Below are 70,256 nucleotides of genomic sequence, written 5' to 3'. Positions count from 1 at the left end.
GCGTCCAGACCTGTGGGACCCGGCCTGCCCCTGACGTCCAGCTGTGTGCCCCGCCTATGCGCCTCCAGAGAACCCTGACTCTGGTAGGCCTCTGCGTCTCACATGCTGTTCCCTCTGCCTGGAATGCAGCCCTCCCCCTTCCTGCTAATGCACATCTATCCTCTGGGTCTGTAAGCATCGGCTCGGGGAGCCTGAACACAGACCCACAGACGGGGCTTACGCAGCAGACATTCACTGGCCCCGGGTCCCAGAGGCCGGAGCCCGAGGTCCAGGCGTGGGCAGGGCCGGGTCCCCCCGAGGCCTCTCTCCTTGCGTGTGGACGGCCGTCCGCTCCCTGTGTCCTCACGGGGTCGTCCCTCTGTGCGTGTCTGTGTCCCGATCCCCTCTTCTTACAGGGACCCCGGTCACACGGGATCAGGGCCCACCCTAACCACCTCGATTACTTCTGTGGAGACCCTCTCTCCAAATGAGGACTATTCTGAGACACTGGGAGTCAGGGCTCCAGCATATGAATACGGGGGACCCACCTCAGCCCACAACAGGGTCTCCACTCCAGTGTCATTTCCCCGGAGGGCCTTTGGCCCATGGGCCCCCTGCAGAACAGATCAGAAGCACCTACCACCTCCCGTGCTCCCCCTGCCCGGGCCACGCGCACCTCGAAATTGCTTGCTCTCCATCTGCCCCTCCCCCCCAGCGTCCTTGAGGACAGGTGTCCATCCGTCTTATAACCACTGCTTACCTAGTGCCTCTCCCAGAGCAAACGTTCAGCATATATTGGTGGGAAGGTGTACAAACTCACCGGGGCCTTGTCTCATGCAGTCACTGTTATGGTTAACACACACACAAACACACACACACACAGGGTCCACGTGTCACTCAGGAATGCCTTCACTAACAACTAACGGGGAGCCCCACTAACCTCGACTTTTGTTCTCACACAAGGAGTCTGGAAATAGGCTGCCACTGCCGTCGGCTCAGTGGCTGGCCTCTCTACGGTTCTTCTGGCTTGCCGTTCCCGCCCGTTGCCTCTTGGCTGCAAGATGGCTGCCACGGCGCTGGGCCTCACTTCCACCCCCAAGGTGGGAAGAAAGAACGCCCACTGTGTTTGTCTTTCCTTTCCTTCTTTTTGGTCAGGAAAGTTTTAGACATCCCCCAAGTTCCCAGAAGCCTTCTGCTTATGTCTCAGTGGCCAGAAATGGGTCACATGGCCATCCCATGGCTAAGTAGGCTGTGACAGGACACCCGTCCTCTGCAGTGGGAGGCAGTGAGTCAGAAGGGCTAGATGTGCGATCGGGCGACCGAGCTAGCAGCGTCTGTGCAGGCCCGAAGCCCACAGCTCACTTCAGCCGTCTCCGCTGGTTTGTCCGTACTTTTCGAGCCCCGTGAAGGGCACACAAACCGTGTAGCCGTGAGCTGCCCCTCCTCCCACGGCCCCTCCTGAAAACACCCCACGGCCCCGGCCCCCCGCCCCCTCCCTCCCTGAGGCACTATTGCATCGGAACCCGCCTTCTAGAAGGACAGAAACCCTCCCGGGGAGTGGGGGGTTTGGGGACGGAAGGGAAGGGAGGAAGCCCCGGGGACCAAGCAGGACCCCCTTCAGGGGGAGGCGGAGGGCGGGCTGGGAACACTGGCAGCTAGCTTTACCCCAACACGAGTGAACGAATGAACGCACGAATGAATGCATGAAGGGATGAGCGCAATGATACTGCCTCTGCCCCCGAGAAAAGTGTGGGCACATAGTAAAGAGGCCCCACGGGGTGTGGAAATAGGTTGGAGCAGAGCCCTCGGTGCGAATCTGGAGCTGGGCTGGGCCATTGCTCCAGGCTGGCCTCTCTCTGGGGCTCAGGCTCCTTATCTGGGGAGCAGTGATGGCCCAGGTCCCGGCTTCCTCCCGGGCTCCGCCTCTGTGTCCCACACTGAGCACAGAGGTCTGTGCGCAGGTGTCCCGCTTACGGGGGAGGGTGGGCGCACGGTCCCCGGGAGGCCCGGCAGACAGAGCTCAGAAGAGCCTGGGGCCCAGACAGGGCTGCCTCGGAGAGACGGCTTCCAGGACGGGCCCTGAGACCAGCAGGGGGAGGGCTACTGCTGGGTGCTGGGCGGCTGGCACTTCTCCGGGGAGTAACTAGGAAATAGAGAAGCTTCCTTAAAAACCGTGAGAAAATGGGGCCCTGGGAGGGACGCAAGGGAGAGGACTAGAGTCAGGCGCCACCCAGGCACCCCTTTGACCCGGGGACGGGGCAGGGGGGTGGGGAGGAGGGACACTGTTGTTATCCCGCTTCCGTGTGTGCATGTGTCTGTCAGCCTGGCCCGTCGTCCCACTCCTCGCCCTTGCACCTGTGGAGAAGGACAGCTGGCCTGTTTGGGGAATCTGCCTTTGGCCCAGAGTTCTAGGTAGGGTCCAGCAACTTGACGGAAAAGTTGTACGTGACTCCTGCTCCCAGCTCTGTGGGCATCCCCAGTACTGGCCTGGTCTTGCCCTCCAGACACTCACACCCTGGGGAGCCGACTGTCCGTGACCATGACCCCAGAGAAAGGAAGCTCGGGAGGGGGAGCCACAAAATCTCGCAAGACAATTCCCGCTCCGGCTCAGCAGGCTGGGCTCCTCAGAAAGCTTGCTGGTCCCACTGAGACAAGGGCGCAGAGGTCAGAGTTTCGGGCACGGAAGCCGGGGCAGGGTACCTGCGAGGACCTACAGAGTTGGGGGTGGAGTGTGATTCCAGAGGGCGAGTGGTGCCAGGGGACACGGTCTAGCCAGGGCGCAGGGTGTCACTGACCCCTGGACGTCCAGCTGGATATCAAAAAGGCGTGTCTTCGGAGGAGGAATGACATCCTAAGGCAAGACCCACTTTCCCTACAACAAACATAGATCAAGCCCCAGTGGGATCTATGGGAGACGGTGTAGGAAGGGCATGCCCCGAGTCAGAGGAGCTTGGGGACACCTGGGGCTCCCCAAAGCTCACCAACAAAGTAGGAGGTCAAGTACATACAAGTTCAGGGTCAGCAGGGAGAAGTGATGCTATCCACCAGGACAGAAGTCAACACTCTCCAGGGGCAGAAAAGAGAACCTACCATCCCCACAACGTCTCACCCACAAGGTGCAATACACAAGAGAAAATCAGTCGACATGGGAGAAAAAAGAAAAAAACCGACAAACGGGAAAATGAGACCCACAGTCAGAAGAAAGCAGTCAATAAAAACTAACCACATGATGACTCATGGGCCAACGTAGTAATTACAAGGACACAAAAAACATTAACCATCAAAGAAAAAAAAATAAATTGACTTCATCGAAATTAAAATATTCTGCACTTAGGAAAACATGATAAAAAAAAAAACAGAAAAGCAAATCACAGACTGAGAGAGAATATTCCCAACGCACATCTCTGACAACAGATTCTTAGAATATATAAAGGACTCTTACCGTCGAATCCCAAGACAAATAACCCAATGAAAATATGGGCACAGGACATGAACCCACACTCCACAGAAGGAGATATCCGACTGGCTACCAACAAACTCATGAAATGCCGCTTGTCATCGTTAGTGATCATAGGAATGAAAAAACACAAAAAACAAAACCCCAGTGAGACGCCGCTCGACACCCACCACAATTGGTTCACGTTAAAGACGGGTTTTTACTGGGTGTGGGAAGGGACCCGGAACAGGGATTGTCCTGCGTCGATGGACTCACTGGGCAGCTTCTGTGAATTCAAACACCCTTTCACTCTACGACCCACTTGTTCCAAAGCTGGGTGTTCACCCACGAGAGAGGATAACGTGTGCCCGCGGGAGACTCCTACACGTGCGTCCAGAGCTGGTCGCCGACACGTGAACGGATAAACCTTCTAGGGTTTGTTCGCAACGAAAAGGGACAACCCCGTGGACACACACGGCCTCACACCACCTCGCCACCGCCACGGGGGGCCAAAGGAGACGGTCCCAGAAGGGAACCCGCAATGTACGCTTCCATTTCCACGGGGCTCCACGGCAGGCGACTCAAACCACAGCAGCAGGAAGCACGTCGTTGTTACCCGCAGATGGGGGAGGGCTGATTGATTGCCAAGAGGCACAAGGGAACCTTCTAGAAAGGTTCGAAAGGTTAAAGGTTGCGGCTACCCAACCACGTGCATTTGCCAACCCCGCTGAATTGAATACTAAAAAGTGACGAATTTTGTTGGATGTGAGTTATACCTCCATACCACTGGTTTTTTTCAAGCCCAAGGCACTGGCGTCTGCCCTTCCCTTCCTCTCTGCCCCAGACCAGATTGCATACCTACCTTCGGCAGGTGTGAGTGCCCAAAACCAAATGCATTCTCCATGAGCTTGGCCAGGGCTGGATTCCTGGGTGTGCATGGAAGGGACAAGCATCAGCCCAATGGCAACATCACCCACGAGCGCCGCGTCCCCTGATGGCTGTGCCGCGTCAGCCAGCTACCCCCAGGCCACAAAGGTCTACAACAGTGAAGGTTCATGTGTGTGGCACATTCTGCATCGTAGCCACCAGTCTGCCCCACACTCTTCACGCCAGGGTCTAAGCAGAAGGCGCAGTCCTGGGGTGGAACATGCCATCTTTCCTGGCAACGCTCAATGGCACGTCAACACTTCCATTCCAAAGGAGGATATCGTCATATATTCTGTTGAGCAGAGTAAGCAGAGAGCCAAGCCCAGCAGCCCTGGGCAGGAACGCGGGCCCTTTCTGCAGGAGGCACTACCGAGTCTCACGGCCTCCAGGGGGCTGTCCCCTTCTCCTATGGGGAGGGGATGCAATCAAGTGTGAACACAAATGGCATAGATCACATCTTCCAACCCACCAACACACACACACAGACACACACACACTGGAATCCTACATAGAGCCTCATGCCTTGCAAAGGTTTCTCATACCCACAGTCCCATTTGCAAGGTCAGAGACTTAAAGACGAAGGACAATCTGGGACAAGGAGCCCTTTGGCAATTCGAACCATCACCCAGTCCCCACGCTGACTCATTTCTCCCGAGATGTTCTTCACCAACTGGTGGCCCTACGGTCCCCTGTCCCCCAGGCTAGAGGCCTAGGTTTCATCTCTAACTGCCCTTCCTCCCCGCCCCTCCACATCAACCAAGAAGTGTGTAATGAGGATCCTTATTATTACAAGGAACAGAACTCTCAGCTCAAACTGGATTAAACAACATGGGGATGGGACTTCATGAACCTAGGCACAGATGGTTCCAGTTCAAATTGTAAGGCCAGGAACTGTTGGTTGGTTGGTTGGTTGGTTGGTTGGTTTTCTCTCTCTGTCTCTTAGCTCTGCTTCTTTAAAGTTGGCTCCATTCTCAATGAATGGCAACCCCTAGTGTTGTGCAGTGCACAACCTGCACATCTGTCCCTGGTGGCTGCTCACATATGATGGGCTAAGGTGGGAATAGGAGTAGATAGCAGGCCACTCCCATTTCTGGGCAGCCAAACCTTCAGACATAGGAGGCATGTTGGGCAGGGCTGCATGGTTTTAGTAACCCCATGTGAGAAAACCACCTGAGGGTAGGGAATGAACCACCCAAAGAGATGTGAGGGAACAGTGCCCTGAGTGCACAGGGCTGGGAACTGTGCCTGACACCAACAACTCATAATTCATCGGCGTCAGTTAGAACACTAAGAATGCCTTTTGCTTTGAAGTTGGTCCCACCCAGCAAATATTAAAAGCAAGACCAAAAAAGAATCAAACTATCTCCAGGGAACTTAACTGCCTCCAAGAACAAAGGTTAAGGGGCGCCCGGGTGGCTCAGGCTGTTAAGTGTCCGACTTCAGCTCAGGTCATGATCTCATGGCTCGTGAGTTCAAGCCCCTGCATCGGGCTCTGTGCTGACAGCTGGGAGCCTGGAGCCTGCGTTGGATTCTGTGTCTCCCTCTCTCTCTCTGCCCCTCCCCCATTCATGCTCGCTCTCTCTCTCTCTCTCTCAAGAATAAATAAACATAAAAAAAAAGGAACAAAGGTTAAGAACGTGTTTTTGGAATAAAAAAATAACACCCAACAAAGTAAACTTTGTCATGTCAGCCATCCAACCAAAATCATCAGCAGGAAAATACGACCTGAAATGAGGGGAAAAAATCAACCCTTCAAACAGGCAGACAAAGGACAAAAATGAGAGGCTCAAGTAGACCAGAGCGTGGAAGCAGGTGTGAGCAGCATTCCACACGACACTAATGCCAGAGGGAAGCATTACCAGAAACTGATGGAGAAGCATACAAGATCTCTGTACATTTCCTGCACAGGGAAGGTTATTCCCCAAGCAAGTGTTTTATGTTTTCCAAAGCTGCTGGAAAGATGGAACGTATGAAATAGAAACAAGGAAGATACAAAAAGACCGTGTGTGGATTTCTAGAGAAGGAAACAATAACATTTCAGATGACTTACACCCTGGCCGGGAGGATGAATGGTGGGTTAGACGTTGCAGAAAGAAAGAAGGGTGAACTTGAAGACAGAGAAACCGGAATTAGCCGAAATGAACCACAGAGAGGGAGACGACTGGCAAAGAAATGAACAGGTGACAGGAACTGTGGGAAATGTTTAAGTGTTCAAATATAAGTGTCAGTGAGATCCCTCAAGGAGGGGAGGGAGCTAGAAAACAAAATATTTGGAAAAGTAACCTAAAAAGTTTCCAAATTTGTTGAAAACTCTAAGCGCAGGGATCCAAGAAGTTCAATGAACCTCGACACAAGCAACACAAGGAAAACCACAGGGAACCCCATCATTATCACACTCTCTCTGCCAAGTCGCTTCCCTCCCTGTGCCTCAGTTTCCTCCTCTGTGCAAGGTCAGGGCAGGAGAGGTGACAACCTGTGAGCCTCCAGCATGGACACCCTTGCCAGGTGGACTAAAGCAAAGCACCCTGTACTTGGGAATCGGCATAGCGCCCCCTAGGTGCTGGATTCGGAGGAGCTGGGGCCGGTCTCCACTGCCAGCCCCTGGTAGCCAGGGGCCAAGCCTACCTGGGCACTCGGCCTGAGCACTTCTCAGCACACACTTTCCCAGAAGCCAGTGAGGGAGGCAGCAGCGGGACCAGAGCGTTGTCCCAGAGACAGAGTGTCCCAGCAAGAGGTGACCCACTGTCCCAGTCTGCCCCGGGTGGAGGGGGCCTCCAGGGCAGGGGGCTTTTCATGATGAAACCAGGCAAGTGTAACAGAACCACCACCCACAATGCCACCCCCTCCCCCTCGTCCTCCCCCTCCTGCCACCTGTCCTTCCCAAAGAGCAGGGTAACCTGTACTGAGCACCGAGGAAGCCACTGCTCTTAAAAGTGGGACCTTCTCACCAACCTTTCTCTCCCACCTCCAAAATGATTTCTTTGGAGGCAGGTAAAACCCAGTGTTGTCGGCCCCTTCCTGCCATCGTGGACCCTCAACTCCTCAGAGAACCCTTGAGCAGAATGGGCCAAATCTGAACATATGTGTATGTCCATTGCATTTGTGTTTAAAATGGTAAAAAAAATCGGCAATAACCTAAATGTGCATCGGTAGGGGTGAATCAATACATCTACGTGATACCGCGAAGAAGTTCCCCTCTAACAAAGCGGGGAGCTGGGTTCAGTGTCCAGAAGATTCCACGATGTGCGGGTACCTGGATAAAGTTCCAGAACATCAGGTCTGTGGTCCGCTGACAGGGAACGGAATGTTTCTATCTGGGGACTTGGAGAGAAGGCTGCAGGTGTCCCAGGGTTATCTCTGGAGGCAGAGGTGGTGATCGGGCGGTTTTTGCTTCTTTCCTTGTGCCTTCCTACACTGTTCAAATTGTTTGTTTATATAATCAGGGAAAGTAGCCATGGAAGTTCACAGTTTATGGCACAGTTTCCCCGTACAGGTGCTCCCTGTGTACGTGGGAAAGGGGAACTGCGCTAGGTCTCAACCTCTGTCCCCTGACGTCTGGGACCTGGGTCGGTCTCGCTCTGTTGCCTGGAGAGAGGGAACAGAAGAGCCAGGTCCAGCAAAACAAGAGGCTTTTGTCCTCAAACTTGGAAGTCAGCCCTGTCACAGATTTCGCTTTCTTGGGAAGGTTCTGGGGCTTCTAGGAGCCTGAGGAGGTTAGAGGTAGAGGGAAGGACGCTTTGGTTGGCAAAGTACAGGCACAGAGCTTGGATTCCCTGAGGTGGTTACACGGCTCATGTAACTGGGAGATTCAGGAGTGGACGATTCTATCTGCAGGTCAAGCTGGATCCAGGTGCTTAAACAAAGCCCCTGGGGTTCTCTTGGCCGCCATCGGTTTCTCTTCCTCTTCCTCTTCCTGTTTCTCCGTATATACTTCCTTCGGCCCTTCGGACCCCCGCTTGTCTTAGCAAGCCCCGGGGAGAACTCGACTTACTCCAGTCTGGGCCACACGCCCATCCTCGTGACGAGGGGACGTGGGGTGGGTACCAAGACTGACAGCCCCTTCGAAACCCACGACAAGAAAAATGGTAAAAAAAAAAAAAAAAAAAAATCCAAGTAAAAGGCGGCGTTGCTGCCTGAAGAAGGAGGGGAACCCTGCTGCACAGAAAAAGAAAATCACGGGAACACGATCCCCCACAGCCGTATTCGGTGGACCCCGGGACCTGTCTACACGGCTAGCGCATGCCCAGCGCCTTGCAGCCGTACGGCTTCCACGGTTTCCACGGGGTCTCGGGCACTCACTGGTCCTGGTCCCTCTGATCCCCAAGCAGCCCAGAAAGGCAGACAATACCATGGTCCCCCTGCTGACGAGGGAGCTGAGGTTCAGCGAGAGTGATACGTCGCCCCAGGCCACCAGGGAGTAAGTGGCAGGATCGGGTGGCCCGGCCTCTTGCACAGCTTTGCTCTCGGGCGTGAGGCGTCAACGCCATCGACACCAACACCCCGTTCCTACCACCGCCACCCCCACCAGCATCCCCGCCATTGCCACCGCCGACAACACCGTCACCATAACAACAAAAACATCCCGATCGCCTTCCGCCAGGCAGCTCGTCGCAGAGCCATACTTCTTAGCTGCAGCCACAGCCAAGGAACTGTGGACCGAAACGAAGGCGGAGATTTGACTGAGTCAGATTTTCCTAGTGGGAACTCCTTTCTTGGCAGCCGGGCCCGGGCCCGGCTCTCGTGTGGCGGGGTCCCAGCGTTCCTCTCCCAGCCTCGCAACGCCTCTTCCAAGATAGCTGAGCTGATTCCAAAGGCCTGTGACCGTGTTCTGGGGAGAAACACACGTGAGTCACCGGGGCTGACATTCCCGGGGATCTGACAAGGTTTCTACTTTGGGAACCTGCTAACTTTGACTCAGCAGAGATTCACCCAGCAAACTGGCCGGTGAGGCTGAAAACATGCCTCCGCCCCATGAGCCTCGTGGGGGCCAGTGGAGGCCGGGGCTGGAGCTTGCGGCCGTGTGTCCGGCGTCTCATGGGCTCCCTCGTGGGGTCTGGGACAGAACCGAGGCCGCGCGGTCTCGAGGGCAGAAGGCGGCAAAACTCAAACCCCACTCTGCGTGTCTCCAGAGCTCACCATCGTGATTGGCACAGGCTGTTCCCTCCTGTCCCAAGGCAGGGCCCTGCCACCCGCTCACGGACTGGGGAGCCCCACTGTGAGATGGGGCCTCTGTGGGGAGAATGGCGAGGGGGTCCCGGCTGGTCCTGAGGATGTGCTCCATCAAAGCCCCCTGGGAGAGCAGCGCCACATCAGGGGGCCACTCTGGGGTACAGACGACCTTCTCACTCTTCCTCCGACAAGCTCTCGCTGCCCCTTTCCTGTGCGAGACCTTCACAAAACGCCCAGAATCATCTCCGGTGGTGGTCAGCCCGTGGGGACACCCTTTCCTCTCTGGGGCTTGCATCCCCAGCAAAAATCCCCAGGGCCTCCGCCCCCACCCTGCAGCACTATGGTGCACAAACCCTCCACTGTGCTGGTCCCTTAGCAACCGCGAGCCGCTGCTGAGGGAGCTTGAACCAGGCTCCAGGGACGCACAGCGAGCCTCCAACTCCCGATTTTGAGGATCTCCAAGCCTTCTAAGACACAGGGAACGCAGGCACTGTGTTTGCACATAGAAAAAGCACCTGACTCAGGCTTGGAGAGTCAGGGAGGGTCGCTCAGGAGGCGTGAGACGACCTAAGGCCTGAGGAATTGTCAGGCGAAACACCCAGAGCACGACGGTGCCCTCACCCACCAAGTGAGGGCTCTGAGACGAGAAATGATGATGTCATCTGGAAGTCAGAGATCCCGTGAGGAGGGACGTGAGGGCCTGGCTGTCAAAAGGGGCAGGGACGTAGGCGGGGGGCAGGCCTCGAGGGCTGCCAGCCAAGACCACATGGCAGGGTTTTATGTAAAGCTGATGTACGGGTCGAGAACAGGCCCTCTGGCCGCTGGGTGGGGAAAGGATTGGAACAGAGCAAGACTGGAGGTTGGAAGGCCAGCGAGGAGACCGTCAGAGCAGCCCCAGGGAGAAGAGACGGTGGTCACGGGGGCAGTGAAGGAAATTTTGACAGACCCAAGAGCTCCAATGTCAAAGAGACCAATTGGTCTCCAATTGGTCAAAGAGACCAATTTGCTGATGGCTCCCCCCCCCCCCGCCAGGGAGTGATAGAGAGGGTGGCACCAAAGAGGACCCTGCGGGATCCGTTTGGACGAAATGGAGGGATTGTAGTAAGTCTGGAATAAGAGTGAGTTTCTCTTTTCTGGTCACGGCATAGTAACTGGAACTGTATTAGCCCCTCTGCCATTACAATCCTAAGACTGAACAGGAGATACGAAGCCATGGTCTTCAACTTGTATCAAAGGCAGAACAAGGCTGTGATCCCCAAGGGAAGGAAAAAAAGTGAGCCTCACGATCTCCCTGAGCCTGTGGTTGGGGATGCTTCCCCACAGCAGTGCAATGAGCAAGCATCCAAGTAGAAGAAAGAGATCCCAAGGGGCGCCCAGGTGGCTCAGTGGGTTAAGCATCTGACTTCGGCCCAGGTTACGATCTCACGGTCTGTGAGTTCGGGCCCCTCGTCGGGCTCTGTGCTGACAGCTCAGAGCCTGGAACCTGCTTCGGATTCTGTGTCTCCCTCTCTCTGCCCCTCCCCAACTTGCGCTCTGTCTGTCTCTCTCTCAGAAATATAGAAACATTAAAAAAAATTTTTTTAAAGAAAGAGATCCCTGAACTGAGGGAGCAGAGAGTTTGGGATAGCTGAAGCAGCTACAGTCTGCAGGGCTGGAATCTGGAGAAGGGGAAGCTTCAAGGGGACGAGGAGGAAGTCTATGTGAGGTCACCTGAGGCTTAACAGGTGGTATCATCCCCTAAAGGTTTGAGCGCGGGACAGAGATGCTGGATGTCAAACAGTGCTAGGGACCTTGGGGGCTCTTGCTCAACCAGAGCAGAACCTGCTTAAACCCTGAGGCATTTAGCTGTGACACCAGAAAGACCCTATCTTAGTAGTAAAGACCACACTTTATTTTTTTTTTAATTTTTTTTAACGTTTATTTATTTTTGAGACAGAGAGAGACAGAGCATGAACGGGGGAGGGGCAGAGAGAGAGGGAGACACAGAATCGGAAGCAGGCTCCAGGCTCTGAGCCGTCAGCCCAGAGCCCGACGCAGGGCTCGAACTCACGGACTGCGAGATCGTGACCTGAGCTGAAGTCGGACGCTTAACCGACTGAGCCACCCAGGCGCCCCAAGACCACACTTTAGAGTAAAGCCTACTGTAGGGTACAAATCCTGAAACCAAGCCTCGACAAGATTTTCAGTTTGGAGCTTGATTCTCACCAAGTTAGAGATGTTTGGAAGACATCTAAGGCTTTTGACAGGTCCGCGATAACAAATAGTAAACCAAGATCACACACATTCAAGCAATCAGCCAGGAATTGAGCTGTCTGCTAGAACAAAAATCAACCCTTCTTAGAGAAAGGTATCTGAATCCAGATGATATGATAAACGTATCGTCACAATGTCCAACACGCAATCAACAATTACCAAATGCACAAGTAAACAGGAAAATGTGACTCATAGTCAAGAGGGGGAAACAACAGTCGATAGAAATCAATACCAGGATATTTTGGATAATAGACTTCTCGGACAAAGTAATGGTTATAAACATGATCAAAGAAGTAAAGAAAAATATGTTTGAAGAATTCATGGAAAACGCGGCTATAATAAGGGAGCAGATAAGGAATCTAGGCAGAGAAAGTGGAATAGTAAATAAAGAACACAATGGAAATCCCAGAACCGAAAAGAGTAACAACGGAAATGGAAAGTTCGTTGGATGGAATCATGAGTTATTCAGCGTGAAACCTGTCACAACGTAGGGTATCCGCGTGGAGACGCTAACATACATAGCTGGAGATGGGGTCTGAAATTCAGCAGGGAGACCAGACTGGGAGACGAGTGTTTGAAAGTCGTCAGCATGGAGGGGAGAATGGGTAAACTTGCACCTAACGCTGTGAGGAGCGAGATAATCCTTGCCTCAGCCAAAGCCTTCACTCCCACTGGGGAGGTAAAATGAGCAAGCAAACACCAACCTCTAGAGAGCTTAGGTAACTGCTTTCTAGAGCTGTTGGGTGGGGAAAGGATTGGAACAGAACACCCACTCTTCCAATCCCACCTCTCAGAGGACTCTCCCTCCCCCCTCCAAGCATAGCCTCAGCCAACCTTTCCCCCTTTTGATCCCCAACTACTAATTACAAGCTCTTCATGAAGCAGAGAGGGGCCTTGGGGATGCTTTCTCTGCCAATTAGAGCTGGTTCGGGAAGATAACTACGAATGGGGCTCCTTGCTGGGTGCCAGGCACCCACTCCTTCCCACCCATTGCAAAATGTGCTCTGTGATCTTGCTTGATTCTGGAACCAGCAGCCCTCCCATGGAGGCCCCATACCCCAAGGCTCCCGGAACCTGAGTGGTGGGGGGGGGGGGAGGAGTGGCAGCTTTCAGGAGCTGCTCTTGGCAGCCTAGGTCCCAGGACCTGTTGGAACAAGGGATTCAGCCAGGCTGCTTGGATGAAGTCGAGGAGTTCCCCATCCAGTGGACAGGTAATGACTAATTATAGTCTTTATCTGAGCTCTTACCTGGAGCATTGTGTTAAGCATGTTACATTAATTGCCCTAATATCCCCCATGAAGTGACAAGCCCTCATCTTCCAGGTGAGGAGACAGAGGTTTAGAGTTCGGGGAACAATGCAAGGACAAGACAGAAAGCAGTTAAGACTAGGATCTGAACCCAGGTCTCTCCGACTCCAGAGCCTGTGTGTTTGGACTGAGGTGTGTGCCCATCTGGTTTTCAAACCTATTTCTTCTAGGCTCATCTCGGTCTCTGCAAATGGCTCATCCTTTTCCTCGTTGCTCAGACTAAACCCCTGGGAATCATCCCTCTTCCCTTTTCCCACAAACAGCTGATTTAGAAACCAAACCTTGTTGTCTCTACTTCCAAAATATGCCCTGAATTGGCCCAGTCTCTCTGGCTACACCTCCTCTACCCTCTCCAGCTTTGTCTACTGGGATGCCCTTCTCACTGCCTTCCTTGTACAGCACCCCCCCCCAAGGTAGCCTGAGTGGTACTTTGAAAAACTTACTCAGACCAGTTGCTCTCCTGCTTAACACCTTCCCTTGGTTTCACATTCTGCTCAGAACAAAATCCACAGTTCTTACCTCCAGGGCCCCGCACGATCAGCCCCTCCCTCCTTCTCGCCCTCACCTCCGTTCTAAGCCCTTGCTTCTTCTGCTTCAGGTGCACAAGTCTTTCAAACATTTTGAGAAAGCCTAACTCTGTTCATTCCTCAGGACCTTTGCCTTTACTGTTTTTGTGTCCTTTCCAGGTCTTCACATGGCTGACTTCTCATCAGGTCTCAAGTCAAACGTTACGAGTCTTGCCCCGACCACTTAACTGAGGTGCTCCACCCCCAAAACTGGTCTCTAGCCCACCTTCAAGCACTCATCGCTCTCCAAAGAGGAGGAAGCAAGATGGCGCCCGGAGTAGGTAAGAGGTCTTCCTGGAGGATTTAGAGGTAACACTGATCTCAAAGGAAGGAGACCCTGGAGAAGAGGAGCAGGGATGGTAAGTAAGGTGCAGAGGCAGGAATATACGCGGTATAAATGTGGGCTGCTGGGGGTGGGGGGGAGCTGGGAACCCAGGGCTTATACCTAGCAAACTCCTACTCATCCTTTGATACCCAGTCTCAATGACCCCACATTTAGGAAGGCTTCCCTAAACCACCCCACTCCCATCCTGGACAGAGATGATAATAATGATATCAATGGTGATGCAAATAATAAGCAGAACGGTCATTAAGCACCTTCCATGCCAGGCACAAGGTGTGTATCTTATGTGCATTGTCTTGTCTAACACCACAATAATCATCCCCATTTTTCAGGTGAGAACCTGAGGGTCGGTCACTGAGACACCCCCCCACCCATCCATAGTTGGTTTATACCTTCTCAAGCTACAGAACTTCCCTGAGTCACCATAAGGATTTATTTGTCTTCTGACTGTTTCCCCTTCTTCCATGTCCATATACACACACTGGGAATGCCACCAGGGCAGGGACAGTCTGATCGTTTTCTGGATCCCTGGAGCCTAACAGAGGAAGTGACTGAGTGAAAATTGTTTGAATGTTGGATGGATGGATGGATGGATGGATGGAAGGGTAGATGGATGGATGGATGGTTGGATGGATGGATGGATGGATGGATGGAAGGAAGGAAGGGTAGATGGATGAATGGATGGTTGGATGGATGGATGGATGGATGGATGGATGGCCTGCCGGCTCGCTGGATTGCTGGTTGGCTGGCTGGCTGGCTGGCTGGCTGGATGGCTGCGTCGCTGCGTGGTTGGGTAGCTGGCCTGGCTGGCTCGATGGTCGCTCGCTGGCCGGCCGGCCGGCCGGCCGGCTCGCTGGCTGGCTGGCTGGTTGGCCGGGTCGCTGGCTGGCTGGCTGTTGCTGGCTGGCTGGCTGGCTGGCCGGCCGGCCCGGTCGCTGGCTGCCTGGCTGGTTGGCTGGCTGGCTGGCTGGCTGCCGGCCGGCCGGCTCGCTGGCTGGCTGGTTGGCTGCTGGCTGGCTGGCTGGCTCTGGCTGCGTCGCTGCGTGGTTGGGTCGCTGGCTGGCTTGGCTCGCTGGGTCGCTCGCTGGCCGGCCGGCCGGCCGCCGGCTCGCTGGCTGGCTGGCTGGTTGGCTGGCTGGCTGGCTGGCTGCGTCGCTGCGTGGTTGGTCGCTGGCTGGCTGGCTCGCTGGTGGCTCGCTGGGCCGGCCGGCGCCGGCCGGCCGGCCGGCCGGCCGGCCGGTCGCTGGCTGGCTGCTGCTGGTTGGCTGGCTGTCTGGCTGGTTGGTGGCTGGCTGGCGGCCGTGTATTGGCTGGCTGGCTGCTCGCTGGTTGGCTGGCTGCTGGCTCGTCGCTGGGTGGGTGCGTAGCCGGCTGGCTATAGCGGGTAGATGGATGTGTGGGTAGATGGATGGATGGGTAGATGGGTGGATGAATTATTGTATAAAGAAAGGGTCTCTACATCCTCCCATCCCTCCAAAATGGTTAGTTTTGTGAGTACTTCAGTGTCGCCTGTTGAAAGATGGCTCTTTTGTGTGCAGGGGGCCAGGGGCTAGGCCCTGCCCCTCCCACCTTCCCCAGCCACATTCTTCCTCCCTCCCGGTCACTCCCTTGTTAGGCCTCATATCCTGGCACCGACTTGAGGGGCTCAGCTTTCTGGGAGGCTCTGAATGAAACCTCCATGATCCTCACTCCCCCACCCCTTGCAGATGCCTCTGGCGTTGGCCTCCCCCTCCTCGGCCTCCCAAATCCAGTCCCCCAGCCGGCCCCCACCCCCAGCCCAGAGTCAGTCACCATCACTGCAGCTGTCCACACTCACAAAGCCCGACTGTTCGATAAGGCTGTGCCAGCTGGAACGAGACACTTCCCGTCCGACGGGAGGTTCTGCACGGAGCCTGAGGGCAGCTGTCGGCTCGGGGGCGCAGAACCGGATCTGGGGCCTACCCAGGGCCAGCACCCTCCCCGCGCCCCCTCCCTCGGCGGAGGCTCCCTTAGGGCTGGTCTGGGGTCCCAGAATTGGCTTCTCAGATTGAAAGAATGGGATGGAGACTCTGAGAAGGAGGCTTTAGCTGCTCCTCCCTCCTCAACCCGTGTAGCTCCTGACCCCGGGTTCCAGCACCTTAGGAGAGTCTGGGTGCTGGCAGAATTTGGGGACCGTCTCCCAAGGGTGGTGCTGTCCTCCTTAGTCATCAGCCACCCGTGATGGGGACCGTGCATGGAACACGCTTTGCCAACATGGCCACCAGGGAGGCCAGAGCAGGGCCTCAGTCCTCTCTCTGGAAGAGTCTGGAAAAACCATCCACGGAGGGTCTTGAGGGCCGCCGAGACCGCCACTCCGGCCCCTTCAGGTTCACAGCTCACGAGGCGCTCACCAAACGGCTGCTTTTTGAGCACCTACTGTGTGCCAGGCAGGAGACTCCAACAGGCCGAACCCCTGCCCTCATGGATCCTGTTCTCAAAGCACAGCCGCCTCTGCCTGGGGCCGACCCTGCCCGCAGCGCCCCGACCCCGGGCCCTGCCGGGCCCTGCCTTTTCTGGCTCCGATCCCTTCTAAAAGGCTCTAATTACATCCTGGGAGAAACAATTGGGATGAATCTGAGGGTTTTTTTTTTTCTCTCTCCCCAAGGCCAGGCCTGTTTAATAACTTAATTAAATAAACAGAATTATAATTATAATGTTAATATTTCCTTTCTGTAAAGCCGCACTTTCTGCTGGAAGAAGCTTCTCTCTGGGGAACGGGAGCTCCCCGCAGCCCCCAGCACCTCCCCTGTGCGCTCCTGGCCCCGCTGCCTTCCCCACCACCCCCCCCCCAGGGACCCAGCAGAGCTGGCTGGAACCCCAAGCCAGGGAGAAGAGCTACGTCCCCTCCATCCTGAGTGTTTACAGTTGAGCTCAACCCACACGATGGAAATTACTCTGAAGTTCCTAATTGCACATTTCCTTCCTCCAACCATTTTCTTTTGACAGTCGACTTTGAAAACATTCACCACTTAATTCTCCCCAGGCAGGAAGCGGGAGAAGGAAGGAGGATGCTGAAGGGGGCGCCAGCACCACCCCCAGTCTGCTCTGGTGTCTCCAGCAGGCACCCTGGAGTCCCAGGAGGTGAATCCTGCCCCCCCCGCCCCCACCAACCTCCCGCCCACCCACCCCCACCTGCTAGGTGACCTAGACCTTTACCTCCTTGAGTCTCACCCCCTCATTCGTAAAATGTGATAAAGATCCATCTGCAAAGTCATGGTGTGAGATCGCTGGGCTGGCACGTAGTAGGTGTTCAGTAAACGTTAGGCTCTTTCGGCTCGGTTTGTCGGGAGACACGCAACAGGTACAGACAGGATTCTCCCAGCTACTGGCTCCGCAGGCTCACAGCACGGAGAGGTTAGCAGAAGCCTGCCCTCGCCAAGGACATGAAACGAGGCAAGACAGAGAGGGAAGCTTAGCGAACATTGGCAATGACCCCTGTGGGTCACTGTGGAGGCAGCTGGGTGGGCTTTAGGGATCGGACAGACTAGGGTCCGGTTCTGGACGTACGTGTACTTGGGAATGTCACCTGGTTCCGTGGACCTTCTGCATCCCCGCTGTGAAACGGGCGGTGGAACATTCAGGATTGTGCAGAGCACGTGAGGCGGGCAATGTGCGTAAGGTTTTGCAGAGGGCGGCAGCATTCCTGCCCCAGGGCTGGGGGTAGCAGGGGGCCTCAGCTCCAGGGGCGAGGTGGCAGGTAGGGCCCCAGGGTCAGGAGACACCCTCGGCTGGTGCTACAGCCCAGCTGCGGGAGCACCTGGGGCCTCCATGGCCCATTCTGCCCAAGACTCTGACCCCTCCGTCCATACCCGGGCCCTGGAGCCAGGCAGCCTGGCTTCAGCCCTTACTGGCTGTGTGGCCTTGAGCAAGCCACTGAACCTCTCTGGGCCTCTGTCTCTAAACCCAAACACTGGGTACAATTACTGCGTGGCTGGGCTGATCGGTGAGTTAATGCATATCACCTCGGGTCCCGGCACACAGTAGGCGCTCAATAAACGTTAGCATAATGTCCATGACTGTTAGCCGTTCATTCCTAAGCTTGGTGCCAGCCCTGGGCGTCCCTGGAGCTGAGCTCCCCAGCCACCTCCCCAGGCATCATCCAGACAGAGGTCAGGATGCACTTTCTCTGCTTGGAGCTCCTCTCCTGTCCCCACCGCCTGGCCTCCCTTGTCTGGAGGCCCGGCTCTGACACGGCCCTCCTCCTGGTGGCTTTTCCCGGCCCGGGTTGCGGGTTACCCCAGCTGGACCCCGCACTCCGCACACCCCTCTCTCAGCACTCCCTACGTCCCTCGTAGGTCACATGGGGGCCTATGTCCCACTGGACCCGGGCTCCTGGAGGGCAGGGCTATGGCTTACCTCTGGGTAGCCATACCCAGAGGGATAGGGAAGTAAGCCTAAAGCGGTCACTTTGGAGGTGCCGCGGGGAAACCCACCGTGAGGCCACGAGGGCAGGGTGGCAAACAGGGGCGGTGGGGAGATACAGAGAAGGAGATGGACTTGAGATTCTTGGAAGGAGGTTGGAAGGAGTCTGAAAGCTGGATCCAAGACAGGACCAACGGACAGGACCCCCCGGATGGTCTCTGGAAGGACCTGTCAGGGGTGACAGATGTGAGCCAGGCTGGGTACCATTCCCTGAGCTGGGAGCACCATGGAACACCAGGCTGGGGCTGATGGGTGAACAACAGTTTGGTTAGGGGTGTGGTGAGTTAGGGGTGGCCCTGAGCACCCGATGGGAGATTGATCTGGGAGTGTCCCTGGGCACCTGATGGGACCCCGATGAGATGCCTGGGACGAAGATCTGGGGGTGGCCCTGAGCACCGATGGGAGATTGATCTGGGGGTGCCCCTGGGTGCACCCAATGGGAGATTGATCTGGGAGTGCCCCTGGGCACCTGATGGGACACCGAGGAGATGCCTGGGACATAGATCTGGGGGTCGATCTGGAGGTGCTCCTGGGCACCTGATGGGAGATCGATCTGGGGGTGCCCCTGGGCACCTGATGGGACCCTGATGAGATGCCTGGGACGTAGATCTGGGGGTGGCCCTGAGCACCGATGGGAGATTGATCTGGGGGTGCCCCTGGGCGTACCCAATGGGAGATTGATCTGGGAGTGCCCCTGGGCACCTGATGGGACACCGAGGAGATGCCTGGGACATAGATCTGGGGGTCGATCTGGAGGTGCTCCTGGGCACCTGATGGGAGATCGATCTGGGGGTGCCCCTGGGCACCTGATGGGACACCGAGGAGATGCCTGGGACATAGATCTGGGGGTTGATCTGGAGGTGCTCCTGGGCACCTGATGGGAGATCGATCTGGGGGTGCCCCTGGGCACCTGATGGGACACCGAGGAGATGCCTGGGACATAGATCTGGGGGTCGATCTGGGGGTGCCCCTGGGCACCTGATGGGACACCGAGGAGATGCCTGGGACATAGATCTGGGGGTCGATCTGGGAGTGTCCCTGGGCACCTGATGGGACCCCGATGAGATGCCTGGGACGAAGATCTGGGGGTGGCCCTGAGCACCGATGGGAGATTGATCTGGGGGTGCCCCTGGGCACACCCAATGGGAGATTGATCTGGGAGTGCCCCTGGGCACCTGATGGGACACCGAGGAGATGCCTGGGACATAGATCTGGGGGTCGATCTGGAGGTGCTCCTGGGCACCTGATGGGAGATCGATCTGGGGGTGCCCCTGGTCACCCCATGGGACCCCGAGGAGATGCCTGGGACGTAGATCCAGGGCTCAGAGGAGACGCTGCAGCTCTGAGATGCCCGGAAGTTACTGCTCATGTTTTGCCCCAGAATCTCCAGCTCCCTGAGCTGGGACCAGGGCCCAGGCTCCACTGCCCCCTCCCTGGCCCGGACGCTCTTTCCAGCCCTCCTGGTAGTTTTCCAAGAGGACGCAGGGTGGACGAAGCCCAAAGACGAACGTTTCACTAATGCTGTGAAATCGGAGGCAGCAGACAGAAGCTTCCCCAGCCTCGGCTGGCCTCCTGTGTCAGAAGGGGCCGGCACGAACCGGGCGCCAGGGGCTCTGTGCCCAGGAGCAACAGGTGTGGTGGGCGGGGAGGGCCCGCTCTCCTCCAGACGCCCCCTTTCTGGAGGGACCCGATCCCCTCCGTGCCGACGTCACCATGTGGGCAGCGGGACTCCCGGATCTCTCTCCTGGGCCGAGAGCAGCGGAACATCAGCACACCCCAGACGGAACCCCCTTGTCGCCTCCCTTACCGTGGGTAAGTTGTCTCCCCGCAAGCAGCCCCCCAGCCACACACCTGGGGGCACGCTGACTCCTCCCCGGCGCCCCTCCGACTCCCCTCCACTGCTCTCGAGCCCGCCCTCGGGACTCCGGCCGCACTGGCATCTCCCCCGGGTGACACACGCACCCTCGCGCTCTGATGAACCCCTGCCCGTCGTCCCAACGGGACCCTGCCCGTGTCGGCTCCCGGCCCCGCTCCCTTCCGCGTGGACTCCGGGTTGCCCCCAGCGGCCCGTGAGGCCCTCCGCCGGCCGACCTCGCCACTCTCCAGCGCACCTGCTCTCCCTGTCCCGGGGTCCCTGCCGCTGCCCGCACCTCCCCCTGAGCTCCAGTCGGGCCCTATGAGGCCGTCTGGCTGATACGCCCGTTTTCTGTTGTTGCCCACGCTGTCCCCTCTCCCACGAAGCACTGCCCCCACCCCAGCTAAGCCAGAGACCCCTCCCTGGCATCCGGACACTTCTGCTCCAGAAGTGCGCCCTCCTCCCTCCACCGTGCGCTGGGCACCGCCCTCTGCCTCTCTCACCAGGCAGGGCACCCTGTGCACGTGGGAGGCAGCGAGGGCCTTGCTGAGAAGCTGGTTCGCACAGCCAGACGCAGCCAGGTTCAGACCCGCACAAGAACCGCGAGACCCCAGGCAGCTCATCCGTTTCCAAGACCCGCTGCGTCTCCACGTATAAAAGTTAGGGGACGATGTGACCCGTCCTTCGGGGATATCCCTTCATTCTTTCCACCGTGTTTATGGGGCACCCGCTATGTGCCGATCGCGGTTATAGATGCAGGGGAGAAAGCAGTGAGGGAAACGGCCAGAAGCCCTGCTGCAAGGTTGCACACGTCCAGCAGGTAACAAGACCAACGCCTAAGCTGTTCAGTGCATCAGGTAGTGCTGAACGCTACGGACTACGGGGGGGGTGGCTGCAAACAGGGGGATCAGGGGAGGCCCCCTGAGCAGCCTTCAAGAGGAAGAGGAAGCAAACCGTGTGGGTGTCCCGGAAAGAGTGTCCCAAGTGGAGGGCGTAGCGAGTGCTAAGGCCCTGGGGTAGGAGGCTGCCTGCAGAATGTGAGGGGCTTGAACTCACGGACTGTGAGATCATGACCTGAGCCAAAGTTGGACGCTTCACCGACTGAGCCACCCAGGCGCCCCAGGGGACAGCTCTTCTGAGCAGGACAGTGGCGGCCTCCTCGCTGGGTCTGGGAAGGCCGTGTGGACAACCGGGATTGGGGATCGTGCGGCCCCAGTGGGAGAAAACGGAGGACATCTTGTCCAGTCCCAAGCCCTCCCGGGTCTGGCTGGGCAGGACTCGGCATCCTCCTGCGTCTTGGAGTGAAAGGACCAGCCGAGACCCAGGGGGTCCGAGAGCGCCGGGCGCCCACTGGCTTCTGAACCGGCACATTCTAACTCAACTGACCTCTAGGCCCCGCAGCTGACTTCCTGGCAGCCGAGGGACGTGGCATCCTGCGATACTGCAAATGCTCCTTGAACAGGAAGGAAGAACATTCTGGAGACAAGCACCCGGGTGGCTGGTGAAAAGGGGTTCTGCCCGTCAGCGGTTTTCGTTTTGATGCGTTTCTTCGCCTGAGAGGTTGTCGGCTGGGTCTGGTCCCGAGCCCACCGTGTGGCAGGAGAAGGGGACTGTGCCTCTGGGCGAGTCCCCTGCCCTCTCAGGGCCTCCGCGTCCCCTGCTTGTGCTGCATTCGTGCAAAGAAGGCACGCCCACATGGACCGTCATCCACGAGCTGTCTCCTCCGTCCACCCATTGGAAGAATTTTGATCCACGCTGCCTACGCCTCAAGTCTTCTCCCCTGACCGCTGTCCACACGCCAGTGCTGAGGACGGCCCATGTGTATTGCAGCCCCCTCCCCGACCCTGCGTCTTCCCGACGTGGTGCCCGGCAAGCCCCCAGAGCGGCAGGTGTCCCCGGAAGCCCCTCCCACGCCAGGAACCGAGCATCAGCCCAACTGTTCACAGCCGTGTCTACAGATGACATAAATACATCTCGTGAGCCCAAACCAAATGGATCCCCAGCTCAGTTTCTCCTGAGCCAAAGCCCCAACATGTCCAGAGCCGTCACAGGGCCACCAACACAAGGGGACAGGTGACAGAGAAAACGGGGATGGAGACACAGGGACAGTGACCTATAAGCAACTGCAGGTGAAACATCTCACTGTTGCAAAGCATATGTAGGACGTGTGACCACAGGCAGGCTTGGGGAGGGGGCGGGGACAGGGAGCCGTACCATCGTCAGCAACACCGAGAATCACCTTCTGGCTGATTGGAGTCTTTTTTTTTTATGGTTATTTATTTTTGAGACACAGGGAGAGACAGAGTGAGAGTAGGAGGAGGGACAGAGAGGTGGGGGACACAGAATCGGAAGCAGGCTCCCGGCTCCGAGGTGTCAGCACAGAGCCCGACACGGGACTCAAACCCACGAACCACAAGACCATGACTTAAGCCAAAGTTGGACGCTCAACCTACTGAGCCACCTAGGCACTTCTGAAAATAAGTACTTCTTTTCTTTTTTCTTTTCTTTTCTTTTCTTTTCTTTTCTTTTCTTTTCTTCTCTTCTCTTCTCTTCTCTTTTCTTTTCTTTTTCTTCTTTTCTTTTCTTTTCAACATTTGTTTACTTTTGAGAGACAGAGCATGAGCAGAGGAGGGGCAGAGAGGGAAACACAGCATCCAAAGCAAGCTCCAGGCTCCGAGCTGTCAGCACAGAGCCCGACGCGGGGCTCGAACTCACAAACCATGACATCATGACCTGGGCCGAAGTCGGATGCTCAACTGACCGAGCCACCCAGGTGCCCTCGACCGGGGTCTTTTTGAGGCTTAAGCGAGTTGGGGGGTGTCCCCCAACTCCTCCACCCCCCAAACACAAATGCTCTCAAGATGTCCGCCAGGGGCCCTGATCCCCACACCAGAGGCAAGAAGGCCTTGGTCATATCGGTTGCCCTGTGCCCGGCCTCCTGCCAAGCCAATGCCACTTGGAAGGTCCTGTGCTCCTTCTGAGTAAGCTCCTCGTTGACAGACCACCAGGCCCGGTGCCGGGAAAGGGGAACACGCAGACAGTCCGGCTGCCTGGGTGACTAAGAAGGCGGCCCCAGAGCCTTCCGGTCTCGGTTTTGCCATCTGTGAGATGGGACCCTGGCCCCTCGTGGCTCTGACCGTAACAGTCCTCATCCGCAGCTTGCGCCCATGGTGCTGACTGCTCCCCTCGCAAATGAGCCGCTTCAGTGAGAAAACCGCTGGTGCCCTTTGCGCCTTCCCCTCACACCAGACGCTTCACGCGTTATCACTCGTCTTAGATCAGCCTCCACATATTAATTCGTCAAACGACCTTGTGAGGGAGTGATGACTGCGAGTGTCCCCATTTTACAGACGAAGAAAAGGAGGCTCAAAGAGTTTTTCCAAGGACACACAGCTGGAGAGGGGCAGCCGGAGCCCAGAGCCCATGTTCTTAACCCCTGTGCCACCTGCCTCCCTTCCCATGAAGCAGAGGTGGTCCAGAAAAGCAAGCGCCGGCCAAACTCGCACAGGCTTCTTGGCTCCAAAGCCTCCGTTCTTGCTTCTACGCCCGCATAATCCAGGCCCTCCGTATCCTCCGGGTATAACGCGGGCAGGTTCCTCCTGAGGGAGGAACACAAATGTGTCCCGCAATGGGGTGCCTCTTGGGATTCCTGCAAGAGATGGGTAAAATCTTATCAAAGAACACGGTGATGGACAGCAAGCCATCAAGTCAATCGGGAATCGACAGACTCTGATGTCTATCAGGTCATGCAGACCTTCCTTAACTGACATTGGAGTAACGTCCTAAAAAACCCATGCCAAACGGAAAATGTTGCAAAGTCAAAGGTGCATTTGATTACACATGTAACCTACCGAACATCACAGCTCAGCCTACCGGCCCTGAACAATGACATCGGCCTACGGTCGGGCAAAATCGTCGAACGTAAAGTCCATTTTACAACAAAGCATCGAGTGTCTCATGTGACGTGTTGAATCCTGTAATGAAAGTGGCCAACAGAGTGTCTGTGTGGGTAGAGACAGGGGTCCGAGCACCGGCTGTTGACCCTGGCGACTGCTGGCTGACCGGGAGCTGGGGCCCCGGCCGCTGCCCAGCACCCCGAGAGACGATCGCGGACCCAGGAGAAGATCCACATTCAAGCTTCGAAGCACACGTATCCCTTCCACAACGTCGAGTTGGGGACTGTCTGTAATCAGCTGCACTTCCTTTGGTGACCTTGGGAATTCGAACCGAACACAGCCTGTGGTTGGGGCTCTCGTACAAAATGGTTCGGAGTGAAAACGTCCCGTGGCTCCCTGTGACGTTTAAAGAGAAATCACTGGGGCGCCTGGGTGGCGCAGTCGGTTAAGCGTCCGACTTCAGCCAGGTCACGATCTCGCGGTCTGTGAGTTCGAGCCCCGCGTCGGGCTCTGGGCTGATGGCTCAGAGCCTGGAGCCTGTTTCCGATTCTGTGTCTCCCTCTCTCTCTGCCCCTCCCCCGTTCATGCTCTGTCTCTCTCTGTCCCAAAAATAAAATAAACGTTGAAAAAAAAAAATTAAAGAGAAATCACTGATGCAGAGACTTGAAGACCCAGTGGGATTTCAAACACAAAGCGAGGGTGACACGAGTGGGACACGCGTTTGGCGGAGGGAGAGATGTGTGCGAGACGTTCTGGCCACAGCCGCCTCCTCCTTGGGCAAGGTGGAAAGACAGCGGGTGAGGAGTGGGGTCGGTGTCTCTCCGGAGCTGGCCCAGTGCCAGACGGGCTGAATGCACACGAGAAACATGTGGGAGGCGAAGGAACGAATGAGCGGTATGCGGGAGACGGGAGAGGAGGGCAGGTGAGCCATTTCCCCCTCCTCTGCCGGGTGCACTCCAGTGTGTTTCCAGGTACCTGAGTCTCAAGGTTGCAGGTGCAGGACCTCACAGAGGGAAGGACCTGCCCCTCCCATCCAGGGAGTGCCTGGCCAGTGAGGGTCGGAGGGCTCCCCGGCCGGAGCGGGGCTCAGAGGGCATCCGCCCCCTTCCAGGGAGGCCACACTGTCCGGGCCTCTCTCCTTGCAGGGCTCCGAAGGCCGAGCTCTTGGCCCATCCGTCTGGGGCAGGCTGAGTGCCCCCACACCCTTGGCAACTGCCCGAGAAGATTCCAGGGAAGTGGCCTTAGGGATGAGACACTGTATGAATGAGGGAATGTGTGGTAGGAAGTGACAGTGGTGACTCAGGGTGACTCAGTCTGGAACTTGCCAGCGGTCTGAGCAGCCGTCTGTGGCCACGGCAGCCCCTCAGCTGCCCACCTCGGGGCAGAGGTCAGTTCTCCTTTTCCCCGGGGCCCATCTCTTGGGCTGGCCTTGTAGCCAGATGCTTGGAGAATGGTGGGGAGGAGGGTGCATGGCAGGTGCCTGGACTGAGCCCAGGAGTGGATGGAGGGGGAGCCCATGAGCAGGACGGGAGAAGGGCTGGGGTGTTGCCTCTGGCCCCTGGAGAACCCAGGAGCCTCCACTTGCCTTCCTTAGAGGCCCATCTCATCTAGCAAGTCTCCATGTTCAGACAGAGGAATCAAGGCCTGGACGGGAGATGAGGCCAAGGTGAAGGGGCTGAGAAAGCCAAGGCAAGAGGAGGATCCAAGTATACTTGTCCTAGCTTGGGTCAGCAACCTCCAGGCTATTGCCCCGTTGGTGGAGGCCATGGGCATCACACCATGCATGCCAAAACTCTGACAAGGAGGTCCTACTGGCCCCACCAAGGCCTCTGCTGAAATCACCTTACTTTCCCACATTCCTTCCTTGAGATAAATTCAGGTGCTGTTTCCATTCTACCAACCCACCCATCCATTAATCTATCCATCTATCCATCCATCCACTTATCTATCCATTCCTCCATCCATCCATCCATCCACCCACCCACATGCCCGCTCATCCATCCATCCATCCATCCATCTGTCCATCCATCCGTCCATCCATTCCCACATCCATCCATCCATTCATCCGTCCATCCGTCCATCCGTCCATCCATCCATCCGTCCGTCCGTCTGTCTGTCCATCTGTCCGTCCATCCGTCCATCCATCCGTCCAATGGGAGCCCTTCCTTGCAGCCTGCCCATGTCTTCAGCATCCCTATGTTCATTCACGCCCCATTCACCACATCTGTCCACCCATCCATCAGCCATCCATCCATCCGTCATTAACGCATCCATCCATCCACCCATCCATCTGTTCACCTACACATCTATCCATCATCTATCTACCCACCCATCCGTCAATTATTCACTGAACCAAGGTCCTGTGACTTTCCTTTCACCTTCCAGTCCTCCGTGCCCCACTCCCTTCTCTCCGGCCATCAAACCTGTCCATCCCATCAGCCTCCGTGACCCAGGTCATGGCCCATGACCTTCGGGAGCTCGGAGTCACCAGGTTTCCGGATCTAGACTGAGAAAACTCTAGGCCGGGCAGAATCGCTCCTCCCCCATCCGTCCCACCCTCCTGGTCGACTGTGGACCCTTGGTCTTACTCTTGCTTCTCCTGATCTTTATCCTTCCCCCCTCACCTGGTTGGGGAGGGGGAGGCCCCAAAGCTCCCCCCCCCATTCTCCCGCCAGCTGACTCAAGGAGAACGGACTTGCTGCTGGGAAGGCCTGAGGCTCCAGACTCTGGGGCAGCAGTAAGCATGAGCAATGCTTGTCGCTTCCTGTCTGGCCCCAGCCTGCCCCTCCCAGCGCTCCTAGCTGGGTCTGTGGTCCTTGGCTGCGGGGCCTAATTAATTCTGGACTGGCCCAGCACAGGGGCAGCCCAGCCTCATAAAGCCATAAATGGTTGTGTCTGTCTCATCGTCATTCTACCTTACAGCTTTTGCATTTCAAAGCGCTCCGCCCTTATGATTGGATTTGGTGACTGCAGCAGCCCTGACTGGGGCGGGGGGCAGTGGGGACCCCTGAGCCGCACAGCGCTGTGTGGCCCCAGATGGGACCGTCTCCTCAACTACACGAGAGGAGGCATCGTTTTATCCCATGGGGCGCAAAACAGGAGGCTGTGATGTGCGGGCGAAGCTGGCAGAACTGGTGGGAACGTCTCGCCTGCTGTGCAGACGCCGGGTCCCCCAAGTGGCCCAGAAGGTGCCACCGGGAGAGCCTCCCTGGCAACACCCCGCGCCTGCCTCCTCCACCAGCGCCCTGCCCCTCGCTGCTGAGTATCGACCCCCATCTTTTACCTTCGCCGCTCGACTGCCGCTCTCCATTATTCACGGCCACACACAGAGGGGCCCAGCAGAAGAGTCTCTCCAGGTAACAAATGGCCACGGGTGACCGATGAGACCCGCAAATGCACTGGGAGCCAACGTCTGGACCAGAACCCAGCACCACAGCCTGTCACCTCTGTCCCTGTGCCAACAAGGGAGCTGCTGAGGCATCTCTGGGGATGGTCCCGGGGGAGCTGCTTGGCCCCAGAGGGGAGGGTCCAGGCCCGGGTGGTGTCTCACCCACCAGTCCCTCCTCTTGGTTTAAGCTCACCTGCTTCCGCTCTTCCCAAGCTGGTACTCAGCTTTCCCTCCAGCGATGGTCTTGCTGCCCCTGCCCACCGGGCCTGGAGGTGTCCCTACCCCCCGCCGCCCCCGGGGCAGCCCCACAGCTCTGGCAGAGCCTTGGCAGGAGGAGGAAGCTCGCCCCCCCTCCCAGGGCCCCTGCCCAGGTGCCCCTTCCCCCCCCCCCACCGTGACCCCAGAGGCAGCCAGAAGCTGGTTCCAGAAGCAGACCAAGCCCGGAAAGCCTCCTCACCATCCTTGGGAAACATCAGAGCTGCTCAGCTTGGTTTTGCAGCCCAGCAGGGCCCCGGCCTCCCTCCGAGCCTCTGTGTCCCCTGCCCTGCGCGTGTGCCCACCCTGCACCGGGCACTCTGTCCTCTCCCGCTGCCCCGATGGCCTCAGTGCCTCCAACACGACACCTTCCCTCTTGCCTCCGGTTTTTGCACGTACCCCCTTCCTCCCAGAGGCTTTCCCCTCCTTGCCTCCCCCTACCCTTCCCCCGGTTGATGTCTCCTCCCTACTCGGGGTTTTCCCAGATGCCCCCTCCTCCTGGGAGGCTTCCGTGACCCCCCAGCTGGGCATGTCCCCTTCCGTGCATTTCTGCTAAGTCACGTCCCACACCGCATTCTCACTGTCCGGCTCCGCCATCAGACTGGCAGCTCGGCGGGGCGGGATCGCGGCAAGTCACTGATGATGTCCCCAACGTGCCCTGGCACCAAGGGGCTCCGGGACCGGCTGCCAAGCAAGGAATGAGCGACGCTGTGAGACCCCTGGGGCTGCCTGTGGACAGCCCCTCGGAGGAGGCCGTGGTCGCGTGGAAAATCTGTGCCCCCAAGGGCACCTGGGGGGCTCAGTCGGTTGAGCTTGAGCGTCCGACTTCGGCTCAGGTCACGATCTCACGGTTTGTGGGTTCGAGCCCCGCATCAGGCTCTGTGCTGATGGCTCGGAGCCCGGAACCTGCTTCCGATTCTGTGTCTCCCTCTCTCTGCCCCTCCCCTGCTCATGCTCTGTCTCTCTCTCAACAATAAATAAACGTTAAAAAAAATTTTTTTTTAAAGAATCTGTGCCCCCAAAGCCAACGTCTTCTTCTCTTTCCTTTCCCTTCCCTCATTCTTCCATCCACCCCAGCCTTCAAGAGGGGAATCGCCGAGGGGAATGGGCCCATCACACAGGCCGGCTGCCACCCCCCACCCCGGCCTCCTGGCTGCCTGGGACAGAGACGGGTCAGTCCCCTTCTGGGGCCGGTCCAGACTCCAGTCCCTGCCCCAGCCCCCCCCCAAGGACAGTGAGCCAGCAGGCTGCAGGGAGAGGCCCAGATGAACACCAGCCATGTGGATGCAGGAATCCGGGCAGCTGAGACCCCCACAAGACCCCCACCTCCCCCTGCAAACCTGCCAGTCCTGTGAACTGGGCCCAGCCGGGGTCCCACAAATGCAGGCAGGACGGGGGCACCAGGTAGGTCTTATTTCTGTGAATGGAACCATATCCCAGGTCCCACCGGCCTCTCCCGGCCACTCAGCAGCCTTGGGAGAGGCGCTGACCAAAAGGGGAACTTCTCGACCTAAGTGTGAGTCAGACGGAAGGGAAAACAGGGAAATTCTTCTTGGGTTTCACTGGGGCCCCAAACAGAGACCTGCCCCTGCAGGAGCCCCTGGGCTCGGGAACATCCACGGGTAACCTTGGCCTGTCCAGCACACAGGTTCCTCTGTCCCCTGGTGCCCCATCTGGCAGGGAGGGCCTGCCCCACACTCACCGGGGGGGGGGGGAGGCCGACAGGCGTGGGCTACGGAAGAATCCTGCCGGCCATTCACCCATTCGCTCGTCCGAGCACCTACCGTGTGCCAGGCCCTGTGCTGTGACAAGACACGCAGGGGCCCTGCCCTCGTGGGGCTGACAGTCTTTGGGGGCGGGAGCCAGTTAACCCACAAGCAAACCGGACGGAGTTGTGGGCTGTTGTTCATGCCACAGAGGAAGGGACTCAGCTGCTCCGACGGGGTGGCAGGGGGAGCCTCAGGGAGGAGGCAGAGCCACGGGAAGCCGGGGACGCGCGTCCCAGGTGGCAGGGGGCACCGCCTGGCGGGGGGGAGGGGGAGCAGAAGGGCACAGTGATGGGAATTAGGCAGGACAGAGAGGGCGGCGGCCGGCCTCCGGGGCCACGGCTCGGGCAGGGCTTCTGGCCAGACAGAAAGCAGGGTCGCTGAATGCCCGGGGGTTCCCGCCCTGCAGACAGTCAGATTTGGGGGAATCACAGGCTGCTCTCCCTGGGAGCAGGCAGGAAACCCCCCGCATCTCGGGGGGGGGGGGGTGGAGGGACGGCCGCCCGCGGAGAGCCACCCCTCCTCCGTCCACGGGACCCAGGGCCCCTCCCCTCCGCTCCCCTCCCTCCCCCCTCCCGGGGCAGGCTCCTCCACTGTCTCCCGTCCCTGCCCGGGCCAGTCGGCTCTGCTGTCCCTTTAAAGAGGCCTGAGTCACAGAGTTAAGAATGAAACTGACTCATGGTGGAAGAGGTGGTCACCGGGCTGGCCGGGCGCCAGGGCTGTGGCGGCAGAGGAAGCTGGCGACTGCAGCTGCCTGTGTGCGCTCCGCAGCAAAGGGCAGAAACCACAAAACCCCATTTGAAATTCCGCCGCCCCGCGCAACTTGTGTAATGAGGTTCCCCCTCATAATGGGGGCATTCAGGGCCCACGCGGGCCTGTGGGGCTGGGGGCCTGCCCCCCGGGGCCAGCTGATGGTGATGTCATCTTCCGTTAGGAGTCTCCCCTCCCCTCCTTCCATTAAGGACTTTTAAAAAAATGCACCGGGAAACCCAAGTGAGGGCCAGAACGGAAGTCTTGGTTTTATTTATAGTTGATAACTTATGTCCGGCCCGCTCCACGGGAGGCCCGGCAGGGAGGATAAAGAGCCCAGAGGAGGGGGCAAGAGAAATGCTCCAAACCCCAGGCTGAGGGGGCACCTGAGGGCAGGCCCCAAGCTGTCCTCGGAGCTCCCTAGCAGCCGAAGCAAAGAGGCAGTCAGGGCACAGTAGCAGGAGGCCGAGGAAAACGGGGACCCTCGGGGCCCGGGCTCAGGTCCCAGCTCGGCCATGGTTGAGCCGTAAGACCTCACACAGAACCTGCCTTCTCATCTGAAGATGGAGAGAAGAGCCCGGAGTTGTTTTAGAGGCTCTGCGGGTCTGGGCTCCAGGGGTGGACAGCAAATCCCGCCCCTTCTCCCCAGGCCTACGTGCACGGCAGACATCACTAATGGATCGCAGCACACTTTCCCCGAGCCAGACCCTGCCTCCCAGCCCCATCCCGCACAGCTCTCCAGGGGCCACCGCCAGTGTTCCAGAGCTGGCCTGGGGACTGACCTGCTTGTCCCCTGCTGGTAACCAGCCGGGGAGAGGCCCAGGAGGGCCCTCTTGGTATTCCCAACACCCGGCCCACGCCTGCGAAGGAAAGTCTTGTCTAGTAAAGGAGGGGCGGGGAGAGATTGGGAGAGGGAGGAAAGCTTCTCCCAAGCCTCTTGTTGCGCGTCTCTGGGCCTCACTTTCGTCATCTGTTAAATGGCCATTTAGAGCAGCTAGCTCCTCAGGGAGTGGTCCCGACTGTTAAGTGAGGCGTGCAAACCACTTATGGGCAGGGCGTCCGCAGCGGAAGGACTTGGGGGTTGCAGGTGGGAGCGCGGGGACCCCACCCTGGCCGGTGGTCCTAACTCACGGCCCCAGGCCCCAGGATGGAAACGCTCACAGGTGCCCGGCACCCCCAGGGCAGGGTCCCAGGTTGGAGGGGGTCTTGGGGGGGGGGGGGGCAGTGCTGTCAGGCCTGCCCTTCTCCCCCCTGCACAGCCAGAGGGCATTCGGGGTGGTACAGATTCCCCCCTGCACCGCCAGGAGACCCCACCAAGGGGCTGAGCACGCACCCACATGGGACCATGTCATTTCCGTCCAGAACCTGTTTCCTGCGCATCTCCTGGCGCCTCAAGCTAATGGCTCTTTCAATGTCCACTTGAATGGCCGATCTCTCAGGGAGAGCCGTTTCCCAGAACCCCTTGTCCCTGACTCCACGAGGGGCTCCTGGTGGCATCCGTGGCCCTCCGGAGGCCCGGACCCCACGTCTGCCTGGACTCCCTCTTCCTCCCAGTTTCTCCAGTGGCAGATGCCGTCCTGAGAGGCCCTTTTCCCCAGGGAAACAAACGTCTCCTCCCAGGGCCGGCCGGGCCGGGAGGGAAGGGGGAGGCAGCAGGGCCCCAGTTTGGATCTCTCCGTGGAACGTGTGCCTCCCGCCCAGTGGACAAGGGGAGCCAAAACCTGTCCTCCAGGGGCACAGGGACGAGGCGAGAGAAACACGATCACACACCCGAGCCGCGACAACAGGTGTACAGAGCCCCAGAAGAGGCAGACGTGGGGCGGCTACTCAGCGGGCTAAGGAGAGAAGGTATGGGGTCAGGAGGTAGGACTGTTCTGGGCAGAGGGAACAGCATAGTTCCAGGCAGAGGGAACAGCATGCGTGAAGGGGAGCTCGGGAGCTGGGCCAGCGAGACCGGAGGTCGGAGCAGGGACCACGTATGAGCGGGATAGACCTGGGCAGGCCGAGCCAGACCTCCAGGGCCTCGTGGGGTGGACAACTGTCCCAAGTTCCTGGAGAGGTCTTGGTGGCTGGAGAGGTGATGTGACCACGCTTGATTTACAGCCTGAGAAGAACATTCCAGCTTCTGAATATGTCATGATTTTTACACCCCACGTGGGAGGCTGGCTCCTATGCGGGCCCCCATGGCCTTGGGTCCCTTCACACCTCCCTTTCCCAGGCCCAGAACCTGAGAGGTAGAGAGTGCCCTGCCCAAATCCATGGAAGCGGGGTCCCTCCCCCTGACCCCAGAGCCCCAACCTCACCTTCTCAGAGAGAGCGGGCGCCTCGGCCTGAGTTTATAAGCGGCACAGGTTGACCCAGACACCAGGGGCTCCAGCCCCAGTTCTGGGGCTTCGAGACCATCCTTACCTCTGCACGAGGCAATGACCAGGCAGAAGCCAGGTGGGCCATCCTGGGTGGGAGGGCTGGAGGCTGCGCCTGAGTGATCTAACTTGGCACTATCTTGGGTTGGGAGGCGCCCACCCAGGAGGACCTAGACGGCTCAACAGTGGCCCCAGCCCCTCGCCAGAAGTCCGTTGGTCTCACTTGCAAGACACCTGTCCGTCTGTGCCTGCAGCCCCATCCGCCTGGTCGGCCTTTCCTCCTTTGCAACAGAATGAAACGGAAAGAAAACGGAAGGGCGGGGCTGCCCAGGTAGGCGGGGCGTTCTGCCCGGCCACCATTCCTTCCTTCCTCTGGGGTTAAGGTCAGGGCGGAGCCATGGCCAACCTAAGACCTGCCCCCCCCCCCGGGGGAGTCGGGACTCCCCAGCTGGCCTGGGTCCCACCTGCAGGGGACCCACACGGCCACCTCCTTCCGTGACCTCAGAACCATCCGGGAGACCAGGGGAAGATGCAGGGGAGTGTCATTCATTCATTCATTCATTCATTCATCTGTGTATCCACCTACTTCATCATCCCATGCTGGGTGAGGGCAAGAGTAATCGTAGGCATACGAACACAGAACATTCTTGAGGGCTTCATATATGCCAGGCACCCCACAAACAAGACAAGCGGTGACTCCCGGAACCCACACAGCCTACCCACGAGGCAGATGGACAGGAAAAGTAGGAGAGGCCTGAGCAAGACCCAGAGGGAGGGATACCATGCTGCCTGGACGCTGGGGCAAGCCAGCCCGTGACTAAGGACAAGGCTGCAGCCATGAGCCAGCCCCACACTTCAGGGCCTCGTGGGCCTTATCAGGGCCTTGCACTTTATCCTGAGGGCCAGGGACCCTGCAAGTTGCAGGTGCAGGGCCTTACGTGACACTTTGGAAGCTTCTTTAAGATGTTAGGCGGAGGTTAGAAGGGGTGGGAGAGGAGATTACCACGGCCACACGGGTCCCAGGGGGCCGATGGTGGGGGGTTTAAAGGTGACCCCGGCAGGGCTCAGGGACAGGGTCCAGGTAAGGGCCAAGGGCATGGGATGTCACTCCACCACACCTGGGAGGAGGCCCCACCCAGTGGGACGGGGAGATAGGGGTGACTCCGGACGGGTATTACCCCTTGCCTGGTGCACGCTGAGCTGGAGATGTCCGTAGACAGCTAAGGTACCCGAGGCAGGGTCTGCAGCTCCACCAGAGGGGAGAGCCTCCAACACCAGCCGGTTCCTCTGCCCCCAGGAGTCGTGAGAGCCCTCACCGGCGCCCTAGAGCCACAGCAGGATCTCTCGCCTCCCGCCCGCTCCTCCCGCCAGCCCTAGAGTGGCTTTCGTGCCCACCAGCGCCACCTACTGACTGCTCAGGTCAGGCCTTCAGCAGTGTCTCCGTGTCCCCATTTTAGAGATGGCCGGGCGTGTCCCCATTTTAGAGATGGGACAACTGAGGCCAAGAGAAGCAGGAGTCCTCCGGAATCCTGCCTTGCAGCTTCTCTCCAAAGAGCCCCTTTAGAGAAGCAGGTGGAAGGGGGGAGATGCCGGGAGACGCCTCATCCCCCTCTTGCCTTCCGTCAAGTCTCCAACGTTCCTAGATTCTTCCAGCATCGCCAACACCGACCCTCGACTCAGGCCCACCAGAGCCCAGTTTGGGTGGACAAAGTTCATGCCTTTGGGCCAGCGTCTGCTTCTGTGACCACCACCCTTCCCCAGACAGTCCAGCTGGGCCCTGCTGAGAGGTGGGGGGTCAGAGAAATCTGACCCATCCCTGCTTGATTCTCTCCCTCTGCTTGCGACACTCATAGCACGAGCCCAGCTGTTAAACCAACGAAGAGGTAGTGATGGCGGTGGTGATCTTGATGGTGACGGTGGTGATGATGCCGAGGAAAAGGAAGATAATGGCGAAGATAACTTTGGTTGAGCAGTCACTACGTGCCAGCTGCCTTCCCGCACTGCTTCGTCTCACCCTCGGGACAACCTTGTGAGCTAGGTCTGCTCTCCTCTCCGTTTTCAGAGGAGGACAGTGCAGCACAGAGAGGTTTGGCCACATGACTCGTTCGCAGCAAAGCCGAGAGGCACACGCGGACAGTCGTGCCAGAGCCTGCTCGCTGACCGCCGCCGTCCCCTGCCTTTGGTCACGGAAGAGCCCGTCTTTGTGGCCCCCTCATCTGATAACTCTTCGTCCACTCCCAAAGGGCCACACCGCCCCCCATCAATTATCAGTCTGGCGGCTCTGCCCCAGGAAGACACAGGGAGGAAGCTGAGGGCCCTGAAGTGTGGGGCTGTCCGTGGGGCCGCAGGTGCCACTCAGGGCACAGCCGAGGAGGGATCACCACGCCGCCGCGGGGGGCATAGGAATGTCCGATCGGCCGCCACCCCCCACCCAATGTTCCTGCTCCAACAGATCAGGCACGGCCCTGACCTCCTTCCCCTCGTGAACAACTGGCCCACCAGGAGACCGCACTGTTAAAAAGCCGTGGCCCAAGAGCCTCAGCCGCTCCCGTGCCCGAGGGCCGGCCTCTGCCAAAAGGCTGGTCTGCACAGCCTCATTCAGCTTTCCACATGCCCCACCAGAAGCCCCCGCTCCGTTTTACAGATGAGCTGCTTCCTTAAAGCCTTACGCCACAGGGGATGGAACCACGACCCCGACGGAGGCCTGTCTGATCCACACATACCCCCACCCCAGCCCCACACAGCGCGGCCTCCTTGGGAAAGGGTGCGCCCGTGCCAAAAGCACAAGGGCCCGGTGCCGGTTAATCGCTCGAAGTGTGGCCGCTAGAGTCCTGGGTCCCCAAGTTCCCCCACCCTGGGTCCACGCCTACGGCAATGTTACCCCTGAGACTGTGAACACGATGGCTTTCGCTCCCATGGTGAGGTTGGGTAGGATGGCCCAATTAACTCGTTCGCTGTGATGTGGGGACATTCATTAGCCAGGTGGGCCGGTAGGGCTGCTTTTAAAAGCGGAGGGTTGGGGCGCCTGGGGGGCTCAGTCGGTGAAGCGTCCGACTTCGGCTGAGGTCACGATCTCGTGGTCCGTGAGTTCGAGCCCCACGTCGGGCTCTGTGCTGACAGCTCAGAGCCTGGAGCCTGTTTCGGATTCTGTGTCTCCCTCTCTCTCTGCCCCTCCCCCGTTCATGCTCTGTCTCTGTCTGTCTCAAAAATAAATAAAAAAACATTAGGGGCGCCTGGGTGGCGCAGTCGGTGAAGCGTCCGACTTCAGCCAGGTCACGATCTCGCGGTCCGTGAGTTCGAGCCCTGCGTCAGGCTCTGGGCTGATGGCTCGGAGCCTGGAGCCTGGTTCCGATTCTGTGTCTCCCTCTCTCTCTGCGCCTCCCCCGTTCATGCTCTGTCTCTCTCTGTCCCCAAAATAAATAAACGTTGAAAAAAAAAAAGTTAAAAAAAAAAATTTAAAAGCGGAGGGTTTTCTCCAGAAAGGAAACGGGGACATCAGTCCTACAGCGGCAAGGACCTGAATCCGGACAACCTCCTCAATGAGCGTGGAACTGCGTTCTCCCCCAGAGCCTCCAAAGGGGGTGCGGCCTGCCTGGTGCCATGCTTTCGGCCACATGAGACCCTGAGCGGAGGACCCAGCTCAGCCGTGCCTGACTGCCGACCCACAGAGCTGTGCGCGAGTAGGACGTCGTTTCAAGCCCCTAAGCGTGGGGTGACCTGGAACGCAGCGTGGGTAACCGGTACAGATACGCATTCAGGTGGCCTCCGGCGGGACCCTGGGGGTCCCAGTCAGGGAGGCCTTCCTTGGAGAGTTCCTGAGGCCTGAGTCGTCCCTGGGGTCAGGGTGGAGAGCTCCAGCGTGCAGAATCAGCAGGTGCCACGGGGCAGGCCCAAGCCGTGGCGGGAGGCGGGGAGACCGCGAACGGCCGCTCTGGGCCTCCTGTTCCTCGTCAGCAAAACAGGACCGACGCCGGTGAGCCGCGGCCGGGTAAAACAGGGAATGCGTCCAACGGTGCTTTGCCCAGGGCCTGGAGCTTGGTCAGGTGCTTGAGAAACCGTGGACGGGAATAGCGCGCCAATATTAACAATATTTGCCTCGTGAGTTTTACGCGGATGACCGAAGTGCCCAGGCAAAGTCCTGCAGCGGTAACAGTGACTCTGGCTTCTCTGCCTCCCTGGCCGGAGCCCCAGTGGAACTCTCACTCCCAAGGGGCAATAGAGAAGCTGGCCTGGGGCCCCTCCCCCTGCCGGCTCCTGGGGCAAACGGGGACCCTGCCCATCTCCAGAGGAAGAGATCACACATTCATGTCCTCAAGAACCTTTCAGAGAGCTTAAGGAGGTGTTTCTTACACAGCAATAAAAGGCAAATTGTAAAAAACTTCAGAGGGCCTCCTTTTCTGTATCCGAGGACGGAGTGTGACCTCGACGCCTGCACGGGAGACCAAAATGGACCAACCTGCTGTTTCCATGAGCTCCGAGAGAGGCAGACTCAGAAGTGACGGCTGGCGTGAGACACAAAGTCGAGACACGGTCGTTCCGTGATATTTCCAGGGCGCCTGTCGTGGGCCACACCCGGGGCGGAATCCTCTGGGCCTCTGGAACCTAGCAGAGGAGACAGACCCCAGCATACAGGTCGTTCACACCGTGGCATGATCGGTGGCAAGCGCGGGACGCTCAGAGAGGCAGTGAGGGAAAGCATGCCAGGAAGAGAGGGAACAGCCCAGGCAAAGGTACAGAGGCTACAACAGACGTGGCGTGAAAGGAACCACAAGGTGTTCAGCATGAAAGGTGGGCCGCCTCCTTTGGGAAGGAGCCCCGGGCCTTGCTCTGGACGGGACTCCTGTCTCAGCTTCTGTCCCTTCCAAGACTGACCGTGATGATTATTTCACTGAAGGCGCTACTTTCCCGGCAAGCGGCCAGATGGGGCACCGGGGAGCCCCCGGAGAGCGAGAACAGCAGCCACGAAGCTGGTGACCGTGGGCTCACCTGGTGTGAGTCTGGCCCGCACGGGTGTCTGAGTCCTTCAGGTGACCCCGAGCACTGTGGGTTTCAGGACATGTCACAGGGTCCTCCTGGCCCTTGAGATGAGAAAGTTCGATGGCTTTGTCCAGTAGCCTTCATGATGTTTCCTCAAATGGACTTCAATTTCAATTTCAGACCAAGGTCAACACACGCAGAGCACACAGGCCACCGCTCTCCGTGTCTGCACTTGTGGCAGACATGACTAATTGATTGCAGAACCCTCAACCCAGTACTCAGATGAGTGATCTTCGGGGTCTGGTCCACCCTTCTCCGTGAGACGGACACCCAGCTCGGTCGTGAAGCCCTCGAGGGCCTGACTGCCCTCCCCCTCCTCTGGCTGCCGTTGGCCAAGATGCTTGGAAAACTGTAGAAGCCAGCATTGAGGGGGGAGGAGATAAACATCTCTCTCTCCCTCCCTCCCTCTCTTCCACGCGTGCGAATGCACATGCTCGCAGGAACACAAGACTGCATGTATCACATCGTCGGAGACAAAGTCAAGGGCAAGCCGCGTGCTGGAGGGCAGTTGCAGTCCCGTTTGACGCTCTGTCCCAAGGTCTAGCTAGGACAGTTCCCGGCACACAGAAGTCACTCAATTAATAGTTGTTGAGCCAAGGGCATCTATGGGTCCGAGCTGTTTTCAGACCAATCGCACCGTCTCCGGGGCAGGTCACATCCCAGCCGCCTTGTGGGGGTCCCCTGGGTTATCATCTTTCTCCCCGAAAGGGGTGGAGCCTGAGAGACTGTGTTCTCATGAAGCAGCTGGTGAATTAGGGCCTGGAGAAGTTTCCTTGAAGTCTTTAACTCACCACTGAGATACGGTTCTAGACAAAGGCAGGGCGAGGGGGTCGGGGCGGTGAGAGTCTCGGGCGCTCACCCCCTCACCTCTGTCCCTTCCTCAGGGGAATTAATTGGTAGCAAAAAAGAGGACTTTAGGAAACAGCCGTGTTTAAAAGGCCCCTGCTTAATGTTCCCTTTAATTAGAATGGGTTTCACTTGACATTTTTTGCTGACCCGCCGGGGGAGGGGAGCCCCCGCCTGAGTGATTGCCCACTGACCCCGGGATTCCTGTGTCTCAGTTATGCCCCGTTCGTGGGCTCCCTCAGCAGAGTTCAAAAGAATGGCTTTTTCTACAGCAGAACAACAGCCAGAGCGCAAAGAGTCACTCCCCCTGGTCCGGACGCTTCTGTGGGAACCTGGGCCGGGACATTCCTCTGAAAGAAGAATGTGCACACGGGGGACCGCTGGGTCCCTGCCAAGCCCGGTCGTTCAACCGGCTCAACAGGCAGGGCCTGAGCCCTAGGGAAGACAGGTTCCGCACCGCGCCTGGGGATGGGGACGGGGGGCAAGGCAGGCGTGCACCTGCCCCCGGGGCGCTCTCAGCCAGGCCGAGAGGTGGCCCCCGTGCCGCGGCGACTCTCGCAAGGTGGGACACGATGTGAAAGGCCAAGTGCTGGGGGAGCCCAGGGGAGGCGCCTGACTCCAGCCGGGGCAGGACAGGTCTTCACAGGGACAGCTCTGTCTAAGGTGGGACCTCGCATGAGTCAGGATGAGCGAGGCCGGGCTGCACTAACAAACAGGCTCCAGTCTGAGGGTCTCAACACAACAGAGTTCGGTTCTTTACTCTCATCTCGGGCCAGCAAGGGTCTTCTTGGTGGGTCCCCTCGAGCAGCGACGCGGGGATCCAGGTCTGTGGTGGGAGCGAGGCACCCGGTTCGAACTGCCTCGACCCGGATGGCATCTGGAGAGACCGAGGGCCGCAGTTCCAGGGAAGCTGAGGGAGGTTTCCCCTGAACCCAAGAAGAGGCAACGGAGTGAGACCCACAGAGCCCCAGGTCAAGCCGGAGGTAAGCAGGCAAAGGAAGGATGGGGGAGAGAGAAAGGAGAATGGGCAGAAGGAGTGAAGGCACCTTGTCCGCCACACCTGGGCTTACGGTCAGGAGGCGACAGGAGGAAGGCCCGAAGGCAGCGCCCGGACGGGGCTGGCTGCCGGGAGACGCCAACCGTGTGACCAGAGGGTGGGGAGGAGGCTGGAGGTTGACTTCACCGCCAATGGCCAATGACTTGATCCATCACACCTGTGGGAGGAGGCCTCCGTGGAAACCCCAAAAGGTCTGCGTTGGGGGAGCTTCCGGCTGGTGGACACACGGAGGCGTGGGGGAACTTTTCCCCTGACGGTGCGCGGAAACTCCGCGCCCCCCGCCCCGCCTCACCTTTATGCTTCTCTCCCATTGGAGAGTTGCATCCCGTTCTTGAGTTCTGTCCTCTTGTACTAAACCAGGAATCTGGAAAGCGAACTCTTTGGGCTGAGTGAGTTCCATGAGACTTTCTAGCAATTCTCAAGTCTCAGGAGGAGGCGGTGGGAACCTCTGATCTACAGCCGGGCAGTCAGAAGCACGGGTGACAGCCTGGGCTCACAACAGGCATCTGAGTGGGGACAGTGTTGGGGGACCGAGCCCGTCCCCTGTGCAGTCCGGACAGGTAGACAGCAGCAGAACTGAGTTTATCTGTGGGACACCCAGCTGGTGTCTGGAGAGCCCGACAATTGCTCGGTGTGGAGAGGGACCCGCACATCTTTCTGGTGGCCAGAGTGTTCCAGAAGGTTCTGAGAGTCATGGCGAAACAGAAGGGTTTGGGTGGCCAGAAGTGAAGTTCTGAGAGTGGAATTTAGGAACACAGAAGAGCCGCTTCAGCACTTTCAGTGCGGTGTTTCAACTCACTTACATAAAGTGCAGCGAAGGTCTTCTGAGGGGGAGCCCTGAGGTTGGGGCCCAGGGATGGGAAGCAGCCAGCGATGTGGGAAATGGAGCGAAAGGCATTCCGGGCAGGGGGAGCAGTATGTACAAAGGCCCTGGGGCAGAAAAGGATCCAGGTTGTTGGAGGCACGGGAAAGAATGCAGCGAGGCTGGTGTACCAGGAGCCGCGGGGGGAGGGACGTCCAGAGAGGCCACCGCAGCAGTTAAGATTCGGGGCCTTAGAAGGCTCTAGAAGAAGGGTAGGGTGCAGGCAGCGACAGCACTGAGTTCCCCCGGGTGGCAGTGGGTTGGGAGCGGGAGACACGGAGCAGGGTGTCTGGCTTAGGTGAGGAGCTGGGTGCGGGCAGCGAGGCCCGGGGACGTTGACAGTGGACTCCGGCCTGCCACCTGGGCAGAGACAGTGGTGCATTTGCGGAGCAGGGAAGGCAGGACAGGAGCGGGGGAGGCGAGGGGGCCGGTACCCGTGAACCAGCCAAGCGGGATGCGGGTGGCGGGTCGGGTGACCCGCAGCTCTGGGACGGGGCTGATGGAAGTCTGCCAGAAACGTAGTGGCAGATCTCCTCTCTTCTGGAAAGACATCGTCACCGGTACGCCAGGCCTAAGCGGGTGGGGAAGAAAAGAGACCAACAGGCCTTTTGAGTGGGGTGCGGCGAGGGCACCCCCAGTGCACGGACAAAGGCACCAAGGCTCAGAGAGGGGAGCAAAGCCAGGAAAGCTCCCCGTGTACTTGGCATGTGTCGAGTGCGCCCCCGGCCTCGACGTGTCCGGTCGGCACAACAACCCCAGAAAACGGTGAGGAGGGTGATATCCCCGTTTTACAGAGTGAGAAAGTGAGGCACCGAGCAATTCGACGAGGTCCCGGGGCCACCTGAGAGGCCAGTGGCTGGTCCGAGGTTCGACCCAGCCCATCTGACCTCACAGCCCCTGCAGTCACGCCCCAGGTGACACGGCCACCAGGCTGGACGCCAAACGGCCACCGGCTTTCCTGATGCGGGGTGCCTCGAGGACAGTCGGAATTGCAGAGCCTCTAGCCGCCAGGGAAGGTACTGGCTCACGTCGGAAATTACGCCTTGCGTGAAACCGGGGTCGAACCGCGCCCTGGCTGTCGCCCGCTGGCATTCCCGGGCACGAGACCTCTCAGCCTGGTCCCCGGGGCTTGTCGGCGGAATTACCACACCTGGAATGTAGGACCCGCTGCCTTAGCTCAGAAGACGGGTGCTGATTAAAGTATCCTGTGTCACCATGTGGAAACTACAGACGGACCCCCACAGCCGGCCCCCTGCTGAGGGGCACAGCCGTGGGGCCAGGGTGACCCGAGGGCCCTGGAGGTCAGACTGGGAAGAGCGGACCCCACCAGTTGAGTCCGGTCATCGCACGTGAGCCCTACGGCTGCCCTGCAAGCGAGTCACTGTCTCCATCCTGCAGACGAGGAGATGGGGCCCCAAAGCGGGAAAGCCACCTGCCTGAGGCCACCCGGCCAGCGCGCGGCACAGCCAGCCACAAACCCAGAGGTGTGGACTCTATTCACCTCTTCTGCAAATACATCTTGAGTCGGGCTTGTTCAGAGCCAGGTTCCAGCACAGGGGCTGGGAATAAATAAATTAAAAAAAAAAAGACTCTATGCTTGACCTCAGTGACCTCGTGGTCAGGGCAAAGGAGCGTAAGAGACCCTCCACTCTGGAATATTCTTCAGCCTCAAAGAGGAGGAAGATGCTCACCCCTGCTACAGCAGGGACGGACCTAGAGGGCGCGATGCTGAGTGACACGGGGCCGACACGCACGGTCCCACTCACGTGAGGGCCCTGGGGTCTCCAGATGCGCGAGACAGAGAGGTGGATGGTGGGCATCGGGGGAGGGGGCGCGGGCGTTAGCGTTCATGGGACAGAGTTTCAGCTTGGGAAGGTGGAATGTTCTGGCGAGGGATGGTGGGGACGGCGACACAGTGGTGTGAACATAGTTAGCACTACTAACCACACACTTAAGAAGATGACTTAGACGCTACATTTTGTGTTACATGGATTTTTTCATGGTTAACCTTTCCTTAATCAATTTTTTTTTATTTAAAAAAAAAATTTTTTTTAACGTTTATTTATTTTTGAGGCAGAGAGAGATAGAGCATGAACGGGGGAGAGTCAGAGAGAGAGGGAGACACAGAATCCAAAACAGGCTCCAGGCTCTGAGCTGTCAGCACAGAGCCCAACGCGGGGCTCAAACTCACGGACCTCGAGATCATGACCTGAGCCGAAGTTGGCCGCCCAACTGACTGAGCCACCCAGGTGCCCCTCCTTAATCAATTTTTGAGAAAGAAATGATTCACTTCGTTCATTGGTTCTACAGCCGTGACTAAGGGCCTCGGTGCCCCCATCAGCACTGGGCCCGGGGGATTCGCGCGAGTGTGTGTGTGTGTGTGTGTGTGTGAGGGCACACATCCCCGACCGAGAAGGTGCCCGTGCTGGTAGGGTGCTCCCCCGCTCCTTGGCCGATGACCCCAGCCGCAGGGGAAGCTGGGCACGGGGCGGGATGCTTTACAAACACCTCCCGTCCAGTGCTCTAGGGGAAGCCATGATGATCCTGTCTTGCCCAGGAGGAAACTGAGGCTCAAAATGAGTAAGCAAGAGAGCACCATTCGCACCTCCTATACTGGCGCTCTCTTGCTTCGTAACACGTTACCCCAAACTCACTGGCCGAAAACGACACGTACTTATCGTGACCCACAGTTCCTGCCGGTCAGAGACCCAGGGGCAGCCAGGCCGGGTGGTTCCGGATCGGCACCTCTCACGAGGCCGTCGGGCTGGGCTCATCTGAGGCCTGACGAGGGCTGGAGGGTCCACCTCCAGGACGCCACACTGGCCTGTTTCTCAGCGCGGAGACCTTTCCACAGGGCCGCAGGGGTGTCCTCACAGCATGGCGGGCGTCTTCCCCCAGAGCGAGCGGTTGAAGAAAGCAGGACAGAAACCACAGGCCTTCTGCAACACGGCCTCGGGGGTCGTCCTCCCTCATTTCCACACAGCCTCCTATCGGTTACAAAGTGAGCATGTTGAGGGGGGAAGGAGGTCCCTGAGGGAGGGAAGAGCGAGCGCTGAGGCTCGTTGGAGGCCATCTTGAACCGGCGGCCGCCCCCGGCCTGTGGGGCTCTCCTGAGCTGCAACCGGGCCAGTGGTCATCCACACTGCGGTCTCTGGCATCCGAGGACACTTCGGAGACAGCCGGGCCCTGGCAGAGGTGGAGGCTGTCCCAGAGAGGCAGCCGCGGAAACACAAGGGGTGGGTGGGCCCGGGGGCATCCTCCTCAGACACGCACACAGAGGGGACATAGGGACGGGGTGGCCCTGGGGGACGGCCGCATTCCCGGCCGGGGCAGCAAGAGCCAGATGTTGGTGCCAGATCTGACATGTGTCCACGGGGGGCGTGACCTTGCGTAAGCCCCCCACGCCCGCCCTGGGCCTCGGTCTCCCCCCAGGAAGCGGGGTGGTTGGTTGGTTCTCCCACGCGGGACAGAGAATACAGCCACGTGTGTCGGGGCCATCCCGCTGACGACAAGGGCTCCGGACAAATATTCCCCATTCCAACAGGACAGTCACGGCGACGTGGAACCGGAAATAGGGCAGGGGACGCGGGCCTCGGCGGGGGGGAGGCGTGGATGAATGAAAAGCTGCAGAAGCAGGTCGTCTGTCGCGAGCCTGTGTCCTGTCGCGGCCGCCGTTTGCCCGAAGCACGGCCCCCGGCAGCCGGGCAGCACCAGGGCGGCGTGGGTGCTGATAACGCAGGCTGATCGCAGCCACGACGTGTCCTGCTTCCCGTGGGCGCCCCACCCCCCGCCGTGGCCTCGGCTCAGAGCAGGTACCGCTGGGCCTCCTCACGCTCCGGGAGCCTCGGACGGGCTGGTCAGCCTGCTCGAGGTCCCGCAGCTAATGAACAGGGGACCCAAAGCCCGTGCTTCCTGACCCCCACGCCCTCTGACCTCCCAGGCAAGGAGGGCGGCACGGGGCGGCGACTGAAATTGTTTACTCCCGACCCACGGAGCCTTTGCCACGTCACCCGGAATTCACAGCAGCCTTGCTCGAGCCAACGTACGACTTGAGGTCAGTGCTGGGGATTGGAGGGATGGGGCGGGGGGGGGGGGGTGCAGGTGGGTCAGTGGGCTCACAGAAGGACCACGCCGCGGGCGGGGGAGGGCTAAGCAGGTGGACGGACAGACGGCCCGGTGGGGGCTGGTGCCCGTGTGCCGGCCGGTGGATAACTCGAAGGGATGGCCGGATAAGTGCCAGAGGAGGACAGTAAATGTTGGCTAGAAGTGGGGACAGATGGACAGACAGGTCCAGAGGTAGGTGGGCAGAGGAATAAATGGGTGGGCAGGGCTGATCGTGGGCCTGACTCCCTGTTCCTGCAGCTGGGAGCTAGGGGACAGAGGGAGGCTGGCCGAGGAGGGACCTGTCAGGGACCTGCCCTCAGGCACCTGTCATTCGTGCACACGAGCTCTGAGACTGCAGTGCAAGTGGCTCCTGGAACCTGGCCGGCGAACGGGGTCACAGTGGTCACGCTGGTTTCGTGGCTGGGGGCCCAGAGGTGGGAAGACCTTTTCCCGCAGCCACACAGCCAGGACCAACCCCAGGGCTCCACCCTAGGTCCAGGCCTCTTGGCTCTGACCATCATCTGGGCTCCGGCAACTTCGGCCCGCCCTGAACAGCCTGCATCATGCCCCCTCGACCCGGCCTCACCCCAGGCTCTGAGGAGCCCCCAGAACCAGCACGATGGTGCCCCAATGTGCGGCCCCGTTTGGGGGGACCGGCCGAGGCCGGGTGCCCGTGAGAGAGCCATGTGGTTCTTCCAGGGGTCCCCTGAGACCTGATGGTCCTCTAAGCCCCGGGGAGCCCCAGGAGCCTCTGTCCCTGGGAGCGGGAGTGACAACTTGATTCTCCAGCAGTGGCTTCTCCCCCACACCTGCTGTGCGTCAGGCACCGGGCCCGGAGCCGAGGGCAGGGAGGTCCTTGTCTGCACCCCTGAGAGCCCCAAGCCCGCAAACGGCAGGCACTCAATCAGTGTCGCTCAAGAGGAGAGACAGTCCGGTCATCCAGGGGCTGCCTCCCAGGCACATTTCTCCAAGTGTCTCGGAAAGAAGCGAGCCACACACGGCCCTGGCCTAGGGATCTGGTCTTTCCGTCCACTCCTTGAGAAGTGGGTGTTCGTGGGTGGCACAGGTGCTTGGTCTCAGCTACCCTGGTTTTGAGAGAAAGCCAGGCCGCTCTGGACCAGAGGCCTCCACAAGTGGGGCCAAAACAGAAATCGGGGAACCCAGGGTGCGTCCTTCCAGGGCCTTCACCCCACGGCTGGGCGTGCTGACCTATCGCCTTCTGGCACGTTCCCCAGGGGTGGGTCTGGGACCCACTCACCCATGTGGCAGATGGAACCCTAGGTCGCTGCTAATGAGAACGCTGGCTGTGATGGGGGGCAGCCGGCACCCCACAGGGCCACTGACCCGTTCCCATCCGAGCCCCGGGAGCACGCCTGGCACACGGTGGGGCTCCAGCAAAGTTTGCAGAGTGAGCACGTGACCTGACCGAGGAGAGCCGAGAGGCTTTGGACACAGAGGAGCCCGCGTCCAAACCCCAGCTCTCCCTTTAATGGTCCGTGCGACCCGAGGCGACGCACTTAACCTCTGTGGGTCTCAGGTTCCCACGCTGTGAGATGAAGATCGTCACGTTCACTTAGCAGGAGCCTCTCGAGGATTCGGCGAGGATGTTTGCAAAACTCGGGGCGCCTGGTAGGTAGGTAGGTGCTCGGCGGGGGTGCGCCTGCCGGCCCCTCCCCCAGGCAGTGGGGCCGCCTCTCACCTGTGGGTGGCTGAGGCCCCGCCCCCTCGCAGCCCCAGCCGAGCAGGTGACTGCACGGGCCCTGGGAGCGTGGGAACTTCCTGCCGCCCTGTTTGTCTTGGGCGCCTGGGAGGGGCGGCCACCCTCCGTCCGCTCCAGCACGCTCCTGCCAGATCACCCAGCGTGAAAGGGAGGAATTGTTCCCGTGACCTTTGCTTTCCTTGTCAAAGGCGATTTCGGCAAGTGCCGTCTCTCTTCCCTGAAGGCCGGGCCAGCCCTGGTTCCCCTCTCCCAAAGGGACTGAAAGGGCCCTCTTGGCACCTGGGGGAGGGAAGGGCCCTGGGGGAACCTGTAGGAAACACCATCCACGCCTGCCAGCAGGAGCGAGGCCTCACCCCCTTCTATGCCCGCTGCCTGAGCCACCTGCCAGCCAGTGCCCCTTCCCCGTCCCACTAACCAGCCCCCAACTCCTTCCTGGTCTTCCCTCCCCTCTGTGCCCCCCAGGACCCAGAATAGGACCCAGCCCAGAGTCAGAGGCTCAATTAACCTCCCCCGCCCAGCTGAGACACCCCCCCCTCGCCCCGTACGGAGAGCAAGGCTCCCCCTCTTCCTCTCACTTCTACCTAACCCTGCCTTGGGAGGGTGTCCCCCCGTGCCGGTCTCTGCAGGTGGACCACAGGTCTCTACACCAGCTTCTAACCACTGTCTCGGCCTCCTCTGCCCCCTGGTCACGTGGCCAGCCCACCGCCCACCTGCCCTGCTTTGGCATGGCTGGTGACCCCAGGGTGTGACCCCAGCAGCCGTGGAACCCTGGCTATGTCCGTCACACGGTGGCCCCGCAGGCAGCACAGCTGGGGTTAAGGGCAGCCTCGGATCACGGAGGCCCCATTTCCGATTTTCCAGAAGATGCCAATCATTAATGATCATTGTTCTTTCCTTCTGGGGCATGAAAAAGCAGGTTCAGCTCACAACCGGAAAAGCAGCGGGTCAAGGTTCCCAGAGGATGAAATGTCAGCCTCCGGCGGCAGTGACATTCACCCAGAAGCACTAAAAATAGACTCGAAAACAGAAGCATCGAGTCTCTGGAGGCTGGAGGCATAAGGTGAGCTTAGGGCAGAAACGACACTTGCCAATTATGTCTGTGGCCGCACGGCGAGGCAAGGATTTTCCTTGGTTTTGTTTTATTTCCCTCAAGAGACAGAAAGAAAGTAACCTTAGGAAGGGTCCACCTAGAAGGACGTTGCTCTAAGTATGACTTTACCGTATGTAAAAATTCGGATAGAACGGAAACAGGGCAGACCCAGCCTGGAGGGAGATGTGACCACGGCAAGTCGGGGGCCTGGCAGAACTCACCCATTTGGCCCCAGGAGGGCAGAATGCCCTCCCAGCTCCGGCGGACTGGCCGTGGTAGCCTGACTGAGGCCAGCACAGTCCAAGAGGACTTTGGTGGTGGTGGAAATGTTCTCGATCTGCTTGTCCGGCACAGAGCCGCAAGCCGCATCTAGGTATATATCAAGGGCTTGAAACGTGGCCATTACAGTCGAGCCACAGAGTTGCTAATTGTACTTCGTTTTAGTTGACTTAGATCTAAAAAGCCATATTTGAATGGTGGCTGGTGGCTACCATATTGGACGGCATGGTTTTAGGCTTTAGGGGAAGGAGAGCTCCAATTGATTGGCAATGTCTTCCAGGGACAAAGGATTGGAGAGTAAGGCCTGAATACTGCATGCCCAAATGACCAGGGATCTGGAGAGATCCAGGGGACCTGAGGCCTAAACCATGGATTCTGGTGCCTGAATAGTTTTGACATTTAAGAGAGAAAAAAAAATAACTGTAAGGTTTAGTGCTGCACCCCCTCGTCATTTAGTCTCATGGTCTTTCCTAGAGGCAACTACAATCCTTTTAACATGGTCTCCCTCCCTTTGGGACCCCATTTCCAACCTTCTTAACCCTGCTCTACACAGCAGCCAGAAGGGTCCTTCCCAAACACCAATCCAACTACACTCTACCCTGCTCAAAACCTTACATCGCTTCTCCCCACCATGGCCATCAAGACCCTGCCCTACAAGGCCTCTCTGGCCTCATTCCCTTTCACTCTTCATCGTAGCATAGACCGCCCTGAGGCCCGCCGCTCTTTTTCTGCCTCGCTGCCCAGGAAGCCCCAAAGGGAAGGCTCTTGGCCCATCTCGGCATCCTCCACCCAAAGCACGCTTCTAGAATAGCTCCCGCTGGAAACGTAATGTGATTCCAGGAACTCCCATGTATATTCTTGTGTTGTGTCCTCAAAATAATAAGGCAAGTACCACCATCGCCCTGTTTCGCAGATGAGGAAACTGGAACTCAAAGAAGGAAAGCATTTGGCTAAGGACACAAGAGAAAATGGCAGACCTGAGGCTCAGACAGGAGCAGATGACCATCTGAAACGTTGCTTGCATGGAGAAATCTGCTTCAACATGGTGGCTGTGCTGAGAATGGAAACCAGGTTCCAGAACTTCTAGTGCAGAATTTCTTCTACTGCTAATTCAATACATGCTAGAGGAAGAAAAGGATGGATGGATGGATGCATGCATGCATGCATGCATGGATGGATGAGTGGGTGGATGGAAGGATGTTGGATGGATGATGAATGATGGATGGATGGATGGATGGATGAGTGGGTTGGTGGATGGATGAGTGGATGATGGTTGGATGGATGAGTTGATGGGCGAGTGGATAGATGAATGATGGATGAATGGATGGACAGCTAGCTAGCTAGACGTGTGGACAGATGGACGAATTGGTGGACAGGTGAGTGGGCGGATAGGTGGATGTGTGATGGAGAGATGCATACACACATCCATGTATGAATGAACAAAAAGGACGGCAAGACACAGTAAAAGGTCACGACCAGGGAAGTGGATAACAGTCCACCTTTTTCCTAACCATTTTTCAGGTGTATCAAAAAATGAGGCCATGCAAAAACTTCTCTGAGGCTTCTCTTTTTAAGGAAATAAAGTGCATCGTAAGCTGCGTGTGTGTCAAGAAAGCCCTGGGCTGTGCCAGGGCCTGCTTCCCTCTCTCCTCCTGTCCTGCCACCACCCCGCCCTCCTCCCCCCCACCCCTTCTGGCTCATCGAGCTCCTCCCTAACTCAGCTTTCCCAAGGGAAGGCTGAGAAACAATAGCAATTTCTTCTGAATGGAACCGTCCCCTGAGCCAAAGAGTAAACACGAGAGCGAGAGCGAGGGAAGAGCTGAGTCTGTGTGTAGCCGCTCCAGTGATGATTACATAAGCGGACATACCTGGGAGAGGCACTGATCCAGGGGGTTTTAACAGGCCGGGGTGGGGGGTGGGGGTGCTGGCGGGGGAGGAGGGCAGCGGCACGCCCAGCGCAGGGATAGCTGTGCAGATACCCAGGCTTGCTGGGAACGGGAGCCAGGTCGGTCTGGGAGGGAAGAAATTCAAGAGCTTGAGGTTGTTCTTGCACTAAGACCCTTGCATGATGGGGTTTTTTTTTTTTCTTTTTTATCTGCACAACAGCACTGCCAGGTAGGTACAGTTATATTCTCTTTTATACATGAAAAAACAGAAATGAGACACAGAGAGGTGCTGCCCTTAACCAAAGTCACACAGCTATTGTGGCAGAGCTGGGATAGAGCCCTAGTCTGGCTCCAGAGGCGGTGGGCTGATCGAGCTGTCCGGCCGCCCCCTCTTCTTTCTCTCTCCATCCCTCCCTGCCCCCCCCCCGCCCTCCTGCTTGTCCGTTAAATCACACGTCCATTTATTCTTCCATTTGTCCATCTGTCCATCTACCCACTCGGCCCCCCAGTGGCTCGTCCTTCCCCTCAGTCCTGGGCCAAGGAAAATGCAGACTCCGCCTGTTGGGCCCCTTCTGCGTGTGGGGGACACAGGAGGAAATTTACAGTGGTTTCCTCCTTTAGTCTACAAGGTGACAGCCAGGTCAGGGTCACTCTCCCCTGTGGCAGATGATGAAACAGGTCTACAGAGCTTCAGAAGCCTCGGCCTTGGGACTTGGGGTTCAGGGAGGGCTTCTCAGAGGAGGCAACCCAAGCAGGTGAGGGCAGGACACCCCAAGTTCCTCCAGCAGAGGTGGAAAGGGTCGGTGCGCTTCTGGTATTGAGAGCCGTGTGATGGACGGGAGGCGGTTAGGAGGATGGGGTCCACTGTAGCCTGGTCACCCCACCACACAGAGCGGCTGCCAGACTCAGAGCTCCCAGGGGTGAGGGGGCCAGGGAAGGGTTCACCTGGGCCAGGCTGAGGACAGACAGCCCAGAGCAGTGGCCTCAGCCCTCCAGAATCTTCCAAGTGACCTGGAACGAGCATGTCTCATCTCTGGACCCCAAGTGTCCCATCTGTAACGAGACGATGGGGGACTCTGTGAGAGGCCTGCTGGGCACTCGTGAGCCTGAAGATGTGCGTCCCTCCAGAGGGGCCGCAAAAACAGCCAGGAACCCAGTTAGCAGGTGAGGCCTTGTACCCGGGCCATCCGGGGTTCCCAGGACCAAACAGATGACCCCCAGGGATGGGCCCCAGTGTACAAGCCACATCATGAAGGGGCACACAAGGGCTGCTGAGAGCCATGCTGCCATTACATAAGCCACCTACCCGGCCACCACTGGCCAGCTGTGTTACCGGGTAAATAGAGTCCTATATTTACCTATGATGGGAGAGGGACAGGTCCGCCTGGTGATTAGGGCAAAGATGAGCTCAGAGGCCTTCAGCTCTGATTTCTGTTATGCTCCGTGCACACCTCCATGCCCAGCATCTGGGTACCTGCCAGGGCATACTGGCAGAGGGGGCAGTGGGAGGCTGCATCCTAGGAGTGCGGGGCCATGAGTCTTCGGGTTGCAGGCTTGGCCGGGGAAACAAGGCTGCCCTCACAAGTGGCAGGAGGCCAGGCCAAGACCACACAAGGATGACAAGCTTCCAGTGGTCCCCAATGCCCCAAGACCTCCCTGGTGTTGGCACCGGTCAGCTGCACTGGAAGGACAGATGCCATCTGCACAGGGTGACAAGGAGCTCAGAGACTATGACATCACTCTGCACTCTGCCATTAGGGCAGCTTCATGTGGCATTATCTGTCCATGAATACTTGGCTGGATCGGTGTGTGGATGGGTGGATGGACAGTGGGATAATTAGCAGACCACAGATGGACAACTGGATAAGGGAGTGCCACCTTTATGAGTGGGGTGGGAAGATGGAAGGGTGGATAGGTGGTTAGATGGATGGATGACCTGTCAGCAGGTAGACTGATTCATGGAATAGTAGGTAGAAAGGTAGATGAATGGATGGATGATTAAAAGGGTTATGCGTGACTGGATGGATGGGTGGATGGATAGATGGATAATGGATAGATGGATGGATGGATGGATGGATGGAAGGATGGATGGATGGATGATGGATGGAGGGATAGATGATGGATGGATAGATGGTGGATGGATGATGAATGGAGGGATGATGGAAGGATGGATGGATGGATGGATGGATGGATGGATGGATGTTTGGATGGATGGTTGGATGGTTGGATGGTTGGATGGTTGGATGAATGGCTGGCAGGCTGGCTGGCTGGCTGGATGGATGGATGGGTGGATAGATGGATGGATGATGGATGGATGGATGGATGGATGGTTGGATGGTTGGATGGATGATGGATGGATGGTTGGATGGTTGGATGGATGGATGGATGGATGGAAGGATGGATGGAAGGATGGGTGGATGCATGATGGATGGAGGGATAGATGATGGATGGATAGATGGTGGATGGATGATGAATGGAGGGATGATGGAAGGATGGATGGATGGATGGATGATGGATGGATGGATGGATGGATGGTTGGATGGTTGGATGGATGATGGATGGATGGTTGGATGGTTGGATGGATGGACGGATGATGGAAGGATGGATGGAAGGATGGGTGGATGCATGATGGATGGAGGGATAGATGTTGGATGGATAGATGGTGGGTGGATGGATGATGGATGGAAGGATGAATGGATGGATGGATGGATGATGGATGGATAGATGATGGATGAATGGATGATGGAAGGATGGATGGAAGGATGGGTGGATGGATGATGGATGGATGGATGGATGATGGATGGATGGATGGATGGACAGACCTTTGAATGGATGGGCCAACAGATGACTGAAAAGACAGATAAGTAAGTAATGAATTAATGAACCAATTGGCAGGTGGATGGCTACGTGGAAGACTGGGATGAAAAGTAGAAGTCTGGCTGGAGGATGGGTGAGAAGTTAGATGGTGAGTGGGTGGGTGCGTCCTTCTGATCTAACTCTGGTTGCACAAGGAGACTCTTTCTCAAATACCCACTGTCCATCCCAAGCAAGGTCCAGCTCTGTGGTCCAGGTGCTGCCTGGACCTTATGTCAAGCCACCTTACAGAGCCAGCATCCCCCGAACTGTGCCAACAACCCTCTGGCAGGTGGAATGTGTAGCAGGAGTCTACACAGGGCCCTGGCCAAGGTCTGGGGGGTTACTGTTTCCTCCAGTGGTGCCAAGTCCAGGATCCTAAGTCGGGGCTCCAGGCACAGCCTCCCCTCCTCAGCTCCCTCTCCTCCCACTGAGGTTGGGAAGCCACACGTGAACCAGAAGCCCCTTCCCCATCCCCCTGAAGAAGCCAGAGGAAGAGCCCTGGATGGGAGAGAGGAGGCCTGGAGGTGTCTCCAGCCCTGATGCCTGTCCCTGGAAGGCTGGGACTCTGCCACAGTGGGTGATCCGACAGGAGTGAGGACAAGGCTGACACCTGTGGAGTTGTTCTGCTGCAGCCGATGGAGCCCCAGAGGCCCTCACTTTGACCCTGGCCGCAGCCCCCGGTGCTCCTCCTCAGGGCCCGGGGCTCTCCGGACCCCACTGGCTGGGACCATCTGCAAGGGGCCTTCCAGTGTCAGGAGGCTGAGGCCCTGGCCATGAAAATGAGTCGTCACAGTTTGCAAGGAAAAGGCAGCTGGACGAAGACAAGACACTTGGCTTCCCCAGGCTCCACATTCAGTCTAGCCAATCTCTGTCCTTCCCCAGGTGCCATGTTCCCATCTCTACCCTCAGCCGTGTTGGGAGCCAGTGTAGGTTAGGAACTCATGGATTTTTCTAGGGCAGGGATCCAAGAGGTCCTGGGCTGACAGGAAGCAGGCCTGCAGCAGGAGTTAGAAGGGGTACGGGAGCCACACATGCTCCAGAGGCAGAGAAAAGGGGCAGCCAGGAGGAGCAGGAGACCCAGGGGCAGACTCAGGGAATGAGGGCTCATATCACCTTCCACACACTTCACGGCCTCAGTGTGGCAGATGCCTAGGGCTGACTTCCTGCCATGGTGCACCCACCATCTCAGGGCCACCGTGGGGTGCTGGGCTCTTCCCCTCTGTTATCCCCACAGAGGGGCTGGGGCCAGGCCTGGGGGGAGAGGGAGGGACCAGAAGGGAGTCAAGGGCTCACTGTTCCCAGCACACCCCGCCTTGGCTGCCTGCCCCCCACCGATCAGCTGTCAATCTTGTCCCCTGGGAGGCAGAGCATAGGCCCTGGACCTTGTCAATCTGCTGGAGCACATGAAGCCTGAGCCAGACCGTTCCCACGCCGTGCCAGCCCCTGAGGAGGGGCCCCAAGCGGCAGAATCCCTGCCTGCCCCAGGCCTGGGGTCCCCATGTCTGCACGCAGAAGCTTTGTGTGTCCCCATTGCACCACTCAGCAAACCGAGCCCACCAGAGACCCTCACGATCACCCAGTTACAGAGCACACACAGCTGTTTTTCTGGCTTGTCATTGGGGAGAGTGCTGGGAGGGGCAGCTGGCCCACCGAGGAAGGGAGAGCCAGGCCTCTTTGGGATGCTCTTCTGGTAGATTCTGGGGTCCCACAAAGGCTGAGGTGGTACAGCTAGAGGCTGAAGGCAAGCGCACTGGGGTCCCTCTTCATGCCCACACCTGCACTCCACCTCCTGCATGGCCCGGGGATGGGGCTGCCCCAAAGCAACAGCACCCACTTTGGCCAGACTGGGGACCTGAAATTCCCTGAGGGCTGTTCAAGATCCCAGTTTTCAGACTCACTCTTCCCAGTGAAGAAAGGGATAGAAACACAGACGTTTTCAGATGAGGAAAGCAGGGCTCAGAGGAGTTAAGTGAGCAACCCAAGGTTGCAGAGTGATGAAAAGGTGGGATTCAAACCCAGAACTGTGTCTTGGCCCTGGTGGGTGATGGACGGATGGATGGATGGTTGGATGGATGGATGGATGGATGGATGAATGGCTGGCAGGCTGGCTGGCTGGCTGGATGGATGGATGGATGGTTGGGTGGATGGATGGATGATGGATGGATGGATGGATGGATGGATGGACGGATGGCTGGGTGGGTGGGTGGATGTATGGATGGATGACGGTTGGATGAATGGTTGGACAGATGGATGGATAGATGGATGGATGATGGATGGATAGATGGACGGATGGTTGGGTGGGTGGGTGGATGTATGGATGGATAATGGTTGGATGAATGGTTGGACAGATGGATGGATAGATGGATGATGGATGGATGGATGGATGGATGGATGGATGTGGGAGTGGATGGATGGATGGATGGATGGATAGATGGATGGATAAATGGACAGATGGATGGATGGATGGATGGATGGTTGGATGGTTGGATGGTTGGATGAATGGCTGGCAGGCTGGCTGGATGGATGGATGGATGGACGGATGGTTGGGTGGGTGGGTGGATGTATGGATGGATGATGGTTGGATGAATGGTTGGACGGATGGGTGGATAGATGGATGGATGATGGATGGATGGATGGATGGATGTGGGAGTGGATGGATGGATGGATGGATAGATGGATGATGGATGATGGTTGGATGAATGGTTGGACGGATGGATGGATGGATGATGGATGGATGGATGGATGGATGGATGGATGTGGGGGTGGATGGATGGATGGATGGATGGATGGTTGGATGGATGGATGTGGGAGTGGATGGATGGATGGATGGATGGATGGATGGATAAATGGATGGATGGATGGATGGATGGATGGATGGTTGGATGGATGGCTGGGTGGATGGATGGATGGTTGGATGGATGGATGAATACCACAGTTCATGCTCTTAACCTCTATCCTGTGCCATCTCTGCTTGGTAGGGCCCAGCTCCTGCTGAAATACCTCCAGAGATGGGGTACTCACTACTGGGAAAGTGCCAGCTTTCTCCTAAATAGCTGGCTGCGCTGCTGTCCTCCCCACACCCCGCCAGGGCCTGGGTTCTGCTCCAGCTCACCCAGGAGAATCCCGTGTCCTGCCCCCAGGGCAGCCCGCTGGGCTCCGAGGCATTTCCAAGTGGAGCTTCCCAAGCCTTGACCCTGACCCCTGCCCAAATCCTCCTGGCATGCCTGGCTCCCCCACTCTGACCTCCCTGAGCATTTCCCTGGCCCCGTCCCCGTGTGCCAAGCCTGCCGAGCCTGCTGTGGGTCCCTGGTTCCCCACCAGACTCTGGGAAGGCCTGGGTCATCCAGCTTTGAAGCCTCGAAGCCCGTCTCTGCCCAGGCGACTTGTTCCCTGGCGTCCTGGGCACGCAGCCAGCATTGCCGGGCCCAGCGGTACCCTCCTGCCCTCCTGCCTTTGCATCCTTCCTGGGCCCCCTGCCCCAGTCTCTCCAAGGGCCAGCAGCCTGAAGAAAGACCTCTATGCTGTTTCATTGGAACTGCCCGAGACGCCAGCACCCGGCCAGGACAGAGCCCCCTGCTCTAGCCAGCTGGCAATTTTCCTTCCCGCCACACAGGCAGAAAGGGGTGCCCTTCCCTCTGCCCCACACAGTATGGAGGAGTCTGGGGCGTATCTGGCTCCGGAAGGGGAGGAGGGGGCCTCTGCAGCTTGGGGCAGGGCGGCAGCTAACTGGTCCTCCAGACAGAGCGGGCTCACAGGCCCAAAGCCGGGCTGAGACAGGTCACGGCCGTGCAGATGCCCTCTTAGCATAGGGCGGGCACAGACGTTTCCCAAAGCAGACTCTGGTTCTGCGGGACGTGAATAGGGCCACGGGGTTGGAAATCACAGGAGGAAGCAGAGTTTTCACTGAGGTTTGACTGGAGCCCTTCCAGGCCCCTCCGAAAGGAGACAGCGAACAAAGTTTCTCAAGCCAAGCTGACCTCAGAAGTCCTTTTCCTAGAGGATCTTCTGGGACCAGCGTTCCCTGGAACCCTCGAGAAACTGCCCAAGTAGCTTCCAAAGCTCTGAAGGCCCAGCCCAGTGTGAAGCTGGGTCGGAGGTGGGTGCATAAAGCGCTCGGGGTACCAAGCCCAAGGTTCTGGCACGGCCCCGCCCACACCCGGCGACCAGTGGAAGGAAGGTGCCCACCCTGCCTGGACTTGCCTCCCTTTTCTGAAGATTACGCGGCACCGAAGCCCATGGCACCACCACCAGGGATGTGGGGCCCAATGGCAGCCCCTCCTGGGGCCTGGAGACCCGGCCAAGTGGAGCCTGCAGCTCACAGCCCGCGGCGGAAGCTTCAGGAGACACGGAAGGGCCTGTACAGGTGGCTTTGTCCCCCTGGGAAGAATACAGCAGGCAGGGTCTGCTCCTGCCCCTCGACCCCTGCCCGCCCTCCCCTCCTCCCCTCCACTCCCCCAGCCAGGAGCCCCGCAGGGGCCCCAGGATCTGGGAGGTCTGGCCACCACAGAGGCGGGCACGGGTACCACCTGGCCCAGCTGCCGGGAGCCTGGGCTGGCAGGACGGCTGGGTGCCCGGACCTTCCTTCCACATTTCCGAAGCCGTGTCTTCAATGCGCTGGGAGGCTCTCCTATCGATTCAGCGTCTAATCCGGTTTCCCATCTGCTTTGCAAAGGGCCCTTCAGGCCTCTCTCCACTTGGTATTTCCTAATCCTCAAACGCTGCTTACTTACCGCTCTCTCCTGAGGGACGCCCAGCTCCTCCTCACCCCCTTGACATTCCTGCTCTGTCTCCCTCCCTCCTGGCCATGGCCTCACCTCGCGACACGGGCAGCCCGGAGCCTGGGGGGTGGGGGCCGTTCCTGGAGCAGAACATCAGCCACTCCCTCCTTCTTTAACCCAGTGCTCATTGGGTGCCTCCTCTGGGCCAGACACAGGGGCCCGCGTCTGTGGTCCTCTCCGGAAGCAGTGTGTCTGTCGGGGAGCCGCGATGAGAGGAAGCACGTGCCCAGCATGGCCGGGGGCTCCCGGAGCCGTTACAAGCCCCCCATCCACCGCCCTGCAGACGGGAGGTTGTCCCCACTGTGCAGATGAGCAAGTTGAGGTGAGGAATTATGCTCGCTTGCTCCGGGTGCCGGGACCTGAATTCCTGCCCTTTGGGCCAAACTCCGGGAGGAATGTTCTGGACGGCGTGCCTCTGCCTGGCACTCATGCTGGCCTGCGGCAGGCAGCCCTGTGACCAGGCCGAGCCCAGGGCCCTGGGGGAGCCATGCTCTGCAGGACTCGGCCCAGCCTCTGAGAGCATCCGCGCCCCTTCCCAGCCGGGCCCACGCCATCCACCCCCGCAAGGCCCCGCCGGGGAGTGCCCTCCACGTGAAACATCAGAGGCCCGTGTGCCGCTGAGGGCCTGGGCTCCTAACCGGAGATTATCTTCCAGGGGAGGGGAGCGGGTCCTGGAAAGGCCCGTCCCCGCCCAGCAGAGATGGCAAGCCCCAGCCCTCCTCCCACTGCCAGGATGGGATGGTGGAGAGGCCTGGGCTCCGGAGTCAGCCCCTGGCCCAGCTCGGGCTCCTGGGCGGCAGCAGGACCCACAGAGATGCCGAGCAAAATGGAAACGCAAGCCCCTTGTTCAAAACTGGGTAAGAGTTTCCAGCTGGTAAGTATGATGCATTAGACCGAGTGCAGGGGCCTGGCGGAGTGAGGTCCTGGGCACGACCACCGGCCCCTGAAGCTGGCCCTGCACCCGGAGCTCAGCAAGTCTCCAGGGTAAAGTCCTGTAAGGTCCCACCTGTGACTTGGCTTCGTGCCCCTGTCTCGTCTCCCCGGGCCACTGCTACCCTGCGTTTCCCCCAGCAACACGCTGCCTCCCAGGACAGCACCGAGGGCCGACTCCCGCCCCGGGCCCCAGCTGACCAGCAGGACGGGCCACCTCCTTCCGCTCCCTGCACCTCCCTGGCCTTTCCATGGGGTGAAATGATGCGTGTGTAGGATTGTTTGCTAGACCGTCGTCCCCACCACGAGGGCCTCACCACCGTGTCTTTAAGTGGCCTGGTGCCTGCCTCGCACACAGGAGGTGCTCAATAAGTCCTTACTGAGGGTGAGAAAGGGGGGGCTTCAAATGTCCATGGACAAAGAAGACGTGGGATGTATATACGATGAAGTATCACTCGGCCATCAAAAAGAACGAACCCTTGCCATTTGCAACTACGTGGATGGAACGGGAGGGTGTTATGCTAAGCGAGATCAGTCAGAGAAAGACAAATATCTTATGACTTCACTCACATGTGGAATTAAGATACAAAACAGATGAATGTAGGGGAAGGGAAGCAAAAACAAGATAAAATCAGGGAGGGGGACAAACCAGAAGAGACTCTTCAACACAGAGAGCAGACGGAGGGTTGGGTTGCCCGAGGGAGGTGGGTGGGGGATGGGCTAAACGGGGGACGGGCATTAAGGAGGGCACTTGTTGGGAGGGGCCCGGGGCGTCGTAGGTAAGTGATGAATCCCTAAATTCTACTCCCGAATCATCATTACCACTCTACGTTAACTAACTCGGATTGAAACGAAACACAAATAAAATGAAGTTAAAAGAAAAGAAGGGAGGGGCCTGATTTAACCCCCTGCGGGACCCTCACTCCCTCTGTGGGATCCTCAGTGGAGACCGTGCACAGCATGGAGACCCCCGGCTTAGTCACTGTCATCTTCCACAGCCTGGCCCCCATCCCAACCCCGAGGCCTGGCTGGGAGCTCCGGGAGGCCGGCCTTGTCGGGTCACCCTTGGGGCCCCCAAAGAGCTCGGTGCTGGGCTGTGCAGCAGGCGCTCGGGTCCCCCTGGCCACCACCCACACACAGCGCGCCCGCTGGGTGGGGAACGTCTCTGTGGGAAAGTTCGGCCCTCGCTAAGCACCAAGCGACGCGAGCAGGACGGATGGACGCTTCCAGACGTAACAACAACAGACAGTAAGTCAGGGCCTGCGAGGCAAGGTGTCTGGTAACAAGGGTCCGCAAAAGGGGTGGAAAGACCCAGCGATGAGTGTGTCCCCTCCAGGCTGACGAGCCGCCCTAATTCCGCCACCCTGGTGACACCCAGGATGGTCCCATTCTGCCCAGACATGCAGACAAAACCAGTTGCTGAGCAGGTCCTGGCGAGTCACAGCTGTGGCGAGTGGGCTTGCCTCCGTGTTCCTCCCACGGTGCTAGTGCCTGCCTGCTCTGGAAGCTTCTGCCTGCCGAGCGTCCTTGGCCAACCTCAGCTTTGGGCCCAGGAGCCGCAGCGCGGTGAGAGGGGCTGAGGCGCAGCGCGAGAGGCCCCCAGACTCCCATCACCCCCCTTACACGCCTCTTCCTCTCTCTGATTCCTCCTCCAGCATCCAGGCCTAAACCAGGGACGCTGGTGATTCGGCCTGTCCATAAGGACTTCCCATATACCTCCTCTGTGCCAGGCATGGGATGCCCAGCCCTCAGTTCTTTTCAGATCCTTCTGGATCCTGCCAGCGCCTTGACCAACATACAGTGCTGGGGATGAAGGCCACGGGTGCCAGTGGACCATGGATGGCACCTGGTGAAGGGAGCCCACTGTGGCCGAGGTCCCGTTTGTGCTGCGAACTGAGCGCCTCTGGGGGGAGCTACACGGGGGTGGCAAGGGCCGACCTCGTGCCCCAGCTCGGGGGACCGGAGCGGCAGGAAGCGAGGAGATGGGGGGACCGCGGCCAGGCAGCGGGGGGCGAACATGGGAGCCAGGGAGAGGCCAGTGGAAGGGGGCCTGCTCAGGAGCGCCCTGGCTCTCGTCCCTGTGTTCCGGAAAGGCAGGTCAGGGCCATATTCTTCCCGGTAACAGCTTTATTGAGATATAACTCACGTGCCATAGACTTCACCGACTTTCAGTGTTTTTAGTGTGTTCGCAGAGCTGCGTACCCATGGCCACGGTCTTTTCCAGAACGTTTTAGACACACCAAAAAGAAACCCTGTTCCCATTAGTAGTCACTCCCCACTTACCCCCGGCCCCAGGTAACCGCTAGTCTACTTCCTGTCTGCGTGGGTTCTCCTGTTCTGGACGCTTCACAGAAATGGAACCACACTCTGTAAGTGGCCACTGGTGACCAGTTTCTTTCACTCCACGTTCTGTTAAGGATCTGCCCGACCCCCCACGTGGGGCAAGAGATGGTCCAGCAAGAAGGCCTGAAGGACAGAGGTGAGAGGGAGAAGACCACTGGCGATGCCCACCCCAGCAGGAGAGCTATTTCAGAGGCGGGGCCCCTGCAGGGACATAAAGAATTGCCACCAGCCCACCATCTCGCCATCTCGAGGGATAGTGGTTCCTCTGCCTCTGAACCGGGCTCGGTGTGACAAACAGGCACCAATGTGGGGCGAGGGCCACCGGCTCAGGAAGCAGAAAACTTTCAGAGCCACTCCCCTGGCTTGGGACGGCTCTCTCATTTAACTCTGGGGCTGGGTCAGGGGCACCGTGCTGGTGTGAGAGGCGGATGTGAGTCCTGTGTGTGCAAGCCACGCTAGAACGCTGGCTTCAGCCTCAGATCCCGCCAAACCCTTCACACCGTCCAGGCAAAGCTGCTGTCCAGCTCTGAGTCATAAAGGGTCGCAGGAGTGTTAACTATGTCACCAATAGCAAGAAGGGAGCATGGGGACATACTGAGGGCACAGATGAGGAGCCCACCCTTTCATGCCACCATTTCATGGTAAAATTCCAGATGAATCCTGATAACCCAAGTTCAGTATGACAGCGAGCTGAGCTTAAAGGGATCCAACATCAAAGCCAAACCTGGCCCCAGAAATCCCCACGAGCTGGGCTTACAGGCTGGTGTGGCCACTTAAGGCCAGAGCGACCCCACAGAGTAAGAACCTGCTAGAAACGTGCCTCATCACCATGTGGCAGATTTTGCTCTGCCTCTCCCAGGCCTGCCACGCCCTGAGGCCCTAATCTCGCCGAGCTAGCCATGAAATGGTTAGAAACACATCTAATCAGAAGCGTACAAGATTTCCTTGACAAAATGATGAAATGCCATTAAAGAACTTAAATCAAGTCCTAAATAAACGAAGAGAGATGTTCTCTGAGAAGGATCGACCATCACAATTGGCCAAATCTTCAAGGATTATATATACTTATTCTATTCCCTTCAGAATCCCAGCAAGACTCTGAGTTTGGGTTTGTGGCATTTCTTTAAAAATGAGACCAAATCTCCTCTCCTTTTTTAGGGGGAAAATTGGACCATGTGAATCTGATGCTCAGGGGGGAGAAATCAACCCACAAAAATTGTCAAGATGACTCTGCAAAGGACGATCATGAAGGAAGGGTGACTGACCAGATATTAAGCTGATTCCAAAGCTACGGCAAATAAATGGTATACTCGTGGCATGAGGACAAGATGATCCGTGGGAGAGAAAGAGTTCAAAGGCTCTTCCCAATAGACACTGGAACTTAAAACATGACAAAGGGCAGATTCTTTGCTGAAAAGAGCTGGGACAGCTGACCATCCAGTTAGAAACAAAGTTAAATCCCTACCTCACACTGTACACAAGAATAATTTCCAAACGAGTTAAAGGCAAAGGAGTTTTGTTGTTGCTTTTGAACTACAAGCATATGGAAAGTAATAAGGTAAATATCCTTATAACCTCACAGTGCAGAAAGTATTCCTAGGCCAGACAGAAAACCCAGAAGGTACTAAGGGAAAAAAATTAAATTGAGTGCTCAGAACACATAAAAGCGTTGTGCTTTAGGAAGGCCATGGCTGGTGGCCCGCATGGGAGGACACATTGGTGGAGGCAGCCAGCCCAGAGGTGAGGAGTCCAGGGGAAGGAAAGTGACATGGTCCTTTAGAAGGTATCAAGAGGGACCAGAACAGTGGCCAGTGGGGGATTGTGAAAGACACCAGGATTATGTTAGAGTTTAAAACACATATGATAGAGACAGACTTCATTAATATATGGGCACACCTTGCCTTTTCTCCAGCAGATCCTCAATGATAGACACAACTCCAACTTGGCCCAGTCAGAATCACGCCCTCCCCTGCCCCAGAAGCAACCTTGGGGTGTGTTGTGGGAGAACGCAGATGCCCACTCACCAGGTAAGTGTTTAAAGGAGAGTGTTAAGGGAGGAAGCCCTTAAACACTTCAGCCTCCAGATGTGGTCCCCTTCACCCCCCACCCCCACAACTTCTGTGCTTTCCCAGTGGTTCCCAGGCAGTGCCCCAGACTCACCAGAGGACTTTTTTTTTTTTGAGAGATAGAGAGAAAGAGAGACAGAGTGTGAGTGGAGGAGGGGTAGAGACACAGAATCTGAAACAGGTTCCAGGCTCTGAGCTGTCAGCAGAGAGCCAGATGGGGGAGCTTGAACCCATGAACCTGGAGATGATGACCTAAGCCAAAGTTGGATGCTTAACCAACTGAGCCACCCAAGTGCCCATTACCTGAGGACTTATTAAAACACAGGTTGCTGACCCTGCCCCCGAAGTCTCATCTTTTTCAGAATTGCATTGACTACTCTGTCACCCATGTCTTTCCACATAGATTTTAGAATCTGTTCCTCAACACTTACAAAACAGCTTAATGAGACTTTGGGCTCATGTTGAATCTACATGTGAAACAATACTGGGTTTCCCAATCCATGAACATGGACTACCTCCCTATTCCCCGCCCCCCAGAGTTTCTGATTCAGGAAGTCTGAGGGGGAGCCTCAGACTTTGCATTTCCCACCCCTGGCCCAGGTGACCCCACCTAGGCCTGGGCAGGAAGCCCGACTGGGTCTGGGAGTCAGGGCTATTCTGAAACTGGTAACCTCCTGGGCTGGGCCCCAGGATATCAGAGAGAGCTTATGTTCTCAAGTAAATCACCACCAGCCAGTTCTTCTGGGATTTTCATGCTAACAACTAACTTTTTCAGATTTTTAATCTCCAGCAGATAAACAGTGAGTGCCAGGAATCTGCAGGTGTATAGGTTCAAGGAGACACAGCCCCTTGTGATAAAGGGTTTGCTAAGTATCCAATTCCTCAAGTTTCTGGATGAATTTCTCACCTCTTGCAACTTCCTCTCTCAATAAATACGCTCTCAGAAAATCTCAGAAAAATCAACCCCAGGTTGGCTAAGGCTCTGTCATTCCCTGTGGGCTGTGGGGCAGTGCTCTCTGGCTGACCCCAAGGTGAGTCCAGTTGTCCTTTGAGGACAAGACATGGCCGTGTGGGCAGGGGGCTGGCACACAGGAGACCTCAGCTTTCTTCCCACCATGGAGAGGAAGATGAGAGCCAGGCAGGGAAGGTGGAAGGAACAGCATAGGTGAGGCTCAGGGGCTGGCACCTAGCCTCCAGTAGATCACACAGGTGGCAGTCTGAGTGGCCACCCTCCTGCCTACCTGTGATTCTGAAGCCCAGGCACTCACTGGACCCATCCCCTTCCCGTCTCCCTGAGTGGTCCTCCCGGAGCTCATATAGAGTGGTGCCCACCCATACAGAGCTCAAGCCTGTGCAGGGCACCTGCAGGGGCCCCCGGGAGGTTGTTGTGGCCCATCTCTCTGGCCGACAGTGTGTGTGGCCTTATTCTCCTCCAGATCCCTCTTCTCCCCAGTGTCTGCAGGGACCCCGGGAACAGGACTCCATCTCTCAGTTTTCTCGATTGGGGGCCAATCGAAAGCCTGCTCTGGGGAAACAGGGACCCCAAGAGGAAAGGGTAGCTATGGCTTCAGAGTGCAGGAACAATGCCACCTGGACTGCCACTGGGATTGAGGTCTCTGATCAGCACACACAGGGGGCCAGAGCTGTTTTCATGCACGCCAGACAGAGCCCTATTGTCCCCAGAGCTAAAATACAAGCAGAGGCCACAGCCTGAGCCTTGTTCCCTGGCAGAAGGGCAGTCCTGGTGACCCCATGTCCCCAACTCCACACTCTGGTCCCTGCATCAGGGTTCTGGTGCTCTAGAGCCCAGTAGCACCCCCGAACCCAGACCCCCAACTGTTGAGGATCCGGGGGGGGGGGATGAGGGGAGACGTATGGGGGCCCAGTCTAGAGCTGCCAAGGGCCCCACATCAACACCAGACTCTTTCAAAGTGGCCAAAGACCCACCCTTTGGTAGATGCCGCAAGGCCAAGAATTGAGTGGCCAGGGGCCCTCTGCTCCAAGGTCCCATAGGACCTGGGTTCAAATCCTAACTGGGTGGCCCAACAGCAGTGTGGCCCTGGGCTTCCCAGCCTCTGGAGTGAGGACATCAGCCAGAGGCTGCAGTGAAGGTCAGAGGCGATGCATCTCTCAGTGGGGTGCAAGGCCTACATCAAGTGAGCCGAAAATGCTGCCGCTGTTATTTCTGCTTTGGGGTCCTCGGCACTGGCCACCAAGAAGGTGCTGGGGACGTACACAGCAGGCGTTGCTCCGATTTGCAGAGAGCCATTGCAAACCCACAGCCACTGTCAGTCCTTGTAGCAGGAATCTTCAGCGTGGCTTTGACCTTGCTGTAACCTGGCCCGGGGCCACGCCCAGTCCACCTCGGAGCTCGTGTGCGCTCGGTGTTCTGGCACTCATCAGCGGCCCCTGTCTCCAAGTGTCCGGACTGCTTTCCCTGTGTCCCCAGCACCCTGGGGTCCTTCTCACAGACCCACTGCTTTGCAACCAGGCATCGTAGAGTCAGTTCGAGCTGCTGTAGAAAGTCTCAAAGATGGGGGAGCTTAAACAACAGGGTTCATCCCCCCCGCCACGTCCTGGAGACCGGAAGTCCAAGATCCAGGACCCTCCTCCCACGTCCTGGAGACCGATTCCCCCCACCCAGGTCCTGGAGACCGGAAGTCCAAGATCCAGCCCCTCCCCCAGGTCCTGGAGACCGGAAGTCCAAGATCCATCCCCTCCTCCACGTCCTGGAGACGGGAAGTCCAAGGACCGATTCCCCCCACCCAGGTCCTGGAGACCAGAAGTCCAAGATCCAGCCCCTCCCCCAGGTCCTGGAGACCGGAAGTCCAGATCCAGCCCCCTACCCCCGATCCTGGAGACTGGAAGTCCAAGATCCATCCCCTCCTCCACGTCCTGGAGACCGGAAGTCCAAGACCGATTCCCCCCACCCAGGTCCTGGAGACCGGAAGTCCAAGATCCATCCCCTCCTCCAGGTCCTGGAGACCGGAAGTCCAAGATCCAGCCCCTCCCCCAGGTCCTGGAGACCAGAAGTCCAAGATCCAGCCCTTCCCCCAGGTCCTGGAGATCAGAAGTCCAAGATCCATCCCCCCAGGTCTTGGAGACCGGAAGTCCAAGATCCATCCCCTCCTCCACGTCCTGGAGACCGATTCCCCCCACCCAGGTCCTGGAGACCGGAAGTCCAAGATCCATACCCTCCCCCAGGTCCTGGAGACCGGAAGTCCAAGATCCATCCCCTCCTCCACGTCCTGGAGACCGATTCCCCCCACCCAGGTCCTGGAGACCGGAAGTCCAAGATCCAGACCCTCCCCCAGGTCCTGGAGACCGGAAGTCCAAGATCCATCCCCTCCTCCAGGTCCTGGAGACGGAAGTCCAAGATCCATCCCCTCCCCCAGGTCCTGGAGATCAGAAGTCCAAGATCCATCCCCCCAGGTCTTGGAGACCGGAAGTCCAAGATCCATCCCCTCCTCCAGGTCCTGGAGACCGGAAGTCCAAGATCCACAAGCGCACAGGGCTGCTTCCTCTTGAGGCCTCTCTCCTCCTTCGTGTCCTGTGTCCTGATCTATTCTTACAGGCAAGGACACCTGTCAGATGAGATTAGGGCCCCCCACCTAATGATCTAATTTTACATTAATCACAGAACTCAGAGAAACATTTACTTACTAGGACACTGGTTTATTGTAAAGGAAAGAATTGGGACGGCCAGATGGAAGAGGTGCGTAGGCGTCAGGAAGCACCGTGGCTTCCGTGCCCTCCCTGTACGTCACTCTCCCCAAATCTCCACCAGCCCAGAAGCTCTCCAAACCCAGTCCTTTTGGGTTTCCTGCGGGCTTCCTTACGCAGGCCTCGTTGATTAAATCATTGGCCATTCGCAATGGATTCAAGCTCCAGCCCCTCTCTGGAGGTGGGTCTGAAAGCCTCCAAGCCCTCGGTGGGCTCCCGTGGCCGCCAGCCCCCCTCCTCAGGGACTTCCCAAGAGTCACTCCATTACATAACAAAACACCTTTCTGTTCTCATCACAGGAAATTCCAGGGGTTTCAGGAGCTTTGTGCCAGCAAAGAGGACAAAGACCAAATAGATATCTCTATCATAATCGCAATATCACACCTGCCAAGACCCCATTTCTGCCTGAACGGCCCCTTTGGGCAGCCATGCCCATCCCTGTCCTGGGTGCCACACGTGAGAAATGCCCATGGCACGTTCTCTGCTCATTCTAGACCCTGAGGTCCAGACCTGCCCCCCACCGCAGTGCCTCCTCCTTCCTTGGATTGGGTCCCACCCATCTCACCCCAATCTTGAGGAACAGTCAGACAGGCCCCAGACAACACCGCCTGCCATGGGTCTTGTCCCTACCCTACTCTCTAGGCTCACTGAGCGATCAGGAGCCCGCAAGTGAGACATGCTCTTTGGCCCTTGGCCTTTCTTGGCCCATGCTGTTCCCTCTGTTCCCGCTGCTTGCCACGCCCTCGCTATCCACCCCTTTGACTGTCTGCAAACACACCTCCCCCAGGAAGCCTTCCCTAACCGTCCATGCCCTGAGCGGAGGAAGCGTCTCCTTCCCCTGGGCTTCTGCAGAATGTTTACACTTCCAGCACAGAAAACCTTGGAGGCTACTGTTAACAGACAGAAGCCTCGCGATGTACTGTGTCTCGTGCACCAATGCCCCTTCCCGGTCCACGAGACTCAAGAAAGGCAAGGATGGTCCCCGGACCCAGGATGGCCAGTTAGTGTCTCTTGATCCCCCTCTGGCTAAACTAGTTGATTGAGAAGTAGACATGTGACCCCATTCTTATCAATCAGAACCAATCCGAGGATTAGAACTCTCTGAGGAAGGCAGAAATGAGAAATGGAGAAGGTGAGATTGAGGTCTGATGATAGCATTTGAGCCTCTGGACCCAGCCATTCCTTTCTGTAAAGTTTAGTTATTTTGAGAGAGAGAGAGAGAGAGCACACAAGCAGGGGAGGGTCAGAGAGAGGGAGAGAGAATCCCAATCAAGCTCCATGACTTTGCCCTGTTCTCTAGAGAACAAGGGAAGTCACTTAGCTAAGGGGCAGCCTCACATTTCCTTCCAGAAGCCTATGGTTTGCCTTCATCGACTGCACACAGCACTGCTGGGTGAGTCCCCGGGCCCTGGCCGAGAGGACGCGGCGCTTCTGAGGGGAGCACCCAGGGGCAGAATGGTCCCTGCATCTTCCCAGTGAGAGAAGGGACATCTGGGGTGGCATGAGAGAATTGGATGGAAAAGGGGATCTAGATAGAGAGGCACTGTGCCCCCCCCCAAAAAAAACATGCCAGCATGAGCGTTAGGCTGGGTCCAACTGTGACCACTGCCCAGTCCCTTTGGTGGCCTGCTCCACGTCACATCCCTGGCGTCTCAAACACATGAGCGGGTCTCACTGAGCAGGGCAGATGTGATGGTCTACACCCACTGGACCTCCCCCCAGGGCGCCCAGGAGGGGGAGGTGAAGAACACACGAGGAGTGAGTAAAAGCCATGTGTCACTTCTGGGGACAGCAGCCCAAAGGCGCGCGCACGCCTCCCCAGCAGAAGCGCGACACGAAAACAGCCCGGATCTCGGGCTCGCCCCGTGGACAGCGGCGCCCCTCCGCTCTGCGCTCCGCGCGAGAAGAAAAGCGAGTTTCGTGGTTGAGCCACGGAGATTTGGAGGGGACCTTGTTACTGACTAACACACCAGGGATGGCAGCAGGTGGCACACACGTCCTCGCGGAGGACAGACGGTCACCGTGCCCTCCTGGCGCTCGACACGTGCCCGGGCGGCCCACGGCAGGTGGCAGGACCCTTCTGGCTCAAACGCTGACCACGCAGGTGGTTGAATGTTTGACCGGCCCCCCTCACTGGACACTCAGCGGCGGGTCCCCCCCACCCCGACACCCAGTGGCGGGTCTTGGGAGTGAGGGAGGCCGCCCCTTGGGTGCCCCCGAGCGCCTTCCTAGCACTCCCTGCCGAGGGCCTGTCCAAGCCTGCTCTCCTCCCTGCCCGCCACCCGCCCTCCCCCCGGGGTGCCGGGCAGAGGCCACCCCCGGGCCCCTTCCCGCGGCCCTTCCCTCATCGCTGGCTCTGAAGCCTCGGTGATTTCAGCGTCGGTGACGTTTTCCTCTGCCTTTTAGCTGCGATTTGCAGAGCCAGGTTGAAGCTTGTTCCTCTGAAGACACCGGGAGCTGGGCTGCCCCCACGCTTTCTCGTGCTTTCTCAGGGCGCGCCCAGTCTCCGACCCAGGAGAGACAATTTCACTCCCTCCTGGCGGGGCTCCTTCCAGAAGGAATGCGGGGGCCCACATCTCGTCTCTCGATGGTCAGCTCCCTCCCCGAACCCGAGACGAGGGAAGGGCCGTCCCGGGACGCAGGCTCCAGGCGGACAAACAGAGCGAACATGACTTTTTACAATGGGGCTTTGATCCGCCTAATGTCACAGACAGGCTGGGGACAAACGCCAGGCCCTGTGTGACTCCCGGTTCCCACAGGAGATGCCCTGCGCAGGTATTCACACGGGGAAATTCTTGGCAGGCCCGGCCCTGGGTCCGTGCCCATCACAGACACAGCGTGGCAATTAGGTTTTGGAAAATGGTGGGCGAGGCTTGTTTGGCGAAGGCTTTAGCCTCCGGCCCAAAGGCGGCCTGGGAGGGAGGGAGGGGGAGGGAGAGCAGCCCCCCACCCCCGGCAGTGAGCCCCTCCCTGTGTGAATGAGGGTGAGCAGGGGAATTCTTGTGGTCGGGGCAGCCCGCAGGGCACAAAGGCGGGCTGGCGCCCTCGACAAGGCTCACTCTGTCCCGGCTGATGGTGACCTTGGCCAAAGCGCTTGAGTGAATGGGCCCCGCACCGCTCCCAGGTGTGTCCGAGCCCGGGGGGCCGGAAGCACGCAAAGAGGCCAGGCCGTGGGGGCCACTCTTGGGCAGGTCTGTAACCCAGGGGCCCACGGGGGCCCATCCTCGGGGCTGTCGGGACACATTATCCCCACCCGTGCGCCGGGGAACAATAGCTTCACCTGGAACTCGCCGCCATCCCGAGGTGGATGAAATGGCCCGCGCGCCTCCCGCCCGGGCTCCGGTTTCCCCTGCCCGATCCCCCGGGAAGGGTGCCCCGGAGCCCAGACAGATAGCGGCTGGCGGGTGGCAGGCCCAGCCCCTGTTGGACAGGCCGCTCCGAGCCCCTTCCCGACCTTCCTCAGCGGGGGTCAGTGCCCTTGGCTGCTCCGTTTTTCAGAAACACTGAAATCGGGCCCAGCAGCGACAAAGTCCCCATCCACCTGCCGCATTCTGGCCTCTCGAGGACGGTTTTGTGCTCACGACCTCTGAGCAGCGTCTGCCCGGTGCTGAGCTGTGCCTCCTAGAACCACTCAGTCGTTTCATCAGCACAAGACCCGCCCCCACCCCCGTCTCCCCCTGGGAGTAGCTGGGGAAACTGAGGCTTGCAGCCAGGAAGGGGAGGCCGTGGATGTGAGCCCAGGAGTCTGGCATCCGCGTCTGTGACTGTGGCCACCTCGGCGTCCTGGCTGCCACCCCCAAACCCAGAGCCCTTTGGTGTCGCCTGGGAAGGGTCCCCCCGAACACACCTTCCAGGCTCCTGCCCCTCCCACGGCCACCTGGGGCAGGGACCAGGCGGTACTCAGTGCTGTGCCCTGGTACCCAGGTGAGGCGACTGCTTGTTGATTCAGTAAGAAACTAGCCGGGAGGCGCGAGAACGGCCTCTGT

At 58.2% G+C, this 70,256-nt stretch overlaps 1 long non-coding RNA gene across 4 annotated transcripts; it reads right to left on the bottom strand.

Annotated features, from left to right (window-relative positions):
- Nucleotides 1-23,313: 23,313 nt before the first annotated feature.
- On the bottom strand, nt 23,314-37,877 carry LOC115525450. Of its 4 annotated transcripts, XR_003972367.1 has the most exons (7): nt 37,867-37,877; nt 32,864-32,871; nt 27,753-28,350; nt 27,455-27,623; nt 24,823-25,411; nt 24,127-24,599; nt 23,314-23,924 (listed from the first exon to the last, which is right to left on the bottom strand). It is a non-coding gene; the product is annotated as an uncharacterized LOC115525450 (long non-coding RNA). The 4 variants fall into 4 exon arrangements; XR_003972370.1 differs by lacking the exons at nt 32,864-32,871; nt 37,867-37,877 and having other exon boundaries at nt 27,455-27,617; nt 27,753-28,637; XR_003972366.1 differs by lacking the exons at nt 32,864-32,871; nt 37,867-37,877 and having other exon boundaries at nt 27,753-28,635.
- Nucleotides 37,878-70,256: the final 32,379 nt, after the last annotated feature.

The sequence above is a fragment of the Lynx canadensis genome, chromosome D1 (genome assembly GCF_007474595.2).
Source record: "Lynx canadensis isolate LIC74 chromosome D1, mLynCan4.pri.v2, whole genome shotgun sequence".
NCBI lineage: Eukaryota > Metazoa > Chordata > Mammalia > Carnivora > Felidae > Lynx > Lynx canadensis.
Note: the sequence above shows the minus strand (reverse complement) of the source record. Positions and strands in the feature narration are given on the sequence as shown.